A 72089-nucleotide genomic window follows, 5' to 3' on the forward strand; every position below is an offset into this window, starting at 1 on the left:
TAATCAGTTAATGTATCTACATCTAGAAGCTAGAAAAGGGTCACAGCAATATTAAAAATAATTCAGAAATGGTAAAGGGATGTACGAGAGTCACAAAAATCACTGGGCAACATGGTGTATGCCTGGAATCCCGACACTCACAAGGCTGAGGTAGGTGGATTGTCTAGAGTTCAATGCTAGACTAAAGTGTGAGACCTTGTATTAGAAAACAAAACAATTGGGGAGGGGATGGAGAGAGAGACAGAGAGACAGAGAGACAGAGAGACAGAGAAAGACGGAGAGGGAGACAGAGACAGACAGCGCCAGAGAGAGAGAGAGAGAGAGAGAGAGAGAGAGAGAGAGAGAGAGAGAGAGAGATACCTCGAGGTCATTTCTTGCACTGATGACAAGCTACTGAAGAATGTGAATGTCTCCTACCAAACACTGAGATAATGCGAATGACAGAATGGGTTTCTTATTAAGATATAATAAAATGTAGATGGAAAAGTAAAGGGATATACATTTATAATAAATAAAAGAGAAATCCTAAATTTGTAAAGCCTAAATTTAGAAGACTGTATAAGTTTAAGTCATAGGGGAGGGGATGAGACAATGTGGGGGAGAGAATAATCAGAATAAATTATATATGTGTATGAAAATGTTAACTAAGAGCAACCAATGAAAAGAGAAAAGCAGGTTTATTTTATGATGAAATTGATTTCCCATATGACACTATATAACGTTTTGTAAATGGATTATATGAATTATCTGCAATAAAAAATCAATTGTTATTAAAGATGTGATTATGTTCATATTAATTTCAAGTGTTTTAAATTCTTTTTATTTATTTGCTTATTTATTTATTGATTGTTTTTTTTGGTTCTTTTTTTCGGAGCTGGGGACCGAACCCAGGGCCTTGTGCTTTCTAGGCAAGCGCTCTACCACTGAGCTAAATCCCCAACTCCCTATTGATTGATTTTTTAAGATAGGGTTTTCCTATGTAGACCAGGTTGACCTCAAAAGGAGATCCACCTGCCTATGCCTCAAAGAGTTAGGATCAAAAGTGTATACACACACATGAAATTTACATTCTTAAAATGATAAAAAAATTACAGCTATCAATTTGGTACAATTATTGAACAGTGATCAAGTGAACAGAAATATCAGAAACACATTTAAGGCATTAGGTTACTGTTGTTAAAAGGATCTTGAGCAGCATATATAATTATAATTCAAATCATCCAGGAGACACATTGTGAAAAAAAACATGAAATTGGTTAAAGATGATTTACATTTTTTAATCTATTAAAATTTTAAAGTACATTTGGTATGAAAACTGTAAGTGATATACTTCACATTTTTGCTCATATACCATCTTCAATTTTATGTGCATTCTGCAAATATTGTCCATGTTTATTCAGGCTCTTAATATTTCCCCATGACTGATAACATTCACAGAAATCATATTGAGTAAACTGTATATGTTGACATATAATAGAATTTTATTCTACACAGTATAGCATAGAAATATGTATACATAACTTCCCATCTGTGCGCATATACATATATAAATGGCTCAAGAAAATGAATATCACTTTATCATTGTGGTATTATTATCCTCAAAATCCTGAGAACATTGAAATGGCATCAAATACTGACCAGATTGGCAAAAAAAACAAAAAACAAAAAACAACAACAACAACAAATAATGAACTCCACAAAGTAAAACTCTTATAAATAATCTAACGATACTAGCAAAAGAGGCAAAAATTTTAAAGTCTCAATGAAATACAAAGCCCAGATGAAATACTGTGTAATATTTTCTCAACTCTAGGATGATGTATTTTTGTACAACTATCAATAAAAGGCCTGATTTTGAAGAATTCAAAAGTAGTGCAGTATAATTCTGCAGTGATCAATACTATTGCATAACATTTTACTAGCGACGAATTCAGGTAGATTTATGGGGAACCATTACATTGTAGACTTAAACTGGATAATTTGGGGGTGAGTAATTCATATTTTGGTAAAGTTGCTTTAAAAATAAACCGTTGGATATTAGTATGGAAAGTAATTCTCCCTGAAGGAAAAACCAGACACCAAGAACCTAGACCACTGCTGTCCAGGAGAAATTTCTAGATGATAGAAATATTCTATATCTGCTGTGTTTCTGGCTATGGATTCTGACTGGCTGTTTGCCTCCTGGTTTGCCTGCTGTGACTAAAGAGGTAGATTTTAGTTCTAAGTTTAGTTCATCTCAAATAGCCATGTGTGACCAGTGGGTGCCATTTGGACAGTGTAGCCACAGAAAACTGAAGCAGTATAACCAAAGACTCACCTAGGAGTCAGTTGACCGCCTAGACGGTGACTTGGGAAAACGTTGGCAATGAGAGCCTCTTGGGGAGCTCACCTTCACCAAAAGCAAACTGTGAATCCTTTACTCTTCTGCAATAGTCATAATGCAACTGGTCTCACACCCACCCCAACCCTCACCAAAGACACTTGGGAGGGAGCTGAACCCACTGTGTGCTTTAGATTTCAGTTTAGAAAGCACTTCCTTCAAAGTGGAGCAGACTGAGATTGCCAAGTCCTTTGCGTGGCTCCAGGGACTTGGGCCTGACCAGGGGTGAGGTGGAAAAGAAGAATGACATTGGACACACATACATGGGGAAGGCTGGGTCCGTGAGCTGGAGAAAATGCAGCATCCCAGAAGCTCAGCATGTTTATTATATAGAGTTGGCCAGGAAGCAGGGCTGTTGCACAGGGCAGCAAGAAGGTGGGCAGTACATGCAGATAAACAAGGAGGGGAGGACTATGCATATGTAACTGACAAGGGGCAGATTTAGCTAATCTCAGTAGGAGCAGTCTTCAGGCTGTAAATATACAGATGGGGCCAGGGAGAAAGGTAGAGTAGACTTTTTCTGCACACACTATCAATGCCATCCTGAGAAGGCTTTGGCATGTCTCTGAGCCTCAAGGGGCATGGGGGCCTTTGCCTTTTCCCCACTGATAAATGGTTTTGGGTCCATGGCATGGTCATATCAGGTTTACAGCACACATCCACTCAGGGATTCACTTCCTCAGGGCTTCCTCTGCTCCCACAGTGAGATCTCAAAAGAAAAACAGAAACCAAACAAAGAAAAAATGTGCTCAGTGAACTGGTTAATTCCCTAAAGTATACAGATCCAGTGTCCTAACTATGACTTCCTCAAAGGCTACAGAAAATCCTGTGGACCTAAAATAAGCAAGGAAAACAAAACCCCCAAAGACCCTTGTGCCCCCTAAAAATGAATGGGAGAAAAAAATTATTAAAGGTTTTCATAGAAAATTGTTTAAGAAAAACACATGGGAATTGTACTTAATAGAATTAGTGTGCTGAGATGTGAGGCCCACTCATAGCATGCAGCATTTGGGAGTCTCAGACAACTTAACAGAAGAGGACTCCTAATTATTCTTTGTGACCACTCTCTACATACTACTCACAGCTTATTACTAACCTCCATAATTGAGTTGGGGACAGTATTCACCATAGCACATAATTGAAGCATTAGTGCACACAGACACACAGACACACACACACACACACACACAAAACACACACTCACACACACAAAAATCACACACTTACACACACAAAACACACACACTCACACACACTCACACACACACTCACACACATACACACACATACTCACACACATACACACACACTCACACACACAAGCACACACACTCACACACATACACACACTCACACACATACACACACACTCACACATACACACACACACAAAACACACACAAAACACAAACAAAACACACACACTCAGGAGCACACACAAGAGAAATGCATATTCTATGAAGTTTCTTGGCATATTTTTATTTGTAAGCCTCAATGCTGGAGTATTCTTGGTTTTGCATAAAGTGGGGGGAAAAGTCAGGCTTCATTTTCCCCCCTTTGAAATGACAGATATCTGTGTGTTAAACATACTCTGATGGCTGTCCAGGCTGCCTCGGCCTATTTGACAGCATCCAGGTCACCTTGGTCTGGACAGTGGTTGTTCTTCTTATTGGCAACTGGTTTGCATCACAAGAGTTTTCACATCCTTACCAATATTAGAAGTTTGGTGACACAAGCAGCTTTACAAACAGTAAAATTATTGTGGTTTTGCCTTTCTGGAGGACATTAAAATTTACATGGTTTGCATGTGGCTTTTTTTTTCTTAGCATTTAGTCCTGCTTGAGTGCTGTTCAAATGTGGCCATGCAGCCAGCATCCCTTTGCTCCAGGCTCTCAGCACCCCATTCCCGTCACTGATCTGATGCATACTTGGTCCCAGAGATGGACAGCAGAGGGACTTGACACACAGAGTCCACTCTGCTTCACTGCTTTGCTTTTTGTAATTCTTTACAATGGCTATTTCTTTTTTTTTGTTTGTTTGTTTATTAACTTGAGTATTTCTTGTATACATTTTGAGTGTTATTCCCTTTCCCAATTTCCAGGCAAACATCCTTATCCCCCCCTCCCCTTCTTTATGGGTGTTCCCCTCCCCATCCTCCCCCCATGCCGCCCTCCCCCCAACAATCTAATTCACTGGGGGTTCAGTCTTAGCAGGACCCAGGGCTTCCCCTTCCACTGGTGCTCTTACTAGGATATTCATTGCTACCTATGAGGTCAGAGTCCAGGGTCAGTCCATGTATAGTCTTTAGGTAGTGGCTTAGTCCCTGGAAGCTCTGGTTGCTTGGCATAGTTGTTCATAAGGGGTCTCGAGCCCCTACAAGCTCTTCCAGTTCTTTCTCTGATTCCTTCAACGGGGGTCCTATTCTCAGTTCAGTGGTTTTCTGCTGGCATTCGCCTCTGTGTTTGCTGTATTCTGGCTGTGTCTCTCAGGAGCGATCTACATCCGGCTCCTGTCACCCTGCACTTCTTTGCTTCATCCATCTTGTCTAATTGGATGGCTGTCTATGTATGGGCCATATGTGGGGCAGGCTCTGAATGGGTGTTCCTTCTGTGTCTGTTTTAATCTTTGCCTCTCTATTCCCTGCCAAGGGTATTCTTGTTCCCCTCTTAAAGAAGGAGTGAAGCATTCACATTTTGATCATCCGTCTTGAGTTTCATTTGTTCTAGGCTTCTAGGGTAATTCAAGCATTTGGCCTAATAGACACTTATCAATGAGTGCATACCATGTGTGTTTTTCTGTGATTGGGTTAACTCACTCAGGATGATATTTTCCAGTTCCAACCATTTGCCTACGAATTTCATAAAGTCATTGTTTTTGATAGCTGAGTAATATTCCATTGTGTAGATGTACCACTTTTCTGTATCCATTCCTCTGTTGAAGGGCATCTGGGTTCTTTCCAGCGTCTGGCTATTATAAATAAGGCTGCTATGAACATAGTGGGGCATGTGTCTTTTTTATATGTTGGGGCGTCTTTTGGGTATATGCCCAAGAGAGGTATAGCTGGATCCTCAGGCAGTTCAATGTCCAATTTTCTGAGGAACCTCCAGACTGATTTCCAGAATGGTTGTACCAGTCTGCAATCCCACCAACAATGGAGGAGTGTTCCTCTTTTTCCGCATCCTCACCAGGATCTGCTGTCACCTGAGTTTTTGATCTTAGCCATTCTCACTGGTGTGAGGTGATATCTCAGGGTTGTTTTGATTTGGATTTCCCTTATGACTAAAGTTGTTGAACATTTCTTTAGGTGTTTCTCAGCCATTTGGCATTCCTCAGCTGTGAATTATTTGTTAAGCTCTCAACCCCATTTTTTAATAGGGTTTTTTGTCTCCCTGCAGTCTAACTTCTTGTGTTCTTTGTATATTTTGGATATAAGGCCTCTATCTATTGTAGGATTGGTAAAGATCTTTTCACAATCTGTTGGTTGCCGTTTTGTCCTAACCACAGTGTCCTTTGACTTACAGAAGCTTTGCAGTTTTATGAGATCCCATTTGTCGATTCTTGTTCTTAGAGCATAAGCCATTGCTGTTTTGTTCAGGAAATTTTTTCCAGTGCCCATGTGTTCCAGATGCTTCCGTAGTTTTTCTTCTATTAGTTTGAGTGTATCAGGTTTGATGTGGAGGTCCTTGATCCACGTGGACTTAAGCTTTGTACAAGGTGATAAACATGGATCAATCTGCATTCTTCTACATCTTGACCTCCAGTTGAACCAGCACCATTTGCTGAAAATGCTATCTTTTTTCCATTGGATGGTTTTGGCTCCTTTGTCAAAAATCAAGTGACCATAGGTGTGTGGGTTCATTTCTGGGTCTTCAATTCTGTTCCATTGGTCTATCTGTCTGTCTCTGTACCAATACCATGCAGTTGTTATCACTATTGCTCTGTAATACTGCTTAAGTTCAGGGATAGTGATTCCCCCTGAAGTCCTTTTATTGTTGACGATAGTTTTAGCTATCCTGGGTTTTTTGTTATTACAGATGAATTTGCAAATTGTTCCGTCTAACTCTTTGGTGAATTGGATTTGTATTTTGATGGGGATTGCATTGAATCTGTAGATTGCTTTTGGTAAAATGGCCATTTTTACTATATTAATCCTGCCAATCCATGAGGATGGGAGATCTTTCCATCTTCTGAGGTCTTCTTCAATTTCTTTCTTCAGTGTCTTGAAGTTCTTATTGTACAAATCTTTTACTTGCTTGGTTAAAGTCACACCGAGGTACTTTATATTATTTGGGTCTATTATGAAGGGTGTTGTTTCCCTAATTTCTTTCTCGGCTTGTTTCTCTTTTGTGTAGAGGAAGGCTACTGATTTATTTGAGTTAAGTTTATACCTAGCCACTTTGCTGAAGTTGTCTATCAGCTTTAGTAGTTCTCTGGTGGAACTTTTGGGATCACTTAAATATACTATCATATCATCTGCAAATAGTGATATTTTGACTTCTTCTTTTCCGATCTGTATCCCCTTGACCTCCTTTTGTTGTCTGGTTGCTCTGGCTAGGACTTCAAGAACTATATTGAATAAGTAGAGAGAGAGTGGGCAACCTTGTCTAGTCCCTGATTTTAGTGGGATTGCATCAAGTTTCTCTCCATTTAGTTTAATGTTAGCAACTGGTTTGCTGTATATAGCTTTTACTATGTTTAGGTATGGGATTTGAATTCCTATTCTTTCCAGGACTTTTATCATGAAGGGGTGTTGAATTTTGTCAAATGCTTTCTCAGCATCTAATGAAATGATCATGTGGTTTTGATCTTTCAGTTTGTTTATATAATGGATCAAGTTGATGGTTTTCCGTATATTAAACCATCCCTGCATGCCTGGGATGAAGCCTACTTGATCATGGTGGATGATTGTTTTGATGTGCTCTTGGATTCAGTTTGCCAGAATTTTATTGAGTATTTTTGCGTCGATATTCATAAGGGAAATTGGTCTGAAGTTCTCTTTCTTTGTTGGGTCTTTGTGTGGTTTAGGTATAAGAGTAATTGTGGCTTCATAGAAGGAATTCGGTAGTGCTCCATTTGTTTCAATTTTGTGGAATAGTTTGGATAGTATTGGTATGAGGTCTTCTATGAAGGTCTGATAGAATTCTGCACTAAACCCATCTGGACCTGTGCTCTTTTTGGCTGGGAGAACTTTAAGGACTGCTTCTATTTCCTTAGGAGTTATGGGGTTGTTTAACTCGTTTATCTATTCCTGATTTAACTTCAGTACCTGGTATCTCTCTAGGAAATTGTCCATTTCCTGCAGATTTTCAAGTTTGGTGAATATAGGCTTTTATATTAAGATCTGATGATTTTTTGAAATTCCTCTGAATCTGTAGTTATGTCTCCCTGTTCATTTTTGATTTTTTTAATTTGGACACACTCTCTTTGTCCTCTCGTTAGTCTGGCTAAGGGTTCATCTATCTTGTGGACTTTCTCAAACAACCAACTTTTGGTTCTGTTGATTCTTTCTATGGTCCTTTTTGTTTCTACTTGGTTGATTTCAGCTCTGAGTTTGATTATTTCCTGTCTTCTACTCCTCCTGGGTGTATTTGCTTCTTTTTGTTCTAGAGCGTTTAGGTGTGCTGTCAAGCTGCTGACATATGTTCTTTCCTGTTTCTTTCTGCAGGCACTCAGCGCTATGAGTTTTCCTCTTAGCACAACTTTCATTGTGTCCCATAAGTTTGGGTATGTTGTACCTTCATTTTCATTAAATTCTAAAAAGTCTTTAATTTTTTTCTTTATTTCTTCCTTGACCAGGTTATCATTGAGTAGAGCATTGTTCAATTTCCACGTATATGTGGGCATTCTTCCCTTATTGTTATTGAAGACCAGTTTTAGGGCGTGGTGGTTCCATAGCACGCATGGGATTATTTCTATCTTTCTGTACCTGTTGAGGCCTGTTTTTTGACCAATTATACGGTCAATTTTGGAGAAAGTACCATGAGGAGTGAGAAGAAGGTATATCCTTTTGCTTTAGGATAGAATGTTCTATACATATCTGTTAAGTCCATTTGGCTCATGACTTCTCTTAGTCTGTCTACGTCTCTGTTTAATTTCTTTTTCCATGATCTGTCCATTGATGAGAGTGGGGTGTTGAAATCTCCTAGTATTATTGTGTGAGGTGCAATGTGTGTTTTGAGCTTTAGTAAGGTTTCTTTTACGTATGTAGGTGCCGTTGTATTTGGGGCATAAATATTTAGGATTGAGAGTTCATCTTGGTGGATTTTTCCTTTGATGAATATGAAGTGTCCTTCCTTATCTTTTTTGATGAATTTTAGTTGATAATTGATTTTATTTGGTATTAGAATGGCTACTCCAGCTTCCTTCATCCGACCATTTGCTTGGAAAGTTGTTTTCCAGCCTTTCACTCTGAGGAAGTGTCTGTCTTTGTCTCTGAGGTGTGTTTCCTGTAGGCAGCAGAATGTAGGGTCCTCGTTGCGTATCCAGTTTGTGAATCTTTGTCTTTTTCTTGGGGAGTTGAGGCCATTGATGTTGAGAGATATTAAGGAATAGTGATTATTGCTTCCTGTTATATTCATATTTGGATATGAGGTTATGTTTGTGTGCTTTTCTTCTCTTTGTTTTGTTGCCAAGATGATTAGTTTCTTGCTTCTTCTAAGGTATAGCTTGCCTCCTTATGTGGGGCTTTACCATTTATTATCTGTAGAGGGCCGCAATAACATGCGCCACCACTAGATGGCGCTGGCTTCCACTGCGCCCCACGTGGAAGGCCAAGTCAGTCAAGATGGCGCCAGCCTTCGCTGCGCCAGCTGGCCCCCCTCTCAGGAAGTTAACTGTGCACATGTGCAAGAGTGCCTTCCTGCCAGGTCTTTGCCCATTCTGGGGCATGCCTGATGAGATCATGAGTAAGCAACCAATCAGGTGTGGATGCGTGCGCGAGGGTTAAATAGGCGTGCCTAGCCGGCGCGCGGGGCTTCTCCATGAGATAGGAATAAAGTATCACTCATAGCAAGAATTTCTATGTCTCGCGTGCTTCTTGCCGGCGGAAAGTCGCGCGTGGGATATTTGGTGCCGAGAAACCCGGGACAAAAACATCGCCGGCGCTACGAGAGGCCTCCGTTTCACGGAAGAAATTCAGAAGCTATGGAATACAGGTAAAAAACTCTGAGAGACCATGGCTAGCCTTGATCAGCTCCAACTCAGTCCCCTGCCGGACGCGGCAGGTGCCGCTATGGTTGCTCTGGCAACCCTCGAGTTGTTTCTATTGACCTTTGAGTTTCTAGCTACCGCCAAACGGCTTCGGAGGTCGCGTGGGAACTGCTCAGCTATAACAGCAAAGCGGAGAGCATTGGGGGAAGGGCAAGACAGTGCGTCAGAAACAGGGTTAGATAACGAATTAAAGAGTTTAAAGGGGAAAAGTGCACTTAAGAAAAGAGACCCTCCTGAGGACCTTAGATCCGCGGGAGAGAAAAATTGGGGAAAGAATGCCCCGGGTGAGAAGGGAGGAGGTAAAAGGAACACAGTATTTTGGGAGAAAAACTTTGTCTTAGTGCTTATGAAAGGTGTAATTAAGCTCCCGCGCCGGCTCTCGGGACGCCACGGCGTCCGTGCGCTGACGCGACAGCTTTGCAGAGCCATACTGATCAGATCTGATCGAGGCAGACCGCCTGAAAATTTATTCAGGAGAATCAAACAAAAGGACATCTCAGTGCCCGTGCACAGCCTGATAGAGTTAATGTAATTGGGTTGTGAGTAAAAATACTCAGGGCTATGTTTCACATCCATACCATTGGCGAATGTCGATCGTACTGCTCAGATAATATCTCTCAGTGTCTTACAGAATTGGGTTTCAACACGTTGGTGGACTAGTCCAGGAATTGAGACAATCCATCACCCATATCAGCTCCACTCGCCGTGAACACCATCTGGCTTTTTCCCCTCTTTGTCTATTGTTTGTCTCTGGTGCACCAGGATGTCCCCATGTCTGTCAGTGTATGTCTGTGGTTTTTGTTTCTCGTTGTCTAAAAGTTTTATGTTTCATGTTCAAAAGAAAAAATGGTAAAAACTTTATCTGCCGGTCATGCACACCTTGACTTGGTTTTAACTCGCTTCAAGAAGGGAACAATGAATAAAAAACAGTTTTAATCAGGTCTTTGAAGCCCTGTGCCTAGAGCCAGGTGTCTAGATTAGCTGGAGAAGCTGACCAGAAGCTAAGCGTCTGCACGAGCTGATCTTAAAAGTGCCAACAGCTTCTTCATACAAGAGTTGATAGCTGTTTCTCTTAAAAAAATCCCTGACTTATTAATTGACTCAACAGGTGACAAGGTGCTTCTCTTAAAATCATAACAAAAGGGTAAAAATGATGTTTGGTCTAAATATTAAAGATAGGTGTAGCCACTTCAATTTTGTTTCTCATTGGTTTTAAATGTATAAATATGCTCTACTTGCCTTGGTTGTGGACTATTGGCTTTCAAGTTATTGGATATGGTTAAAAAGGTATAATATTGGTAACAGAAAGTTGACATAAAGCTGGTAATCTGGATGGAGTCATTCTAGATAACATGTGACATGAGCCAACCCAGGGAAACAGGTCTAAATTGAGGTAATATTTTTATGGAACTCTTATCCTAAAAACCAGGCTTCTAAAAGAATTTAGGACATTGTCCCTGGTTGAGGTATTGGAGACCACACCATTGTGTGTCCAAATGTAAGAATTGACAGTCAAACTTTGTAACATAATAGATAGACCTGGGGTGCCCTGGAGACTAGATTGTTTGTTGGAGGTTGAGTTTTACTTTCCAAAGTTGTGGTTTGCCCAGAAGTTATCTGTATTTTAATGCTAATTTCCACTGCCCGGAGAACAGCTGCCTAGTCACGTACTCAAAACTCAGGTGACCTTGTGGTGGTGCTCTGGTGTTACAAGGAGAACTTAAAGATTGTAATTAAAGATTGCTAACGTTACACTAACTCAAGCTTATTTATAATTGAGAAAAAATCAAACAGGTAGAGATTGTTATAAGATTTACGAAGGATTGATGAGGTTTTGGAACTTGTGAGAACATTACAGCCAGTTTACTTACTCCAACTGCCATTTCAGGATAGATTTAGAGGATTGCTAACAGCCTTATATTAGGTAATTTTGTTGCTTCTTCAATATAAGAAGTTAGAACCTTAAATCTTTTAGTGTATATGGAAATTTTTACTACATATCTTTGCTCTCAATATGAGCTTTAATATTTGGGGAGTAGCTGTTACACTACTCCAAAAAAGAATATTTAAAACTAATTTTAAGCTACTAAAGATATGTTAATTGGCTAAGTACCTCACCTTACCAGAGGACTTACGTCTTTGTTATGCACATTGGAGATAAAGCTTCAGCTGTGTTAGTACAGAGTTGTGGACTGGAGTCATAGAAGTATTTTGAAAAGAAACCTGGTAAAACATATCTTATTTCCAAACAACAGTTAATTGGTTATTACTAAATACTGATATTTGGCCTATTACATATACAAAATTTTCAGACAAAATTGATAATTTTATTCTTTACATGGTTTTGTACTTCCTACATATTTGTGCGTACTACCCATAGGAAATGCGCTTAGAGTATTTATAGGTGGTTCATCTAATGAAAAGGCTACAGATATGATTGGATCACTTGCTTATTCTCTTGAGTTTCTGCTGCTTCAGCACAGATTATTAAATTCCATGCTTTAGCCGCTGTTTTTAAATGTTAAAAATCAAGCTTTCACTTCATATACTGATAGTCATTGTGTGGTTTGTGGTTTACAATTGATTTAAATTACTTAATGCTTTATTAGAGGCAAGTTTTCTACATGAAATCAGTGAGTGATTTCAGTGTAAATGTCTGACAACTCACTGTCCCTTCAGTGCTCTGGCTCAGACAACTAAACAAAATCATAGACCCAGCTCTTTGAAAATGATATTAGAGTTGATATGAAAAGAGGAAGACTCCATTTTTTTACTTTCAACTCCCAGCCTCACCCTGCCAGCTCAGAGATTTCTAGTAAGACTGAATCTGGACAATATTTACAAGATTTGACATTTCTAATTAATGCTTATGTTTAGGTAAATAAAGTTTGTGAGGTGCTAGAAAAATGGCTTAGTGGTTAAGAGCACTAAATACTGTTCCTTTATAGGACATTTAAGAACTCAAACTGGATTGCCTGGGCTCCTTAACAAGGGAGGACAAGATTCCAGACAGATTATAGGCCTTACATAAGAACAATTAGTCAAAAAATCTTATTCTTTATATATCCAAAACAATAATGCTGGAGACAATAATTTGGTATACAAGTCAATTTATAAATACAAGTGCTCAGTGTCCTCAACTTAATCCTCGAGGACTTACCTTAATAAATAATATCTTTACTATATCTTAATAAATAAAAGGGGAGTTATCCCTGTATGCTAAATAATGCTCCTTTTATTTCAATTTTAAAATATTTCAATTTTAAAAATTTGGATGCCAAAGTTTATGGCACCCTACAACTAGGCATACTTCTACCTAGGTGAAATAGAGAGATCCACTTATTGACATGTTCCTGTCCAGATATTTTATATGGGGAAGAGGGAATGTTTGTGTTTTTTCTACAGGATGCTGCAGGAGTGTGCCAGCTGCCTGGGTGGTTGCTGAGACTTGCTGATCCTGGTTATTCAGCTCTCCTGGTTCGGGTCCCTGGAGTCATTTCTCTGCCCTGAGAGGAAGGTAGAAGATTCCCCTTCATCCTTTGTCATCACAGAGATTTTGCTGTTGCTGCAGTCAATGTTACCGCTGCGTGTGTTCCCGTTCCACTGTGGCCTACGATCAGACTCTGTACACTGCTGCTTCCTGGAGAAGACTGGACTCCAGCTGTTACCCCTGTCCCTTCATTTCCCTGGTGACTCTTGCTGCCTTAACTGGTAACTGGTGTTGTCATTTTATAGACTGTAGCTTCACAGAAAGCCACCTGTGTAAAGCTACAGTGACTGGAGAACTCTGTCCTGGTTATACAGATCTCAGAAATGGTTCCATTGTCTGCTGGTTGTTCCAGAGAAGAATGACTGATCCTGAACTGTCCTGGAAAAGACCTTGACACTTTCGCTGCTATTGTAGCAGCCATTACTTCTGCAGACATTGTGTCTGCAGTGTCTGGAGTTATCCTCCCCCAATCTATTGTTAGACAAGTACAGTGGGTGAACTTTCTGGAGTAGTTACTAACAATTGGAAATTCTAAATTTCATTATAGGAGTAGCTTGACCACGGCCCTTGGTGGCAACAGCTGAGGAGGACCATATGAGGTGCCCACTACTTATCAGGAGTGGCTCTGTCTGATGCAGCCCTATGCTGTGGATCAGTATTCATACCATGGTTGGTTTACAAACTCAGATCTCAACAGTAACGTGACAAGGCCGTTATCACTCAAGCACTTGTGGCCATTGTACAAAGGGCTTCACCTGGAATTTGGTTATCTTGCTCAGGACTTACTCTGTATCTGAGTTCCCTGCTCCTGCACCCCATGGACCTGTGGGTCCATTTGCACTGGGAGGAGAGGGATTCTCTCTGTATTCTGAGTTCTCTGCTCTTGCACCCCATGGACCTGTGGGTCCATTTGCACTGGGATTGAGGGAGACTCAGTGATTTCCTTTGATCAGCCCCTGCACATCGCTGAGGTTTCCTCATTGCACGCGATAGGGTGATCATGACTGCTATAAAATTATAATTATAAGGGTGAGATGTAGAGGGCCGCAATAACATGCGCCACCACTAGATGGCGCTGGCTTCCACTGCGCCCCACGTGGAAGGCCAAGTCAGTCAAGATGGCACCAGCCTTCGCTGTGCCAGCTGGCCCCCCTCTCAGGAAGGTAACTGTGCGCATGTGCAAGAGTGCCTTCCTGCCAGGTCTTTGCCCATTCCGGGGCGTGCCTGATGAGATCATGAGTAAGCAACCAATCAGGTGTGGATGCATGCGCGAGAGTTAAATAGGCGCGCCTGGCCGGCGCGCGGGGCTTCTCCATGAGATAGGAATAAAGTACCACTCATAGCAAGAATTTCTATGTCTCGCGTGCTTCTTGCCAGCAGAAAGTCGCGCGTGGGACAATTATCCTTTGTAGTGCTGGATTTGTAGAAAGATATTGTGTAAATTTGTTTTTGTCATGGAATATCTTGGTTTCTCCATCTATGTTAATTGAGAGTTTTGCAGGATACAGTAACCTGGGCTGGCATTTGTGTTCTCTTAGGGTCTGTATGACATCAGTCCAGGATCTTCTGGCCTTCATAGTTTCTGGCGAAAAGTCTGGTGTGATTCTGATAGATCTGCCTTTATATGTTACTTGACTTTTTTCCCTTAATGCTTTTAATATTCTTTCTTTATTTTGTGCGTTTGGTGTTTTGACTATTATGTGACGGGAGGTGTTTCTTTTCTGGTCCAATCTATTTGGAGTTCTGTAGGCTTCTTGTATGCCTGTGGGTATCTCTTTTTTTAGGTTAGGGAAGTTTTCTTCTATGATTTTGTTGAAGATATTTACTGGTCCTTTGAGCTGGGAGTCTTCACTCTCTTCTATACCTATTATCCTTAGGTTTGATCTTCTCATTGCGTCCTAGATTTCCTGTATGTTTTGGACCAGTAGCTTTTTCTGCTATACATTATCTTTGACAGTTGAGTCAATGATTTCTATGGAATCTTCTGCTCCTGAGATTCTCTCTTCCATCTCTTGTATTCTGTTGTTGAAGCTCATATCTACAGCTCCTTGTCTCTTCTTTTGGTTTTCTATATCCAGGGTCGCTTCCATGTGTTCTTTCTTGATTGCTTCTATTTCCATTTTTAATTCCTTCAACTGTTTGATTGTGTTTTCCTGGAATTCTTTCAGGGATTTTTGTGATTCCTCTCTGTAGGCTTCTACTTGTTCTCTAAGGGAGTTCTTCACGTCTTTCTTGAAGTCCTCCAGCATCATGATCAAATATGGTTTTGAAACTAGATCTTGCTTTTCTGGTGTGTTTGGATATTCCGTGTTTGCTTTGGTGGGAGAATTGGGCTCTGATGATGCCATGTAGTCTTGGTTTCTGTTGCTTGGGTTCCTGTGCTTGCCTCTCGCCATCAGATTATCTCTAGTGTTACTTTGTTCTGCTATTTCTGACAGTGGCAAGATGTCCTATAAGCCTGCGTGTGAGAAGTGCTGTAGACCTGTTTTCCTGTTTTCTTTCAGCCAGTTATGGGGACAGAGTGTTCTGCTTTCGGGCGTGTAGTTTTTCCTAGCTACAGGTCTTCAGCTGTTCCTGTGGGCCTGTGTCCTGAGTTCACTTGGCAGGTCACTTGCAGCAGAAAAGTTGGTCTTACCTGTGGTCCCGAGGCTCAAGTTTGCTCGTGGGGTGTTTTCCTCTGGCGTCAGAGATGTGTGCAGAGTGCAGTCTCTTCTGCTTTCCCAGGCATGTCTGCCTCTCCGAAGGTTTATCTTTCCATTCTAGGGGATTTGGGTGCAGAGAACTGTTTATCCAGTAGGTCCCTACAGGTTATGGCGGTGCCTCAGGTGTGGCGGTCTGCTGTTCCTGGGCCCTCCTCTAAGGGAACCCAGAGGCCGTATACAGTTTTCTCTTGGGCCAGGGATGTGGGCAGGGGTGGGCAGTGTTGGTGGTCTCTTCTGCTCTGCAGCCTCAGGAGTGTCCACGTGACCAGGTGGTGAGGTCTCTCTCCCATGGGGTTTGGGAGCAGAGAGCTGCTGCAGGCCGGGATCCATGGGTTTGGGAATCCCGGTAAACAGCGGAAGTGCCCGGTCCTAGAAGAATTTTGCCTCTGTGTCCTGAGTTCACCAGGCAGGTCTCTTGCAGCAGAAAAGTTGGTCTTACCTGTGGTCCCGAGGCTCAAGTTTGCTTGTGGGGTGCTGCCTACGCTCTCTCCACAGGGGCAGCAACCAGGAAGATCTGCGCCGCCCTTTCTGGGAGCCTGTGTGCACCAGGGTTCCAGATGGCGTTTGGTGTTTTCCTCTGGCATCAGAGATGTGTGGAGAGTGCAGTCTCTTCTGGTTCCCCAGGCGTGTCTGCCTCTCTGAAGGTTTACCTCTCCCTCCCCGAGGATTTGGGTGCAGAGAACTGTTTATCCAGTAGGTGCCTTCAGATTATGGCGGTGTCTCAGGCACAGCGATCCTGATGCTCCTGAGCCGTCCTCTATGGGAACCCAGAGGCCGTATACAGTTTTCCCTTGGGACAGGGATGTGGGCAGGGGTGGGCCGTGTTGGTGGTCTCTTCTGCTCTGCAGCCTCAGGAGTGCCCACCTGACCAGGCGGTGAGGTCCCTCTCCCACGGGGTTTGGGAGCAGAGAGCTGCTGCGGGCCGGGATCCGCCGCAATGACTATTTCTTGATTTATTATTACTACAACCATGACTTGTCTTGATATTTTGAGATATGATCTTCTTACGCAGCTCAGGGTGGCCTTGATTTCCCAATTCTCTGGCCTTAGTCTTCCACCATTCCCTGATTCTCAGTTTGTTATTAGAGGTAGTTGTATGGACCCATTTCCAAATCAAATGTTCTTCTGGCTTTATTACTTTGCCCCTTCCACAGACTTTTATTAATTATGCAAAGTGGATGGTGTTTAATGTTTAACTACTAGATATATTAACTCATCAGTCCCAAAGACAACTCTGTGAATTAAACACTCGTTATCATCCTCACTGTGCAGATAAGGGAATTGAGTCACACAAAGGTAAAATAACTTCTTCACGGTTGAACATCTAACGGGTGTGAGAGCCAAGCTTTGAGTCCAACTACAAAGTAGATTGGCCTATAATGGGTTGGCCTGTGGTGCTGTACATTCAAATGCTAAATTCTGTACCCTAAGGTCTGGTTGCTCCAAGACAAGGAGATCCTCATGTATAACAGATTTTTTTTTTTGCCTCCTAAGTTATCCCTGATTGGTTAATAAAATCCCTACAACATGGGCTGGGCAGAAGAGAGAGGACAGAGGAAAGTTTCCCTGGGCTTGGGGGCTCAGGCAGGGTCCACAAGGAGAGGGAAAGGACATGGAGGAGAAGGAAGGAGACACCACCCCATAGGGTAGGTAGATCGTGAGTGTATTGCCATGAGGGCCAGCCTGTCAGAACAGGAGTGACCCAGGCAGAGCATGGCAAGCAATACCTCAGGGTTATTGACAGGGAAGCAGAAAAAATAGCACAGAGGGTTGATGTCTGCCCAGCTCTAGTACTTTAAGGCTTATTCTAAATCTAAAAGTTTTGTGTCTTTTATTTGGGAACTAAATGATCTACGGTGGGGGAGAAACCCCCTAATAATATTTACTGTAGCAATGGCCACTCAATTGTTGTGGTATTTTAAATATAACACACATTGAATTTCACAATTCAGATGCAAGGCTTTTTATGTTTCCAATGTGACTGTACACCTGAGGTCATGTCTAGGTATAGAGACAGAACATGGCAGAAATACCTAGAACATTTTAAGGTCATCACACTGACCAAATGAAAGCCACAGGCTATACAGACTATGATGGATGAGGAGAAGGCTTAGTGCTCTCTGGAGTCCCCTTCCCTAGTCTTGGGATAAGACTTCCAGTAAGCCAAGACCATATTCCTCTTTCATTCCTCAAGGAGCCAGGGGTAGACCCACATGTATGATTTCTTAGCCTGCAGGGTTTTTTTTCCAAGCGCTGCCCTGTTTGAGGACTTGGCAAAGGTAAGCATCATCAGAGGAAGGCCAGCATATGAATTCTGTGTAACTCTGCTCTGACAGCATGTAGCACAATCCTGTCAAGTACTGGAAGCCTTGCTGGAAAGATTAATCAACCTCTAGGATCAAAGGGAAGCAACTCAAGGGCCACATGGTTGTAAATCAAGTCTGAAACCATAGCCCAGTATGGAAGTTCATCCTTGGATCTTATGTCAAACAGCAGTAGCATCCAAAAGAAACACAAAACTGAAATGGCAAGGTGACGGGTAATGACCTCATGGCAAGCATATCTAAGTCATGTGGAAAGATCCCAGTTCAAAGACATCTAGCAAAGATACATGTCCATGAAGCTTTCACCAAGAATCCCCATTCTGTGTTCTAAAATACTATATATACACGCACACACACGCAGTGAATCCTCATTTATGGTCAGCTATGGGGATTGATTCTCTGGGAACCTGACTTTGAGGTTGAGATACACGTATAAAGGTGTTTGACAATTGCTCTTGGGGACAATGGCTGTGGCAAAGAGGAGAGAAGGGGATTGGGCAGAGAGCATTCTGGCTCTAATGCAGTCACAAGGGTATGCAGGCAGCCCTGTGTGGGGCTCAGGAGCTGGCCTGACCATGAAGTCTTAGCCTGCACTGGAACAAGCAGGAGGCCCGGCCTTAAAGTCCCCATTGGCTAAGGATGAGGTTCCTGGTCAGAACCTAGTTATCACATTGTAACCACAAAGGCTCCAATATCGTTCTTCCTGAATTTCCAAGTCCAATCATGAGGATATTTGGGGCTACACTCTGATCTTTTACTCAGAGCAAACATAAAAATCAGGTGGATGGGCAGGGAGTGGAATGGCCTAAGGTTAGGCTAAACCTCAATTTTAATGGGTCCATAAGTTCAGGAGGGAGTCCATTTGGCATTGTCATCTGTGGCTTCTGTGTCCTTATCCCGGGTGTGCTGACTCTGTGAAACAATGCCACCTCACCTCACATATGTCAGGGTGAAAATCATGTATGACTTTTCTGGGAAGAACTCTGCCTTTTCCTACCATCTGGAGTTGTACAACATCACTATGCAAAGCTCAGAAGAGAGTGGTGGAGATTGTGGAGGCCTTAGAAGTTGAGGATTTTTTCTGATTAAGTCACATATTTTTTCCTATGTAATTTTTCCCTTGCTCTTTCCCTAATGATGGTTGACTTCATTCCTGGCCTGTAGTCAACTGGATTCCAAGGTTTGGATTAGGGAAGCCCCTCTTTTTGAGATGACAGGCCCAGCAAGGGATCCCACTGCATACAGGTTCCTATTCCCAAGGAAGTTGCTGCTGCAGAATCATAGCATGGGGGCAGCAGCACAGGACATCTCCCAGCTTTCTCTCCTGAACCTGCTGCAACTGTAATAAGCTGTTTGTTTGTTTGTTTGTTTTTTATTGGAAATTCCTACAAAGCTGATCAGAATTAATACATGCCTTTAATACCAGCACCCACAAGGTATTTTTGTTTTTGCTTTTGTTTTTGTTTTATTTCATTTCATTATTTCTGTAATTGTTTTTAGGATTCTTATTGTTTTCTTTGGTAATTCCCTCTAGCTCTTCACTCTGTACCTAGAATGTGAAGCCCATATTCTGCATGGTCCTCTTATTCATGTTAAGGATTTTATTCTTTCCACCAACACCACAGATGATCACATTATTTAGTTTCAAATCAGGAAAACAGGCATAAAGAAGAGTGCTATGCTGTTTGGTCTCAGGTAACCAGCCAATCAGGAGTGTAGGATAGCTTCCCAATGTTTTGGATTAGGTAAGTTTCTGTTATTCAGATGAAAGGCCTCTGCTGAAGCCTCCAGTTGAGTCACAGAGAGCCTGGAAAGACTGAACTGCACCTTGAAGAGTGAAGGCTGGCCCTTCAGTGCCTCTGCAGCCTGAGGCAGAGTTCTGTTGGGAACACAAGAGCACTTGGCCAGAGATCATAGGGTACTGCATTTTGGTTGAACCATGAGACCTGGATGAGCAGAGGCCTCCACAGAGTGGAGTGGTTGCACCTTGAAGGTGAAGGCTGGCCCTTCAGTGCCTCTGCAGCCTGAGGCAGAGTTCTGTTGGGAACACAAGAGCACTTGGCCAGAGATCATAGGGGACTGCATTTTGGTTGAACCATGAGACCTGGATGAGCAGAGGCCTCCACAGTCCTGATAAAGGGAAGCAGGGCCACATAGATGTGAGGGAACAATGGATCTTTGAACTGCATGTTCTCCACTTCATTTAGCTTTGCTGTATACATAGTATATGTAAATGATAAGGCCATCCCACTTTATCACATATAGTCTCTAGATTTTCAAATGTGTGCTAGTTTAAACACAGTAGTGTTAGTTCAGCAATACATTGTGTCCCATTTTCTTAAAGACCTTTACTTTATTTCTATTTATATATTTTTTCTTTTTCATTTTACGTTCTGCTCACTGACAACTGATACCTAATTACTCTCTCCCACAATCCTTCCCCAATTCTCCTGGCACAGTCTTCTCTGAGTGTATGAGGGCCAACTGTCTCAGTACCTCCCTTCTTTTAACAAAGCCTTTCCTGGTTGCATTGGTGAGGAAGCTGGTTTTGAATGCCTTGGACTTGGCTTTCTTCATGCTCCGATTTCCTGGCTTTGGGAAGTTTGTGAAGAACTGTCTGTCAACTTTGTACTTCCTCCAGATGGTACACAAGAGACAATGGTTTTGTGAATATTCCTGAGAATATATTTCAATCAAACCTATCCTACTAATATCATAAAAATGACAAAGGTAATGGGAAGCTACACATCTATTCCATTAGTTTTCAGTTCTTCTCAGAGCAGCAGTGTAGAAGCCCACAAAGCTCACAAAGTTAAGTGAGGTCACGCAGGGGTCAGAAGGGATTGCAGACTGGTACAACCATTCTGGATATCAGTCTGGAGGTTCTTCAGAAAATTAGACATTGCACTAGCTGAGGACCCAGCTATACCTCTCTTGCACATATAACCAAAAGATGCTCCAACATACAACAATGCACACCCTCCACTATGTTCATAGCAGCCTTATTAATATAGTCAGAAAATGAAAAGATCCCAGATGCCCTTCAACAGAGGAATGGAAACAGAAAGTGTGGTACATCTACACAATGGAGTAATACAGAGATATCAAAAACAATGACTTCATGAAATTCATAGACAAAGAGAATGAACCAGAAAATATCCTCCTGAGTGAGTTAACACAATCACAGAAACACTCACATGGTATGCACTGACTGACAAGTGGATATTAGCCCAAATGCTCGAATTCCCCAAGATTCACAGACCAAATGAAATTCAGGAAGGATGACCAAAATGCTGGTGCTTCACTCCTTCCTTTAAAGGAGAAGAAGAATCCCTATTGAAGGGATAGGGATGCAAAGTTTAGAACAGAGCCTGGAGGAATGGCCATTCAGAGTCTACCCCACGAGTGGCCTATACATATACAGCCTTCAAACTAGATGAGGTGGATGAAGCTAAGAGGTGCATTGCTGACAGGAACTGGATATAGATGTCTCCTGAGAGGCACAGCCAGATCATGTCAAATACAGTGGAGAATGCTAGCAGCAAACCATTGAACTGAGAACTGGACCTCAGTTGGAGGAATTACAGAAAGATTGAAAGAGTTGAAGGGACTTGCAACCCCATAAGAACAACCATGCCTGCCAAGCAGAGTTCCCAGAGACTAAACCACTACCCAATCACTATACAGGGACGGTGCCATGGCCCCATCTGCATGTGTATCAGACAGAGGATGGTCTTCTTGGGCACAAATGGAATGAGCAGCCCTTGGTCCTGCCTAGGCTGGGAAAGTGGATGTTTGGTGAAGGGAATACATTTATAGAAGAGGGGGAGGCTGATGGTATTCGAACTTATTTCTGGAAAACAAGGAAGGAATAACATTTGAATTCAAAATGAAAAATATTCAATTAAAATTCAACAACAACAAAATGGTGTTTAGAGCTTCAAATAAAAAAAGCCACAATCAGGAAACAGAATTGTATGCCTCTGGTTTTCTTCAAAAATGCTCAGGGTCTGGGTCGGTTCTGGGACCAGGCTGGACCAAGCAGGTTCCTGCCGCTGACTGCTCCTCTATTCCTGTTTCCAGAGGCATCATGCAGATTAATATTGGGCCAGAGATGTGGGAAGAGCTGGGCAGAAGTCGCTTTCTGTCCTGTGGTCTCAGGATTATCTGCATTCCTGGGTGTTCAGCACTCTCCGCCGCAGGATTTGTCCTGGGAGATATTACAGGAAAATTAATGTTTATCCCATTAATTTTTTCAATACTGTCATCCACAGAGTATAATTTAGAGGTAACTATATATTTGACAGCAAGCATACACAGTGGGTAGTGTATGCATGATGAAGTTGAAATTCACAGATTTGGGAACACAGTGAACAGTGACTGCATAATTGCCTTTGAATCTCAGTCTGACTGGGAAGTGATTTGATGCCCAGTCCCCATGAGAATGCAGAGATCCATCCCTCCCTGATAGCTGTGGGACTTCAGATGTTGACACTAATAATCAATAAAGAAGGTTCTTAAGGGTGAAGAGTTTGAGATTACTCTTTTATTCACCAGAATACATCCAATTTACTTGATAGTAACCAGATGCAGGTAGTCAATATATACAGTCTATATCCTTATCAAAATAGAAAAGCAAATGAAGAAAACAACAACACATAAATAACAAAACTTCAAATGAATAGAAGGAAAACCAAATAACCAAAACAATTAAAACTCAACCAAACTTTAAATAGAGGAACTGCGCTAAGCATTCTTTCGCTGCTCCTTTTGCAGAATAGACTTATAGCCTGTGGCTTGCCTGGGAGACATAGTAGACAAGCAGTTACTGATGGTAATAATCTTTTCAAGAGGAGTGGAAGTAGGTCTGTTTTGTTGGAGTGGGGGTATTAAGGAAAAAGCCTACCAATACTGAGTATAAATGGTATTACAGACTTTGTTTCAAAGTCTTTCCAATGTTGTGAACTGATCTCCATGAAACTCTTCTGGATGACCCATCAGGACAAGTACAAATTTACACGTGCACAGTCTTTCTGGATGACCAGCAGCTCTTGATTGATGTGCATCCGCACTTCTCTGGGTCCCTCCAAAAGTGCACACTTGCTGGAGAGAGCTGAGGTGAAAGTAAAGCCTACTCAATCCAAAGAAGATAAAATAAAGGAGGAAAGTGCAGTCCACAATTGCTATGGACATTACAGATGAGATGCAATAGTGGTGCATTTGCTGTGCACACTTAATTCTCCTCTTGTAGCACTTCTCTCCAAGGGAGATCTTGTCCTGGTCTGTGTCATGTTCGAGTTTCTGCTGGAGAACTTCAGACCTAGCAGAGCAAGGGAATAAAGGTTTAGTGAGTGGTTGTCATTCAGCTCTCCCTCTTACATCAGCTCTATTCAGTTGGATAATCCAGCATGACCTGTCAGCTGATGTCAGTCCCTGCATCCCAAAGTGTCATAGAGTACCTGCGCTTGGATTTATATCTCAGCTTTTCAAACTGCTAGAATTTGAACTGTGGACTATGCACTGTACCGGAATTAAGAGAAAAATGAGCATATTACAGGTCCAGGTTTATTATGAATAATAACATTGTAGCTGGGTCCGAATCTGAGTTCAAGAATGGTATGAGCAACCTAGAATACCATGTGGATTCCTTCTGGAGAACATGCCCAGAATTGTGGTGAAAGTTCTGATTATGTTAGCACTGAAGGAACCTGCCTAGGTTCAATTTGTAACCACTGAATCTGCAAATACACAGAGAAGCCATCTCACTTCAAATCCATGCTCACCGCACAGATCCTGTAATCACTGGGAATGTGCTCACAGCATACACAAGGAACATTAAAGTTTATTGTGATGGACATACATAACAGCACCCTTGTAAGACTATGGTTATTGTAATGCAATTTGTGAGATGACAGAAGAGAAAATGTCCTCAGATCTTATCAGAGAGTTAACAGGAAGAAAGGATTACAAAATACAAAGAAATCCTGAGGATTATACATATTGTGTCATGGACAAAATTCCCATAAACTGTACCAGAACAATACTCTGGGTAGTTCTTTAGGTGACTGATGGTGAAAACCTTGTCAGTGGTCAGCCATCCAAAAAGGATAGTTATATAGGGACAGGAAATCCAATTGGCTTCTGCCAGTCTGTGTTCCTACCTGATCTCAAAAATATCAGAATGCTTCTACAATGTTCCTCCCCAGCTACTTCCCTGGGTGATTGGTTCTCTGCTTCAGAATGTCGTGCATTCTTTCCTCTAATCCTTCATTATTCTGATCATCAGATGAGTGTACTGTCAATGGAAGCATGCATGCCTGTGTGCACACACAAACACACACACAGACACACAGACACACTAATACAAACTCGCAAACACACAAGCCATTTGTGCTTACACAATATAAACATAGTACATTGCAGTGTTTACTTTCCCTTTTAATGCTTAATATAATGATTCCCCAGGATACTCTGGAGGCATAAAAACAAATGTTGAGTGGGACATGTACATAGTGGTCATAGCCTATAGACAGCTCAGTCAGTGTGCTGCCCTCCAATAAGCCGACATAGAATCAGGGTTCTTTCCCTATTACCTATCTGGCTTAGCAAGTTCCCAAGGCTTTGTAGAGCAGTCTTGTTTCCCAGCAAAGGATCATATGTTAGTGGTGGACTAGACTCCTGTTCTTGTTCACTGTTTCAGGCTTTCCCCATAGAGTGCAGCTTCTTCTAATAGGAGCTCTCTTTACCATAGCCTGAGTGACTTCATGCCCAAAGCTATGCCCCCAGAATCATAGGAAATCTCCATAACCAGGATCCATATGAACAATGTTTCTACCTATAATGTGATTGTGTCACAGATATTTGGAGTAAATAAATAAATGCTTACATGGATGATCTCACACTGAGTCATAATCCATTGAAGGGCTCCAACCTCTCCTACAGTTTCCCTCCTTGGACCACTACAACCCAGATGTGCTCTAGTTGCTCTAGTTGGACACCTATTCTTTTCTCTGAGATCTCTGGGTCAACTAACACTTCTGTTCCACTTAAAGAACATGGCTTCTCACAGGCCTTTCTGATCGTCCACTAACAGACCCGTCTGAATTTCATCATTTCTCCTAACTCCATTGAGGCTGAAATTAACTGAGAGACAATGATGTTGATTGACAGCACTTGCAGAATGCTACACAGATAACATGGGGGAGCGCTTTAGATTATCTGTGCACCTAAAGGGGCTCCTGAAACTGCCCTGTTCTTGCACCACAGCATAGCTATGGGGCTTTTGCTGGATGACGATACAACTCCAAGCAACTCAAATTCTCAATGAATAAAATCCAAGCCAAACTCCCAGGGGAAGCTGTAGTGTGCCAAGGTAGCTGGAAAGAAATGGTAGCAGGCAATGTGGAAAGCAACCTTGGAGAAGACACAGTGAGTGACACAACCTTCCAGTGGGCTTTCACAATTCACAAAGAACAGAGAAGGATCATAAATCAGTGGATTTTATAAAGCAGCCCCCCTTACCTTCATGTACTCCATTCCTTTGACGTGCTCCAAAGGATTTCGATGCAGACCAGTCATTTTTCCCTAATCACTTGAAAATCTAACTTTACAAGTGTTTTGGGTTCTTTTGCTGTACAGATCTAGGTGGTGATTCCAAGTGATTGGGGTGCTATATTTGATATTCATGGATGCAAAGTGAACTCTTAGATTCTTTTTTCTCATGAAACATGGCAATAGAGACTCACCTGTGCAATTATGCACAGGGAAACACACACACACACACACACACACACACACACACACACAAAAGAACCCATACTAGAAACACTTGAAAAATCATTCAGAATTAAATCCACAACATGTGCATAAACATGCTGAGCCACAGCTGGTACACACACACACACACACACTCACACACACAGAGTCACAGATATACACACTCACTAACACACACTGACACACACACTGACACACACATACACCCACTCACACACACATACTCTATCACACACACATACAGACACACACACAAACAAGCACAAACAGACACACACAATCACTAACACACACTCACACACACACACTCATACACACTCACACACACATACACCCACTCACACACACACACAAACACAAACATACTCTATCACACACACATACAGACACACACACAAACAAGCACAAACAGACACACACACACACACACACACACACACACACACACACACACACACACACCAAAATCGCAATTCGGCAGAAAACAATGAAGATCCCATCCTACTGGAGGAACAACATAATATAGACTATTCAAAGCAGGTATTTTAAGAGAGAATCACTACTCAGCCATTTTTCCTGAGAGGAACAAAAAGGCCTAGATAGCACTCTTATTGATGAGAATGGGGGTAGATAACTCTGTTCTTGAAGTCTCAAATCTCTCATGCCAATTGTCAGGTTTTGAGAACACCTTTCCACATTCCTGCTTTTCCAAGCATCTACAGAGTATAAGGTCAAGATATGAACTCTCCAGCAACACTCGAACAAAACAGGACTGACATGCTGCTCCTCAGGCTCTGTCAGGTACCCATGATTTAGGAAGCATGAAGAGAGGGTCTTGATATACAGGGAAAATGGTGGAGAAAGAACAAATCCACCAAAAGATGACAATGAGAACCATTACTTTGGCATTTCCACCAGGCTCTCCTCCTTCTAAACTACTTAGTTCCTGGAATCTCACATGACCCTGTAAAGAAAATGGGCTCTGGGCTTTTGCTTCATCTCTCAAAGCCCTGCTCTAGTCTAAAGAGGGGCTCCCACATAGCACCCTCCACACATAATGGCATGTAGTGCTGTGCTGTGTGATCAACCTATCTCCCTTAATGAAGTGCAGATTCTCGAAGAGCAGGAGCATTTGCTTTCCAAACATGCAGTTTCCTGAAAAGGGGCTATCTCCACAGAATGCCTTGTAAACCATCACATAAATGAACACTTGGATGAGACCTAGGTCAGGACATGGATCAGTCAATAGACAGTTACACTGGTGTGTCTATGTTTATGGTAAGACATGAGGACACCCTGACCCTGAGTCCTAACCCTACCTGCTGTTGCTTGGCTCTGGGGACACAGATGTTCATTCCGGCTTCTTCACAGAGCCTCTTTGTCTCCACAGAGGATGCTGGCAGTTCAGTCTGCTCCACCAGCAGTTTTCTCTTCTCATTCAGCAAAATCTGTATATTGTTCTTCAATTGAGTTTGTTCACGCAGGAGCTGGGAGTGCCTGATGCTGAACCACAAACATAAATGGTAAATCCCAGCCAGCTTCTATTTGCCTGTCACTCCTGCAAGTCCAATCATCCCTTCAAGGGCCCTCATCCCCAGAAATCCTCAGAATAGAGCCACACTATACAAGTTAGCACCAATTAGAGGACACATTCCCTGTGAATCAAAGTACTTCTGAAAATCCTGACACTAAGACGGTTCATATAAATCAAGGTAGAAGAAATGGTCCATAAGGGAGCTCATATGTCCATAGTATGCTGAAATCATCTGCAAGGAGAGGTCAAATGCCCTCTGAGGGAGGATAGAAGACCCAATAGCTGTACAATCTTTCCATGAGTTTCTCATGGATCATAGACATCCTGTCAGAGTCCTAGAGATTCAGAGTTGATTGATATTCCCATCATGGTGCCAACCTTTTCTATCTAGAGGATCCTTAATGGGGAAAATAAGAATTGGAGGGTCTTCTACACCCTTCACATGTAGGACAACTGAGTCCAAGAGCTACAAATCTAAGACCCTTGCCACAAGGCAGGCTTCTTGTTAAGAGTCAGACACTACAGAACCAGAGCCCTGACTTTTGTTCAAAGTCATACAGGATAGAAGCATTCCCTGCCTAGTGCTTGGTTCTCATCTCTCTCAGTGACTCACCGGTAGGAACTGTTCACTTGTATGAGCTCCTTGTACCTCTCCATGGCATCAGTAATTGAGTTGGTCATCATTTGCATAGCCATCATTCTCATCTCATGTTCGGATTGAAGGACTGGCAATTCGACATCCAGCCTGGGTTAGGTCATGGCCAAAGTAACAAATAATATTTTGAACTCACGATTTCAGAATTAGGTGAAATGTAAATAAAAAATATATAATAAAAAATTTCAAATTCAAGGAATGGTGGAAGGGAAGAAAGTGGCAAAGTCAAATACCAGACCAAAACCCAACAGTGAGACTCAATCCACAGAAAATATTTCTATGTAAATAAGCAAACATTTGTTTTGAAATAAGGACTCCTTGGAATCCTGAGAGATATGGTTCTTGCAAAGACTCACTATATAGGAGGGGGCAGAGCCTGAGAGCTGCCTGTTTGGGAATAACAACAGTCAAGACCACAGTGACCATTTCTAGGTCACAATAAACAATCCCTGGATAGTTAAAAAAAATAAAAAACTAAAGATCAAAGCAGGTGAAACAGATTAGGTGACATCAGACTGTTCTCTCTATTAAGTAAACTCAGTATGTACCACATACTTGCTCCTTCAAAGTATTTGTACTGGTTAAGTTTATTATCCTGGGCACAGGACAACAGAGCCACGGTACCAATTGGAGGGACCTGACCTTCAAGAGCTGGCCAGGTGAGCATTATAGAATTGACTAGTTCAGGAAGAAGATTCCTCCAGTCTGTGCCACAGCTTTGGGCCCAAGAGAAAGCTGTGATGACATTTCTCTTGTTTTGAAAGCAGGTATACTCAATCCTTTGTTTCTATCGTTACATAAATTCTCAGATGGCATAACTAAGTTTGACAGGAAAGAGGATTTACAGCACCTCCTCCCCTCAGGAGAGTCCTGAAGGTATACAGAAGGAGCAAAGTGCTCTGATGATCAGTGTGGGTCTCCACGTACTCATCACTATCATGACCTGCAAAGTGGTGATCAAACAAATCCTCAGACCCCATCAAAGGTCCCAGACCTCCTGATCCTGAGTAAAACACCAACAAATACATCCACATATATACATACCAACCCATATCCAAACACATTTAGAATGCCAACTACATCCATGGAGGTGCCATAGAATCAGTGTATAATGAACAAAATCAGAGTAAAAGAGTGATGATGTGCAGGCATTTCATTCACTCCCACAGTTGCAGCAAGTGTGACCAGGTCCTTCCAGCTGCTGACAGAACCAATGCCTCTCCAACTACCTCAGGCCCAACTACAAAACAGGTTGAGCCTAAACACACAGCACCTAGCTTATCTCACAAGCCAATGCATGCCAAATATCCTTAAAATCCAGGATGAGAGGTGAAACTCTCTCGATCTATGAGGAAATCTCGGGTTAGCAGAGAGAGAGCACAAGACAGTGAACAGGTTACTGGGCATAATGACTACCTGTGGTCCCAATCATCATAGATATAAAGGTCCAGGATTTGGTAAAGTTCATCCCTCTCGAATTGACACTTCTGGATTTCAAATTTGAGTTCCTCCAGTTCCTTTAGACACTCCTCTTGCTTACTGATGACACTTTGGGATGATGCCTTCCTACCAAAACCTGTAGATAGATAAACCCAAGTGAATTTGCATATTTGATGGCCCATGGGAGTAAAAGACAATTCTGAATACCAAAAGGCAGTTGAGGAAGATGAAATGGTAGACTGGGTGAATCCCTGAAAGAGCAGAAAAGCTATTTTGAAGCTGGACTTCAAGCTATGACCCTCTTTCCAACCTCTAATGCCATACAAGTGCTACACTCACTATTACAGGACCCCTGGCACTGACAGTTATAACCTGACTGAGACATAAACATCTCGGATAATGTTATCTCATATTAGATGTGGTGCAGTTAATCCTGGAGTTCATAATGCTTAGCACCATCAAGCTCTAATCATCTGTGTTTCAGCCCAAAGTGTCTGAGAACTCAATTCATGACTAGGGGTGCATCCTTCCTTGTTCTCGCCATCAGAGACTTATGTAACATACAGTAATCTAGAGGATGAAGTGCTTCAACTCCCAACCATGGATGGTCACATTGTTAATCTCATAGTGCCTCCTCCTGCCATTCATTGACACTCACAGTTAAAAAGCTTCAGGAAAAGACACTGAAGGCTTACCACTTTATGGCTTTCTCGCAAATTTAAGATTAGGAACTCCTGACTCTTGGTTTGCCTTTGAGAAATCCCAAGGCTCCTGCTTGTAAGGCCTAGTCTTAGAAGGCACATCTCAAACCTACCTCCTTGAGGATGTTCCCCAACTCTGCCCAGGACTCACCAAGCCTTCCCCAGAATGATTTCCTTCTTTCTGTTTCACTAGAGAGGGGGTCAGCTTCCCTCTGACCTGGTGTGGTCTCTCCTTGGTCTTCCCTTTCCTTCTGAAATAGCCTGAGCAGCTGGCGAAACATGCCTGCTTGTGAAACCAAAGGGAACTGAAGAAATATCCCAAAGGCAGTTGGTGTCACCACAACACTGGTGACATCACAGAAGATTCTAGGGATCTCTTAGATACAATAGATTGCCCAGTGAAGTGCTTACTGGTGATGTCACTGGAAAGTTCTATGGCCTACCTACTAACCAGCTTTCCCCAAACTAATGATTTTCTGTGGGGACCCTTTCCTCCAGTCTCTCATGTGTCGCTGGGAATACCATTTGGCAACCTCTATTTCAAAGCTAGATGTTTCTCTCTGCTTCATTAGAAGTCAACAATGCTTTTGCTGGGGAGGGTTGCTTACAACCCTGAATTGGAGAACAGATTTTTCTTAGCACCCAAATCTCTAGGGACCAAGGAGGAGGGAGACTTTTCTTAAAAGTAAATCTACTACTTGAGACAATGCATGTGACACACATTTCCTTTCCTAAGCTTTTCCCTTTTTCTGGAGGCCAATATATTTCTTCTATACCTCTGAGTGTATAAAACCTGGAAATATTTGCTTACTGTGCAGTCCTTGACAGCTGACATTGTTTCCATTTACATATCCATGTATTTCTCAAAATCAATGGTCTATAATCCCATTTTTTTTTTGCAATAAAAACTCCTTTTCCATGGGAACATAGGGATCAACTACAGGGCATATATAAAAGAATAAGTTTCTGTCCCTTTTATATATTATGTAGGACATCTTCCCTTTCTCAAATATAACAAGACATAAATTGGACATCAGTGAGCAAATGTCAACCTGGACCTTATGTTACTACATTGTAACTACATAGCCGTCACTTCTCGAATATCATTCTTCCCGAATAGCCAAGTCCAGGCATGAGAATATTGGGGGCTGCACCATGATCGTTTACTTCTAGCAAACATAAGAATCAGGACAGGATGGGAGTGGAATGGCCTGAGGTCAGGTTGAACCTCAATTTTAATGGGTCCATAAGTTCAGAAGAGTGTTCATTTGGCACTGTGATATGTGGATTCTGTCTTATTATGCTAGGTTTTATAATTCCACCTGAATGTGTGCTATAATGCCACCCAACCTCACAGATGTAAGAGTGAAAATCATGTATGACGTTTCTGGGAAGATCTCTGCCTTTTCCTACCGTCTGGAGTTATACAACATCACTATGCAAAGCTCAGAAGAGAGGGGTGCAGATGTGCGTGCCTTAGAAGTTGAGGATCTTTTCTTCTGATTAAGCCACTTGTTTTTCCTATGTAATTTTTCCCTTGCTCTCTTACTAATGGTGGTTGACTTCTTTCCTGACCTGAGGTAAACTGGAGTCCAATCTTTTGGATTATCGAAGCTTCTATTTTTGAGTTGACAGGCCCACCAAGGGTCCTAGTGCATACAGAAGGTATGAGTAAGTCTCATGGGCTGGAGTAAGTTAAAAACGTCTGTGACAACAAAGAGCTGATTAAGAAAACAAGAGACCAGCTGCTCATCAAGATCACAGTTGTATGATAGTAAGAAAATGTGAATAGGGCATCGGGTGAAAGATAAATTAATTAGGAGGTCATAGGCCTAGAAGGGGTAGCCTTTGCTCTCAGTGGAGCTGCCATTCTTTCTGCCATTCCTCGCCCTCTGCCACAGGACCAGAGACTTCCCCATACAAATGGCTGGCCTATCCAAAGACCTGGCAGGGCTTCTCCCTGTAGAATAGGACATGTAGAGTCCTTGAGGACTCACCAAGAGGTCTCCTCCACACAGGTTCCTTGTTGTCAAAGGGAAATGTTCCTGCAGAATCCTGCCATGGCAGGAGGAATTTCAACCTGGCTGCTCTTGGTCCAGCTCACTGGGTACAGGCCTGAGGCCCAGGGGTATCTGGGGAAAGAAGCAGCACGCACTACCTCACAGCTCTCTCTTTGTTGGATGCAACTGCTAGGACTGTGATGGGATTTTTGTTTCTTTGTGTGTTTATTAGAAATACCTACAAAGCTGATTAAAGTTGTAACATGCCTTCATACCCAGAGTCCAGAATGTTTTTACATCGTTGTTGTTGCTGTTTTATGTTTGGATTTTGTTCTTTAATCCCCTCAGGAAATTTCCCTGTGCTTAGAATGTTAAGCACATGCTCAGGAGGGATCGATTATTCAAGTTAGGCAAAGCTTTTGTTCTCACCATCCACTCCACAGATGATGCCATTACGTACTTTCAAATAAGAAAACAGTCATAGAGAAGTAAATTAACCTGTAAGCTATCACAGAAGAAACACATCATGATTGTGGAGTGGCACCCCAGTATTTTGTATTTCCTAAGTTATTTTTATTTTAAACTTTTTATTGGACTTTTTGGGTACATTTCATTTCTTTTAAATCCTTAAAGGTATATTTTATTCCTCTCCTCCCATTTACAAGGTGGAATTTCACCTGTAAATGTTAGTCCAGATAGTTTGGTCAATGGCTTAGACATCACCTTGGCCTAGTTTCCTTGGCATAAGCTGAGTTAGAAGCAGACTCAAAAATTCAGGACTCAACAAATAATGAATTCCACTACATCTGGATCCCTAGCCTCATACCCAGGAAGGGACTGTATTTCCATTCACTATTTAAAAAAAAAGGATGCAGTTCATTAACATGTAAAAAATTTCTCAAGTATATTAAAGTGTTTACCATGGTCACACAGTTTTTCAAATATCTGGCATTCATCTGTTTCCAAGTCTTAAATTTCTTTCGTATTCACATTTTCTTTTTTTGATTATTTCTTAGAATTATTATCATTTTTTAAAATTTTAGTTTTTTTAATAGATATATATTTTTTTATTCAAACGTTATTCCGTTTCCCAGCTTTTGGTCCATAACCCCCCTGCCTTGCCCTCTCCCATAGGTATGGTCCCCCAATCCACGCCACTTAGAAACCCTTTCCCGGACATTCCCCTGCACTGAGGGTCCAACCTTTTTAAGAACAAGGGCTTCCCCTTCCACAGGTGCCCCAACAAGGCTATTCTCTCCCACATATGCAGTTGGACCCCTGGGTCAGTCCATGTATAGTCTTTTGCTAGTGGTTTATTTGGTTGGCATTGCTGTTCTTATGGGGTTGCAAGCCCTTCAGCTCTTTGAATCCTTCCACTAATTCCCATAAACGGCGTCCGGTTCTCAGTTCAGTAGTTTACTACTAGCAATGACCTCTTTATTTGACATGCTCTGGATGTTTCTCTCAGGGGAGATGTATATCTGGTCCCTTTCAGTAAGCACGTTTTAGCTTCATCAATCTTACCTAGTTTTGGTGGATGTATATATATGGGCCACATGTGGGGCAGGCTCTGAATGTCTGTTCCTTCAGTCTCTGCCTTAGATTTGGCCTCCATATCCCCTCCTATGGATATTTTTGTACCCCATTTTAAGAAGGAGTTGGAGCATCTGCACTTTGGTCATCCTTCTTCTTGAGTTTCCTGAGATCTGTAGATTGCATCTTGGGTAATTCGAGGTTTTGGTCAATATCCACATATCAATGAGTGCATACTGTCAATGAGGGGTGCTGAGAATCTGGAAGAGAATGAGGGACAAGAGATGTGAAGAAGGACTCCAAGACAAGTGTCTGATCAAGGTGACAATTTTATTTTTCCCCAAGGCTAAATTTGTACCATAAAATGGATAACAGAGAGAGGAGAGAAGTAAGAAACATTTACCCACGCCAAGGACACAATATTCATGTGGTCAGGGAATCGGCTGGTGTGGACAGAATGTCAGAAAGGTCACAGGTTTGTCATATCTATTAGTCAGCAGGATGTTGGTTTTTCAGAAAGGTTACAGGTCATGACATTGGGTATCTTAACGTCACACGTTATCATATGATTATTCATCTTGACCACCACATTTGTATTAGTCTTCTGCAGCTGGCTGGGGATTTTCCATGAAACCCGTCAAACTTAATGCTCACCATAATAATAACATCAATAATGGAGGGCTTCAAGGCCATCGCTCACAACAGCATACCAAGTGTGTTTTTCTGTGATTGGATTACCTCACTGTGGATGATATTTTCTAGTTCTTTCCATTTGCCTATGAATTGAACGTTGTCATTGTTTTTGATAGCTGAGTGGTACTCCATTGTGTAGATATACCACATTTTTCGAATCATTTCCTCTGTTGAAGGGGATCTGGGTTCATTCCAGCTTCTGGCTATTATGAATAAGGCTGCTATGAACATAGTGGAGCATGTGTGTTGTTGTATGTTGGAGAATCTTTTGGGCATATGCCCAGGACAGGTATAGCTGTCTGCTCAGGTAGTGCAATGTCCAATTTTCTGAGGAACCTTCAGACTGATTTCCAGAGTGCTTGTACCAGTTTGCAATCCCAGCAACAATGGACAAGTGTTTCTCTTTCTCCACGTCCTCCCCAGCCTCTGTTGTCACCTGAGTTTTTAATCTTAGCCATCCTGACTGGTGTGAGGTGGATCCTTAGGGTTGTTTTGATTTGCATTTCCCTGATGACTAAGGATGTTGAGCATTTCTTTAGGTGCTTTTCAGCTATTCGATATTCCTCAGCTGAGAATGTTTTCTTTAGCTCCGTACCCCATTTATTAACAGGGGTGTTTGGCTCTCTGTACTCTAACTTCTTGTGTTTTGTGTATACTTTGGATATTAGCCGTCCATCAGATGCAGGATTGGCAAAGATTTTGTCACAATCTGTGGGTTGCGTTTTTGTCCTACTGACACTCTCCTTTGCCTTACAGAAGCTTTTCAGTTTTATGAGGTCCCATTTGTCGATTCTTGATCTTAAAGCATAAGCCATTGGTATTTTGTTTAGGAAATTTTCCTTAGTGCTCATGTCTTCGAGACTCTTCCCTACTTTTTTTCTATTAATTTTAGTGTATCTGGTTTGATGTGGAGGCCCTTGATCCACTTGGACTTAAGCTTTGTACAGGGTAATAAGAATGGGTCAACTTGCATGCTTCTACCTGTTGACCTCCAGTTGAATCAGCACCATTTGTTAAAAATTCTATCTTTTACCATTGGATGTTTTACCGCCTTTGTCAAAGATCAAATGATCATAGGTGTGTGGGTTCATTTCTGTGTCTTCAATTATGTTCCACTGATCTGCCTGTCTGTATGCAAATACCATACAAACTATTGCTCTGTAATACTGCTTGAGGTCAGAGATGGTGATTCCCCCAGAAGGTCTTTTATTGTTGAGTATAGTTTTGCTATCCTGGGTTTTATGTTATACCAAATGACAGCAAATTGCACTTTCTACCTTTATATAGAATTGAGTAGGAATATTGTTGGTGATGGCATTGAATCTGTAGATTGCCTTTGGCAAAATGGTCATTTTTTACCATATTCATCCTGCCAATCTATGAGCATGGGAGATCTTTCAATCTTCTGAGACCTTCTTCAGTTTCTTCAGAGATTTGAAGTTCTTGTCATACAGATTTTTTACTTGCTTGGTTCAAGTAACAGCAAGTTATTTTATATTATTTGGGACTATTGTGGAGGGTATCATTTCCCTAATTTCTTTCTCAGCCTGTTTACCCTTTGAGTAGAGGAAGACTACTGAATTGTTTGGGTTAATTTTATACTCGGACAGTCTGCTGAAGTTGTTGATCAGGTTAAGTAGTTCTCTGGTAGAATTTTGGTGTTGCTTAAGTAGACTATCATATCATCTTCAAATATTAGTGTTTTGACTTCTTCCCTTCTAGTTTTTTCCCTTTGACCTACTTTCATTGTTTGATTGCTATGGCTAGGACGTTAAGTACCATATTGAAAAAGTAAGGAAAGAGTGGGCAGCCTTGTCTAGTCCCTGATTTTAGTGGGATTCCTTCAATTTTCTCAGTTTAGTTTGATATTAGCTACTGGTTGGATGTATTTTGCCTTTTCCTATATTTAGATATGGGCCTTGAATTCCTGATCTTTCCAGGACTTTAAAATGAAAGGGTAATGAATTTTGTCAAATGATTTCTCAGCATCTAATGAAATGATCATGTGGTTTTGACTTTGTTTATATGATGAATTTCGTTGATGGACTTCCGTATATTAAACCATCCCTGCATCCTTGCCATGAGGCCTACTTGACCATGATGGATGATTGTTTGGATGCGTTCTTGGATTCAGTTTGCAAGAATTTTATTGAGCGTTTTTGATCAATATTCATAAATCAAATAGGTCTGAATTTCTCTATCTTTGTTGTATCTTTGTGTGGTTTAGGTATAAGAGTAATTGTGGCTTCATAGAAGGAGTTTGGTAGTGCTCTGTCTGTTTCTATTTTGCGGAATAGTTTGGACAGTATTGGTATGAAGTCTTCTATGAAGGTCTGATAGAATTCTGCACTAAATCCATCTGGTCCTTGGCTCTTTTTGGATGGGAGACGTTTAATAGCAGTTTCTATGACTTTATGAGTTATGTGGTTGTTTCGATGGTTTATTTGTTCCTGATTTAACTGTGGTACCTGGTATCTGTATAGAAAATTGTCCATTTCCTCCACATTTTCCAGTTTTGTTGAATATATGTTTTTGTAGTAGGATCTGATGATCTTTTTAATTTCTTCAGATTTTGTTGTTATGTCTCCCTTTTATTTCTGATTTTATTAATTTGGATACACTCTCTGTGACCTCTGGTTAATATGGCTAAGCGTTTATGTATCTTGTTGATTTTCTCAAAGAACCAGCTCCTGGGTTTGTTGATTCTTTTGATACTCGGTTTTGTTTCTTCTTGTTTGATTTCAGCCCTGAGTTTGATTATTTCCTGCCTTCTACTCCTCTACGGTTTATTTAATTTTTTCTAGAGCTTTGAGGTGTGCTGTCAAGCTGCTGACATATGCTCTCTCTTGTTTCTTTTTGCAGGCATACAGAGCTATGAGTTTTCCTCTTAGCGCTGCTTTTATTGTGTCCCATAAGTATGGGTATGTTTTATCTTCATTTTCATTAAATTCTAAGAAGTCTTTAATTTCTTTCTTATGTCTCCAATGACCAAATTGTCATTTACTTCAACTTCCATGTATATGTGGGCTTTCTGTCCTATTTGTTGTTATTGATCAGCAGCCTTAGTCCGTGGTTTTTTGATACGAGACATGGGATTATTTCTATCTTCCTGTATCTGTTGAGGCCTGTTTTGTGACCGATTATATGTTCAATTTTGGAGAAGGTACAATGGGATGCTGAGAAGAAGGTATATCCTTTGGTTTAAGGGTGGAGTGTTCTATAAATATATGTTAAATCCATTTGTTTCATAACTTGTTAGTCTCTCTATGTCTCTGTTTAATTTGTTTCCCTGATCTGTCCATTGATGAAAGTGTTGTGTTTAAATCTCCTACTATTATTGTTTGTGGTGCAATGTATGATTTTTTTGAGCATTAGAAAGGTTTCTTATTGTTTAGGGACACAACTGCTATATACTTGACAAATATAGCAATCACCCAGAATATCCGTAGAAAGCATGTGACTGTTGGCCATATGAGGATGAGTTTCTTTCAAAGATCATCATGATTTTTGGTAAGATCTTCCCTGTAATTGGTGGCATGGCTTCCCACAAACATGGTCCAGTAGTCTAAAATCTACACCTTGGTAAGCATCTTGTTTTATCTGACTCATACACCAAATGTGGGGCCTCAGCCTGTGCATGGTCATAGTCCTGAGGGAGGATCCAGTGGCGAATCTCATCCTAGTCCAGCTTCCCATCCTTGTTCAGATCTGGGAAATCATTGAACTGCTCCCCAGACAAAACCCAGTCTGTCTCAGGGCAACTGTCCTCGGGAGAAAAAGATGTCCACAATGTACTCATCCTGGTCCACAAAACCATCCCCGTTCTTGTCGATATCCTCCAGGGTTTCCAGAACTACAATCTCCTTCATATGTTCTAAATCCTCTTAGTGTAGAAAAGCAATGAACCTGTCCTGAGTAGCTGTCAGGTCACCGTCAAGGCCTTAAACCTCCTCTCATCTCGTGGAGGCAACTTTTTAAAGTTGTGATGATCAGAGCTATCTTGGAATTCAGCAAGGTTTCCCAGGTAGTAGCCATAGGTAGCCTGCTTGTATTCTTCCCAGGAGATTTTTTCCTCTATGTCCCTATCATAATCCTTCCAGAGTTTAGCCACATTTTGGTTGATGTATCTTTTCTGTACCTGTTTGATCCAAACTTTCAGGTTCTCAGTAGTAACAAGGCCGCCTTCATCACTGTCAATTGGATCAACAATTTTCCCCAGCCTCTCCTGCTCTCGTACAGGCTTAGCTATCAAAGGTCTTGGAGTCCTCCTTGCCCAGGAAGACCTCATCATCGTACAGGAAGCTGTGCTTATTCTCTGGTGGCCACTCGCCCTGCTCTGAATCAGGACAAACCATGTGCTCCTTGCTCATCATGCTCTTGGCTAGGAACGCCAGGACCAGTGCCAGCAGGAGCCCATGGAGAGTCCCAGGCTGACACCATGCACCACAGTCATGATCAAAGGGAGGCAGCAGGGAAGTAGGGGCTCAGAGCACCTTATCTGCTGTCCCTTCCCCAGAGAGGGCTTTTGTTACATTTCAAACGTTATCCGTTTTCCTGTTTTCCACAAAACCCCTTATAAAACCCCCTCCTCCTTCTACTGTGAGGGGGTTACCACATCCACCCAAACACCCAGGCCTACCTGTCTCCCTGTTCTGGTTTCCCCTACACTGGGGCATCAAGCCTTGACAAGACCAAGGGCTTCTCCTCCCATTTGTGCCCAAGAAGGCCATCCTCTTCTACATATGCAGTTGTAGCCATGGGTCTGTCCATGTGTAGTCTTTGGATGGTGGTATCGGTCCTGGGAGCTCTGGGTGTTTCTCAGTGTTGTTCTTATGGGGCTGTAAACCCCTTCAGCTCCCTCAATCCTTTCTCTTACTCCTCCATTGGGGACCCTGCTCTCAGCTGATGGTTGGCTGCAAGTATCTGCCTCTGTATTTGTCATGCTCTTTACCCCACTCTTTTGAGCAGATCACCACAGAGCAACGAAGATGTATTGTCTTGGCGTGATGATGTACAGACAAATAGATGATTTCTTAATTCTTATGATGGTTCTATAAGAATTCCTAAAATTAGATTAGTAATTTTAAGCTTCTTTATAATGGGACTGCTATTATGTTTTCTCTGGTAATCAAAATTGCATTGAGAACTCTTCCTTCTTAAAGTGTCATGAGTGAATTGCTTCTGCAATACCAAGCAGGCATCTACAAATTAGAGCCCATCCTAAGAGGGTATAAACCAATTAACCAAAGTTCATAAAAAGAGAACTAATGATTTACTATAGATGCAAGGACTGAACATAAATAATTGATTGGATTTGCCTATAGGTAATTTCACTTATTCTTTTCTCATAAAAATTACAGCTTTTAACTCACCATGAATGTGGAGAGCTAGTGACAGATGGTGACGGTTTATCCTGATGATTACTCTTCATGGATATGCATGTAAACATTCTCTGTCGTAAACTGATTATCCAACTTATGATTTGAATTCCTGTGCAAACTTGTGGTGAACTTTTCACCATGTGATGCTGTGTTCAGAAAGATATACAAATGCTGAGGACAAAGAGAGAGAAAGCTTTTTAGACAGAACTCAACAGAACAGAACAGAACTGAAGAAGAACTTAGAAGTAAAGGCATAGCGTTGAGAGTAAGGCATTGAGAGAAAGGAAATTATTGTGTCATAAGAGCAAGAGGAAAGGAGATAAGAAGAAGAGAGCAAGAAGAACCTTCTCAGTCAAACTTTATGGAGGCAAACTTTTGTCTTTTAGGAAAACTGAAGAACTTAGAAATAAATGTTAAAATCACTGCTCTTCAGCCTTCAACCTGGCTCACTGGCTAGCCTCTGCTCTTCAGCCTGGTTCACTGGCTAGCCTCTGCTCTTCAGTCAGGCTCACTGGCTAGCCTCTGCTCTTCATTCAGGCTCACTGGCTAGCCTCTGCTCTTCAGTCAGGCTCACTGGCTAGCCTCTCCTCTTCAGCTGGGCTCACTGGCCTATGGGGCCCTAGCACATCGCTTAACCATCTGCTCATGTCTGCCTGACCACACTGACCACCTGACCGCCCTGACTTCTTAAAGTCATTCTCTAGAAAGAGCACAAGAAACCAAAGAGAAACACCACAGCAAACTTTTCCCATGGGCTTTGCTTTAACCTTAAGTGCTTTCATTATTTCTTTAAAAGAGTGAAATATAATTTCGGCTATTCATATGGCCAAGAGAGCTGTGCAGTATTCATTGCTTTATGGAATTTGGTGCTAAATCAAAAGATTCCTTTATTCTATCACGATGTTATCTGTATGCTGTAAGATGTATGTTTAGAAAACACAACACTAAATTCCTAAAATCTAGATGTTTTAAGACATCAGCTCATGGAGAAACATAACTGCTTACCTATCTAGACTGGGCTTTTTTGCTATACTGCAGATACAATCAATTTTCCACACTACTTCCATGATTTTCAACAATGATTAAGAGAAAAATAAGTTGAACATAATGGCCAGAAAGGAGGTTCTGTCAAGTTGTCTTATGTGGGACAAGATACCAAGGTATGACTGGTAAACCGAAAACCCCTGTTCCCGAAACTAACAGAACTTACAGAAAATACATATTTTCTTATCATTCCTCCTCCCCGATGGTCAATGATTTAATGAGCACCTACTATGATCCTAGCACTGTGCATCTAAGTGTGTAATGGTGAATAAAAAACTTAATAAAAAGCCTCATTAAGGAATAAAGAAAAATGAAACATAACTTTGAAACTCAGAATTCAATATAAGCAAAACCACCATTTCTTCAGCTGGTGATTTCTGAAAACTTCATTATTTTTCCATGGGCTTCTATAGTAATGATACTGAGTCTTGATTTTGTAAATCACAAAAAGCAAGTCACACTTCTTTCTTGGCTCCCACAACTGTCAAAGGGAACAACACTGTTGCTGTCCATTGTGCTTCCCTATCAATCCTGCTATGGATGGTAATGAATTCCAGTCTTTTCAATGTGAAAACAGGCCACCACTTGAGGGCAAAGGTTATTAAAATTACCCAAACCGGTATATTCTCTAAAATTTACACATAGCATTTTACTGATATCACAATGTAAATTCACCACAAATATTTAACCAATGAAAATATTGAATAGCTATGCAAATAGGAGCGCTAATCATATATACTTGAAAACAACTATTATGGAAACAAAGGACGTACTAGGAGAAAAGATACATCACTAAAAGCTACACAAGCAGCAAAAAAGACACTACATTTCTTGGTTTGAAAGTTAGGAGATACACTTGATCTTTAAAGACGGACAATGTACTTGATCTTTAAGCCCTTTAACTGTGCCCTGTCCACATAGAAACTGCAGTAGATGACAATCTTTTGTAAGATTTATTTATATGTGAGACAATGCATCTGTCTTCAAACACACCAGAAGAGGGCATCAGTACTCATTACAGATGGTTGTGAGCCACCATGTGGTTGCTGGCATTTGAACTCAGGACCTCTGGAAGAACACTTGGTGCTCTTACCCACTGAGCCATCTCTCCAGCCCTCACAATGGCCTCTTACACAGCATCACAGTGGTCTATTTCACTAGATGGCTCCAGGGTGATAACAGAGAAACTTTCACAGTTCCTGAGCACTTCTGAGTTCAAACACCACCAGTGCCAACTCTGTGCTGTTGGCACATTCTGACCTTCTCCTAAGGGTTGTCAGCCACAAAAGGGACGGGTTAGCACCAGACAGCATTCACTGCCCTTCCTAAAAACCCTCTCGATTCTGAAAAAGCCACATTCCATGCTTGCTCCATATTTGAGGAAGCCAAATAGTTGGTCTGGCTCAAGGCTCTACTTTTCTTAGCTCATCAACTTTCTTTTTCCACTTCTTGTCACAAGAAGTATTTTTTTTATGCTGCAACTACACTGCAATGTTTGAAGGAAACCACCATAAACTGTGGGTGTCACCTCTTGAAATTTAAAAATCACAAAACAATTCGTGGCTTTCTAATCAGCACCATGGAAAATAAACAAAAACAAGCAAAACCATTCCAAAGGAACTTGCTGATCTGGAGGCCTGCTCATGGCAGGTAGGAAAGAATTAAATTATGCAGAACTGTAATCTCTCAGAGCTTTGGAGGCTAAAAAAGAGGAAATCTCTGTTTATGTTCCCTTTTTCCGAGGAATTGAAGGAGGGTATTTTACATCCTCCAAATACAATCTCTTGTAAGGGGCAGCCAATTACAAAGTAGATCAGAAGAAATCTATTAAATAATACATTCATTGCCTGAGGTTTTAAGAAAATATTTTCCCATGATCCCCGTCCTTTAACATACAATGGAAACATTACAGGGAGTGTGCCACCAGGCTAAGCTGCCTCTGAAAAGCCTGTCCTGCCCTGGCAGGTACAGGCCATTTAATTCCAAGTCATCTGGAGAGAGGTGACAGCCCCAAGTTGCTCTGGGGATGTCAGAGCACAGCTCTCATGCACACTCCAAAGCACCTCTCCACTCTTTCCCAATGCCATAGGCTTTCCAATCCAGGCTTCAGCTCTGCATACATTCCTGAACCCTCCCTTCCCCTACCCAATGGGCTCACTTTGCATTGCCTCCTTCTGCCACTGCTTTCCCGTGGCGGGGGAGGGGGGCCAGAAGGAGCCTTAGGAGGGACGCGGGTCTCCTACCTACCTTGATAATGCTGCTCTTAAGGTGCAGCCCGCCCTGCTTGCTGCTTGCTGTCCCTGGGGATCAGACCGGAGATCGGGCTAGGGGTCCGCTCGGGCGCCAGGCCTCCAGGTCCCCTGGCAGGACTAGCCTGAGCTTCTTCCCTGGAAACTGCAGGGTGGAGTCTCCGTTGGAAACCCCGCCACTGTCTTAGCGCGCCCTCCGGTGGCCGAGGTGACCCCCAACGCCTTTACCGCCCCCTTCTCTGTTGGCTTCTTCTGATTTTTCTTTTCTTTTTTTTTTCTTTTCTCCTTTTGTTCGCGACGTGGCGCCTGCGAAAAGCTCGTCTCCAGGAAGGAGGACATCATGCAGGCAGAATCACCTCTGGGCCCTGCCGGGGTCGGAGAGAGAGGAGTCAGCTTGGGCGGCGGCGCCCAGGCTGCCGGCACCCGCAGAAGGAAAACTCGCCCAGGCACATGCGCTGCTGCGGGCGCGAAATATAACGCGCGCTCCCCGTCCCCTCAGGCCCCGCGCTCACCCACGAGCTCCGCCTGCCCTGAGGCCGGGCTCGGGCCCGGTCGAGCGGCGGGGTGGGAAGGACACGTGTGCCCACTCCGCGGTGCAGGCAACACGGGGAGGCGCGACACGCGGAGGCGCGTGGTGTGGACCTCCAGCCTCCGCTCAGGCCCGTCAGTCCCCTCTCAGGGCTTGGCGGAGGCCGGGGCGGCTTCTTCGGGCCTCCAGGTCCACCGTGACCAACCCGCGGCCATCACCTCTGGAGCTTCCAGGTGCCCCAGGCTGGAGGCTTGGGCATGGCGATTGTGGTTGCCACTCTCCTAGGCCGGCTCAGCAGGGCACAAGCCACCACCTGCTGTCCTCACCTGAAGGCATCCTGATGGGGCTGAGAGCCCACATCCAGCAGGTGAGCCTCAGGGCACAGGGCCATGGTCTTGGCTCTGCCCCCTGTTGCCAGCCCCTCACACATATGGCAGCATCACACATATGGCTCCTTCTACCAACCGCCACTAATTACCATTTGGACATTCCATTACAGTGTTCTCAAGAAGAAAGATGCAAACAAACACGAAAAGAATGAAATTTAAAATCTTTTTTATCAGAATGGAGAGATGGCTTGGTGGTTAAGAGCACTGCTTCTCCATTGCTCCCAAGTTCAATTCCCAGCAACCACATGGTGACCCACAACTATCTGTAGTGGGATCCAATGCCCTCTTCTGTCTGAAGCTCTCTTCTGACATGGCAGGCACACTCGCAGACAGAGTGCTCATGTACATAAATAAATAAATTTTTAAAAATAAAACCTTCTAATCAGTTAATGTATCTACATCTAGAAGCTAGAAAAGGGTCACAGCAATATTAAAAATAATTCAGAAATGGTAAAGGGATGTACGAGAGTCACAAAATTCACTGGGCAAGATGGTGTATGCCTGGAATCCCGACACTCACAAGGCTGAGGTAGGTGGATTGCCTTGATTTCAAGACTAAAGTGTGAGACCTTATATTAGAAAACAAAACAGTTGTGGAGGGGATGGAGAGAGAGAGACAGAGAGACAGAGAGACAGAAGAGACAGAGAGGAAGACAGAGACAGAGAGACAGAGATAGAGAGAGACAGAAACAGAGAGAGAGAGAGACCTCGATGTCATTTCCTGCACTGATGACAAGCAACTGAAGAATGTGAATGTCTCCTTCCAAGCACAGAGAGTGCTAATGACAGAATGGGTTTCTTATTAAGATATCATAAACTATAGATGGAAAAGTAAAGGAATGTATAATAATTAAAAGAGAAATCAGATATTGGAAATCCTAAATTTAGAAGACTGTATATGTTGAAGTCATAGGGGAGGTGATGAGACGATATGGGGGAGAAAATAATCAGAATAAATTATATATGCGTATAAAAATGTTAACTAAGAGCAACCAATTAAAAGAGAAAAGCAGGTTTATTTTACAATGAAATTGAGTTCCCATATGACACTAGGTAACATTTTGTAAATTGATTATATGAATTATCTGCAAAAAAATCAATTGTTATTAAAGATGTGGTTGTGTTCATATTAATTAGAAATGTTTTAAATTCTTTTTATTTCTTTGCTTATTTATTGATTGATTTTTTTTAAGATAGGGTTTTCCTATATAGACCAGGTTGACCTCAAAAAACAGATCCACCTGCTTATGCCTTCAAAGTGTTAGGATCAAAAGTGTATACTCACACATGAAAGTTACATTCTTAAAGTGATAAAAAAGAAAGTACAGTTATCAACTTGGTACAATTATTGAACAGTGATCAAGTGAATGGAAATATCAGAAACACATTTAAGGCATTAGGTCACTGTTGTTAAAAGGATCTTGAGCAGCATATATAACACATTTCGAAAAAAAACAAGAAACTGGGTAAAGATGATTTAAATTTTTTAATCTATTAAAAATTTTAAAGTGCATTCGATATGAAAGTGTAAGTGATATACTTCACATTTTTGCTTGTATACCATCTTCAATTTTATGTGCATTCTGCAAATATTGTCCATGTTTATTCAGGCTCTTAATATTTCCCCATGACTGATAACATTCACAGAAATCATATTGAGCAAAATGTATATGTTGACATATAATAGAATTGTATTCTACACAGTATAGCATAGAAATATGTATACATAACTTCCCATATATGTGTGTATATACATATGTAAATGGCTCAAGAAAATGAGTATCACTTTATCATTGTAGTATTATTTTCATCAAAATCCTGAGAACATTGAAATGGCATCAAATACTGACCAGATTGGCAAAAAAGAAAAAAACCAAAAAACAAAAAGAAAAAAAAAACTCCAAAAAATAAAACTCTTATAAAGAATCTAACGATACTAGCAAAAGATGCAAAAATATTAAAGTCTCAATGAAAAAAAAAAAGCCCAGATGAAATACTGTATATTTTCTCAACTCTAGGATAATGTATTTTTGTACAACTATCAATAAAAGGCCTGAATTTTGAAGAATTCAAAAGTAGTGCAGTATAATTATGCAGTGGTCAATACTGTTGCATACCATTTTACATAACTGCATACACACTCGTACTTTTGTTCCATGGTCTAGCGACGAACTCAGGTAGATTTATGGGGAACTGGGGTAGATTTATGGGGAACCATTGCACTGTAGACTTAAACTGGATTAATTTGGGGATGAGTAAGTCGTATTTTGTTAAAATCACTTTAAAAATAAACCTTTGGATATTAGTACAGCAAGTAATTCTCCCTGAAGGAAAAACCAGACACCAAGAACCTAGACCACTGCTATCCAGGAGAAATTTCTAGATGATAGAAATATTCTATATCTGCTGTGTTTCTGGCTATGGATTCTGGCTGGCTGTTTGCCTCCTGGTTTGCCTGCTGTGACTAAAGAGGCAGATTTTAGTTCTAAGTTTATTTCATCTCAAATAGCCACGTGTGACCAGTGGGTGCCATTTGGACAGTGTAGCCACAGAAAACTGAAGCAGTGTAACCAAAGACTCACCTAGGAGTCAGTTGACCTCCTAGAAGGTGACTTGGGAAAACGTTGGCAATGATAGCCTCTTGGGGAGCTCACCTTCACCAAAAGCAAACTGTGAATCCTTTACTCTTCTGCAATAGTCAGAATGTAACTGGACTCACACCCATCCCAACCCTCACCAAAGACACTTGAGAGGGAGCTGAACCCACTGTGTGCTTTAGATTTCAGTTTAGAAAGCACTTCCTTCAAAGTGGAGCAGACTGAGATTGCCAAGTCCTTTGTGTGGCTCCAGGGACTTGGGCCTGACCAGGGGTGAGGAGGAAATGAAGAATGACATTGGACACACATTCATGGAGAAGGCTGGGTCCGTGAGCTGGAGAAAATGCAGCATCCCAGAAGCTCAGCATGCTTATTATATAGAGTTGGCCAGGAAGCAGGGCTGTTGCACAGGGCAGCAAGGAGGTGGGCATTACATGCAGATAAACAAGGAGGGGAGGACTATGCATATGTAACTGACAAGGGGCAGATTTAGCTAATCTCAGTAGGAGCAGTCTCTGCAGGGAGCAGTCTTCAGGCTGTAAATATCCAGATGGGGCCAGGGAGAAAGGTAGAGTAGACTTTTTCTGCACACACTATCAATGCCATCCTGAGAAGTCTTTGTCATGTCTCTGAGCCTCAAGGGGCATGGGGGCCTTTGCCTTTCCCCATGGATAAATGGCTTTGGGTCCATGGCATGGTCATATCAGGTTTATAGTACAAATCCACTTACGGCTGCACTTCCTCAGGGCTCCCTCTGCTCCCACAGTGAGATCTCAAAAGAAAAACAGAAACCAAACAAACAAAAAATGTGCTCAGTGAACTGGTTAATTCCCTAAAGTATACAGATCCAGTGTCCTAACTAGGACTTCCTTAAAGGCTACAGAAAATCCTTTGGACCTAAAATAAGCAAGGAAAAAAAAAAACCCCAAAGACACTTGGCCCCCCTAAAAATGAATGGGAGAAAAAATTATTAAAGGTTTTCATAGAAAATTGTTTAAGAAAAACACACGGGAATTGTACTTAATAGAATTAGTGTGCTGAGATGTGAGGCCCACTCACAGCATGCAGCATTTGGAAGTCTCAGACAACTTAACAGAAGAGGACTCCTAATTATTCTTTGTGACCACTCTCCACATACTACTCACAGCTTAATACTAACCTTCATAATTGAGTTGGGTATACTATTCACCATAGCAGATAATTGAAGCATTTGTGCACACAGACACACACACACACACACACACATGCACACAAAACACACACTCACACAAACACTCACACACATACACACAGACACACACACATGCACACAAAACACACACACTCTCACACACATTCACACACATACACACAGACATACACACATGCACACAAAACATACACTCGCACACACACACTCACACATACACACACTCACACATACACACACACACAAAACACACACAAAACACAAACAAAACACACACACTCAGGAGCACACACAAGAGAAATGCACATTCTATGAAGTTTCTTGGCATATTTTTATTTGTAAGCCTCAATGCTGGAGTATTCTTGGTTTTGCATAAAGTGGGGGGAAAAGTGTGGCTTCATTTTCCCCCTTTTGAAATGACAGATATCTGTGTGTTAAACACACTCTGATGGCTGTCCAGGCTGCCTCAGCCTATTTGACAGCATCCAGGTCACCTTGGTCAGGACACTGGTTGCTCTTCTTATTGGCAACTGGTTTGCATCACAAGAGTTTTTCACATCCTTACCAATATTAGAAATTTGGTGACACAAGCAGCTTGAGAAACAGTAAAATTATTGTGGTTTTGCCTTTCTGGAGGACATTAAAATTTACATGTTTTGCAGATGGCTTTTTTTCTTAGCATTTAGTCCTGCTTTAGTGCTGTTCAAATGTGGCCATGCAGCCAGCATCCCTTTGCTCCAGGCTCTCAGCACCCCATTCTTGTCACTGATCTGATGCATACTTGGTCCCAGAGATGGACAGCAGAGGGATTTGACACACAGCGTCCACTCTGCTCCACTGTTTTGCTTTTTGTAAATTCTTTACAATGGCTATTTCTTGATTTAGTATTCCTATGACCATGACTTGTCTTGATATTTTGAGATACGATCTTATTATGCAGCCCAGGCTGGCCTTGATTTCCCAATTCTCTGGCCTTAGTCTTCCACCATTCCCTGATTCTCAATTTGTTATTAGATGTAGTTGTATGGCCCCGTTTCCAAATCAAATGTTCTTCTGGGTTTATGACTTTGCCCTTTCCACAGACTTTTATTAATTATGCAAAGTAGATGATGTTTAATGTTTAAATACTAGATATGTTAACTCGTCAGTCCCCAAGACAACTCTGTGAGTTAACACTCGTTATCATCCTCACTGTGCAGATAAGGGAATTGAGTCACACAAGGTAAAATAATTTCTCCAGGGTTGAACATCCAATGGGTGTGAGAGCCAAGCTTTGAGTCCAACTACAAAGTAGATCAGACTATAAGGTGTCTGGTCTGTGCTGCTGTATATTCAAATGTTAAATTCTGTACCCTAAGGTCTGGTTGCTCCAAGACAAGGAGATCCTCATGTATACCAGATTTTCTTTCTTTCTTTCTTTCTTTCTTTTTTTTTTTTTTTTGCCTCCTAAGTTATCCCTGATTGGTTAATAAAATCCCTACAACATGGGCTTAGAAGAAGAGAGGGGACAGAGCAAAGTTTCCCTGTGCCTGGGGGCTCAGGCAGGGTCCACGAGGAGAGGGAAAGGACATGGAGGAGAAGGAAGGAGACACCACCCCATAGGGTAGGTGGATCGTGAGTGTATTACCATGAGGGGCAGCCTGTCAGAACAGGAGTGGCCCAGGCAGAGCATGGCAAGCAATACCTCGGGGTTATGGATAGGGAAGCAGAAAAAATAGCACAGAGGGTTGATGTCTGCCCAGCTCTAGTACTTTAAGGCTTATTCTAAATCTAAAAGTTTTGTGTCTTTTATTTGGGAACTAAATGATCTACGGTGGGGGAGAAACCCCCTAATAATATTTACTGTAGCAATGGCCACTCAATTATTGTGGTATTTCAGATATAAAACACATTGATATTCACAATTCAGATACAAGGCTTTTTATGTTTCCAATGTGACTGTACACCTGAGGTCATGTCTAGGTATAGAGACAGAACATGGCAGAAATGCCTAGAACATTTTCAGGTCATCACACTGACCACATGAAAGCCACAGGCTATACAGACTATGATGGATGAGGAGAAGGCTTAGTGCTCTCTGGAGTCCCCTTCCCTAGTCTTGAGATAAGACTACCAGTAAGCCAAGACCATAATCCTCTGTCATTTCTCAAGGAGCCAGGGGTAGACCCACATATATGATTTCTTTGCCTGCAGGGTTTTTTTTTCCAAGCGCTGCCCTGTTTGAGGACTTGGCAAAGGTAAGCACCATCAGAGGAAGGCCAGCATATGAATTCTGTATAACTCTGCTCTGACAGCATGGACCTATCAAGTACTGGAAGCCTTGCTGGAAATATTAATCAACCTCTAGGATCAAAAGGAAACAACCCGAGGGCCATATGGCTGTAAAGGAAGTCTGGAACCATAGCCCAGTATGGAAGTTCAGCCTTGGATCTTACATCAAACAGCGATAGCATCCAAAAGAAAAACGAAACTGAAATGGCAAGGTGACTGGTAATGACCTCATGGCAAGGATATCTAAGTCATGTGGAAAGATCCCAGTGCAAAGACACATGTCCACGAAGCTTTCACCAAGAATCCCTATTCTGTGTTCTACAACATTATATATACACACCCACAAAGAATACTCATTTATGGTCAGCTATGGGGATTGATTCTCTGAGAACCTGACCTTGAGATAGAGATAGATGTATAAAGGTGTTTGACAAGTGCTCTTGGGGACCATGGCTGTGACAAAAAGGAGAGAAGAGGATGGGGCAGAGAGCACTCTGGCTCTAATGCAGTCACAAGGGTATGCAGGCAGCCCTGTGTGGGGCTCAGGAGCTGGCCTGACCCTGAAGTCTTAGCCTGCACTGGAACAAGCAGGAGGCCTGGCCTTAAAGTCTCCATTGGCTAAGGACGAGGTTCCTGGTCAGAACCCAGTTACCACATTGTAACCACATAGCCATCCCTTCTCCAATATCATTCTTCCTGAATTTCCAAGTCCTATCATGAGGATATTTGGGGCTCCACTCTGATCTTTTGCTCATAGCAAACATAAAAATCAGGTGGATGGGCAGGGAGTGGAATGGCCTAAGGTTAGGCTAAACCTCAATTTTAATGGGTCCCTAAGTTCAGGAGGGAGTCCATTGGCATTGTCATCTGTGGCTTCTGTGTCCTTATCCCGGGTGAGCTGACTCTGTGATACGATGCCACCTCACCTCACAGATGTCAGGGTGAAAATCATATATGACTTTTCTGGGAAGAACTCTGCCTTTTCCTACCATCTGGAGTTATACAACATCTCTATGCACAGCTCAGAAGAGAGGGGTGGAGATTGTGAAGGCCTTAGAAGTTGAGGATCTTCTATGATTAAGGCACATATTTTTTCCTATGTAATTTTCCCCTTGCTCTTTCCCTAATGATGGTTGACTTCATTCCTGGCCTGAAGTAAACTGGATTCCAAGGTTTTGGATTAGGGAAGTCCCTATTTTTGAGATGACAGGCCCAGCAAGGGATCCCACTGCATACAGGTTCCTATTCCCAAGGAAGTTGTTGCTGCAGAATCACAGCATGGGGGCAGCAGCACAGGATATCTCCCAGCTTTCTCTCCTGCACCTGCTGCAACTGTAATAAGGCTGTTTGTTTGTTTGTTTGTTTGCTTTTTATTGGAAATACCTAAAAGCTGGTCAGAGTTAATACATGCCTTTAATACCAGCACCCACAAGGTATTTTTGTTTTTGCTTTTGTTTTTGTTTTATTTCATTTCATAATTTCTGTAATTGTTGTTAGGATTCTTATTGTTTTCTTTGGTAATTCCCTCTAGCTATTCAATTTGTATATAGAATGTAAAGCCATGCTCTGCATGGTCCTCTTATTAATGTTAAGGATTTTATTCTTACAACCGATGCCACAGATGAACACAATATTTACTTTCAAATCAGGGAAACAGGCATAAAGAGGAGAGCTATGTAATTTGGTCTCAGGTAAGCAGGCAATCAGGAGTGTAGGATGGCTTCCTAATGTTTTGGATTAGGTAAGCTTCTGTTATTGAGATGAAAGGCCTCTGCTGAAACCTTCAGTTGAGTAACAGAGAGCCTGGAAAGACTGAAAGAGTGGTTGCACCTTGAAGGTGAAGGCTGGCCCTTCAGTGCCTCTGCAGCCTGAGGCAGAGTAATTTTGGGAACACAAGAGCACTTGGCCAGAGATCATAGGGGACTGCATTTTGCTTGAGCCCTGAGACCTGGATGAGAGGAGGCCTCCACAGTCCTGATAAAGGGAAGCAGAGTCACATAGATGGGAGGGAACAATGGATCTGTGATCTGCATGTTATCCACTTCATTTATCTTTGTTGTGTACATAGTATATGTAAACGACAAGGGCATCCTACTTTATCACATCTAGTCTCTCTAGATGTTAAAGCATGTGCAAGTGTACACACAGTAGAGTTAGTTCAGCAACACATTGTGTCCCATTTTGTTAAAGACCTTTATTTTATTTCTATTTATATATTTTTTCTTTTTCACTTTACGTTCTGCTCACTGACTACTGATACTTAATTACTCTCTCCCACAATCGTTCCCCAATTCTCCTGGCACAGTCTTCTCTGAGTGTATGAGGGCCAACTGTCTCAGTACCTCCCGTCTTTTACCAAAGCCTTTCCTGGGGGCATTGGTGAGGATGCTGGTTTTGAATGCCTTGGACTTGGCTTTCTTCATGCTCCAGTTTTCTGGCTTTGAGAAGTTTGTGAAGAACTGTCTGTGAACTTGGTTCTTCATCCAGATGGTACACAAGAGGCAGTGGTTTTGTTAATATTTTTGAGAGTATATTTCAATCAAACCTCTCCTACTAATATCCTAACAATGACAAAGGTAATGGGAAGCTACACATCTATTTCATTAGTTTTCAGTTCTTCTGAGACCAGCAGTGTAGAAGCCCACAAAGCTGGCAAAGTGAAGTGAGGTCACGCAGGGGTCCTAAGAGCACAGTCCTACTTTCTTAGAGTAACTCCTAGGGACTTACCATATCCATACACCCGTAGCTCCATATGCACTGGACCCCAGTGAAGTGCTCAACATTCATTGCTTTTTTACTCAGTTTGCCACAAATGTTAGAAATCTGAAAAGTTCAGCAAATTTGAAGGTGTGAATAACTCCCAGTGACTGGAGTAAGCTCAAACAGTCTGTGACAACGAAGAAATGATTAAATATCCAAGAGAGAAGACCCTCACCAGGATCGTAGTCCTATTCCAGTAAGAAAATTTAATAATAAGGCTTCAGGTGAAAAGATAAATTAGGAGGTCTAGGCCAAATATTTTATCCTCTGCCCTCAGGGTTGCAGCCATTCTTTCAGACTTTCCTGGCCTCTCACAGGATCAGAGTTCTCACCTGGAAGCAGGAATATCTGGAAGGCACATAATACATATCCACAGACGACTCTTTGGGTATAAACTGACAGTGAAAGACCCCCAGAGAGGACCTTTCCCTCAGGAGGAGTGCCAAGCACCCAATGACCGAGCCGAGTCCACTCGGATGCAATCAGCAAGAGGGTTTATTGGAAAACACAGGTACCTGCGGGCACACAGTCTCTTCGGAGGACTTGTGCGCCCAGCAGCTCCAGCATGGGGCTTTTATAGGGATTGGGGAAGCAGAAGCGGGCGTACAGAAGCAGATGCATAGTTACGGGGATTGGTGGATTCAAACGAGGCACATAGACATGTTCACATATGATTGGCTATTTCACATGATGAGGTAATAAGGTATAGCTACACACATTGGCAGGTTTGGGGCGTCCTGGATGTCGGGGGCTGGGGGCTTATCTCTTCCTGCCAGGTGGCCTGTGAGTCAGATCCGGTACTCCTGGTCTGTTCTGCATTCCTTTCCTTATCTTTATGGCTTGCCAGTCCTGCCTAGACAGTGTTTCCTGTGCTCCTTTATCTTTATGGCCTGCTAGTCCTGGCTGTAGGGCTTAGCCCTCAGTCTGTGGCCTTTTGGGGTTTATTCTTTTAATTTTGTATCTGTGGCCTTTTGGGGTTTATTCTTTTAATTTTGTATCTCCAAACCTAGAATTCATATAATTCTCCTTTCATTCCCTTCTCCTTCTACTAAATAATTCTAATCTTAGAATTTTGATATCAAGTCTTGTATTTGGCCTCCCCAGTTGTCCTAACTGACTGGTACTGTTGTCTCAGTCACACAGGGTCCAAAAACTAAAACCAAGAAAATTATTAATAATGGCCCAGCTGTAGCAGAGAGTAGGGTAGTCATCCAGGGAGACCGAGTGAACCAAGACTCAAACCAACCTTGTCAAGCGTCTCTATCTTTTTGTAGGAGTCAAGCCTATTAACTAGTTTCTTTAACATACATGGACCTATAATCAGAAGAAGAAGCAAAACTAAGAAGGGTCCCATAAGGGAAGATATCAGAGTAGTTGTCCAAGGAGATCTACTAACCCAGCTCTCGAACCATTCCTGATGTGCTTCTCTGTCTCTCTGTCTTTTATCTAACCTTTCTCTAAATTTATTCATGGAGTCTTTAATTACTCCTGAAATGGTCTACATAGAAGCAACATTCTTCTTTCAGTGTAGCACACAGACTCCTTTAAGGAATATCAGGTCTAATCTTCTCCTATTCTGAAGGACTACCTCTGAGAGGGAGGTTAGGTATTCTTGGAGGTCAGCTAAAAAGTCCTTCCCTCTTTTTATATCTGAGTCAATGGTAGTTTTTAATTCTCTATAAGCCTTGTATTGCAACAGCAGATGTCCTTGTGCTGCCCTTGCAGCACCTAGATAGCCTTAGCCCTAAGTAATTCTCAACTCCTCTTTTTTGTGTCTTACTAAGTCTTTAGCATCAGGATTCCAATCTGGACACTATCTGAACCTATACACCAAGGTCATGACTGTCTTTCAGAACTTCTAAACTCATACAGGTTGTGATCCCTGAGGCACAGTCCCAAGAAGTGTTAGGAGTACTAACATATGCAATGTTACATCATTTGCAATAGAAATCAAGCCTATTTCCACACCTATCCCGATGGAACGAGGGAAAACATGAAATTCTTGTTTCTAAAGCACACTCCTCAAGTGAGCATTATAGCAACTTCCCAGTCAGTTTCTGATGTATCCACTTATCTGATGTGTAAGTCTAGGGAGCTTTTTGAAGATCTGAGTGTCCCTCTAGGTCTCAGCTCTCAGCCCCAACAGATAGTATGTGGCTGGTGAGGGCTGAGAATTGACGGCTGTCAGGGTGGTCAGCAGCACCAGGTACAGTCCTTTCCAGCGAGGCTCGAGTGTCTGGGCTCAGTGTAGCTGCTTCCGACCTGGAACTGATGAGATGTCTCAGGGGGCTCCAGGGCATAGACTGCTGTCAGCTGTGAGCAGATTTCTTTCTGTATCACCTGTAGGTCTTTTAGCCTGGCACACAAATCATTATTACTATGGCACTATGACATGTTGGTTCAGTAACATCATCTAATAGAGTCAGGGGAACTGAGGCCCCATAAAAGATCTCAAAGGGGGTAAGGCTGAATCTGGAAGGGGTATTTCTTGCTCCGAAGAGAGCAAGAAGGAAGGAGTGCCACCCAGTCTGTGCCAGTCTCCATGGTCAATTTGGTCAGGGTCTCTTTTAGAGTTCTATTTATTTACTCTACCTGTCCTGAACTTTGAGGTCTGTAAATACAATGTAATTTCCAATCGACCTCTAAATACTTGGCCACACCCTGGCTTACCTTGGCAACGAAAGTAGGGCCGTTGTCTGACCAGATTACCTTGGGCATTCCAGACCTGGGGAAGATTTCTTCCAGTATCTTCTTGATGATTGCAGAGGCCGTCTCTCGTTTGGTGAGGAAAGCTTCTATCTATTCCTGAAAAAGTATCTACAAGCACTAGGAGATACTTGTGATTGTATTTTTCTGGTTTTATCTCAGTGAAGTTCACTTCGACTTTTCACTAAACTCTCTAGGTCTCTTTGCCCTGTTTGCTTGCTAAGCATTCACTTATTGACATACCTTATACTTTCTACTGTCTCTCTGGCTAAAATCTTAAAGTCTGTTACATACACTTACCTACTTGGACAAATTTTTTTTATCTCCTAAATGAGTCCATTTCTGTATTTGGGAAAGTGAATCTTTTCTTTGTTCTCTGGGGAGTATAGCTTTCCCCTCAAGTGCGTCACTGTCTTTTTTTTTTTTTCCGTTTAAGCAATTTGGGCCTTTTCTTCTGTTTTACATTCTAAGTGAGGCCATCCCTTAGTCCGATCCTAGTTCTCAGTGGCTGTCTCTTGCAGGCCTGCAACCAGGATAGGCTCCTGCATAGCCATTTCCCGAGCCACTTTATCTGCTTTGTTACTGCCCAATGCCACTGAATCTTCTTCCCTCCTGATATCCTGAGCAATGACTAGTACTCACAGTTGTTGGCTTCACCAGGGCATCCAAGAGATGGCAAAGGCATCTGCGGCACTGATGTACTGGGGGGTTGAGGTTCAGCCATCCTAGATGACATTGTGTTGTCCACCATGGCAGCACCCACTTATCTCTGACCTTCATGAAGAGAACTGTTCTCGTCTGTGGACAAGGTAGCCTCGGCTTTCAGCAGGGGTCAGTCAGCCAGTCGCAGAGGTCTTTCCTTCACCCATGGGCTTCTGCCAGTGCTTGACACTCGTGCTGTGGTGGCTCCAGGTCAGGATTGGGCAGCAAGGTGACCAGATTGCCCCCAACAGGTGGAGAATCTAGTCCATGGCAGCTGACCAGTGGTCCCATCTTTTGGGACACTCTATTCAAAGGCAAAACATCAGCCACTCTATCACAGTTTAAGTCCTGGATTGGGTGATAATTGTTAGTGCCCGGCTGGCAGTAGCGATGTGTTCCAAGCAGAACAGCACTAAGCCATTCATCTCCCAGCATCAGGTACTGGTGCACTGAGACAGATCTTAAGCTCCACATACACAGTCTGCAGATATGCATACACATGGCCTCACCCAGCCATTTTAGCCCACGCAAGCCAATTTGGAGAGCAATTTTCTCATGAGCAAGGGATAGGGGCAGTCAGGGATGACTATGAACTAGTGGGTTACCCGGCCCACGCCAAGGTCCACTGTTCTTCGGGCAGTCCATAAGTATTGTTTGTTGCCAGTAGGCCCCTGTACCCAAGGTCTTTGGATACTGGCCCACTGGAGCATAGGAGCACAGAGCATTGGGTCCCTGAATCCATAAAACAACTGGGCAGGCTTCCCTCCTATCTCTGCACATAGCCAGCACTCCAGGACCGAGAGGCTCTCCAGTGTCCCCTCTTGTTCTTTCTGGGGCAGTCCCTGACCCAGTGTCTTTTTTTTCTTTGCATTAGGCACACTGATCTTTAGCCAGGAACTCTCTTCTGTTGCCAGGTACTGTCTTCCTAGGTTCCCTAACTACTGTGGCCAGTATATGTTCCTCTCTTGTCTTTTATCTCTCTTTAGCTCTCTAGCTTCCTCTTCTTTTTGTCTCTTTTCTTCCCTAGCTTTCTGCTCTTTTTACCTTCTTTTTCTCTTTCTCTTTGTTTAACCTTACTTTCTCTGTAACTTATACTAACTCTCAGCAACTTAGCTTAACCCTTCAAATTTCTGTAACTTTCTCTTCATACCCTTTCCTTATCTTAGCCAGATTGGTGGGGCATTTTCCAGCCCCTAGGAGACCCACCCTTGGAGCCTGGGGGCAGACCTGGAGCACTCCCTACCTTCAGGCGTCTGAAGAGAGCAGGCAGAAGCAAGGGCTTTCTATCCCTGTCTGGAACATTCTTTCTGGCCTCTAGCAGGATTCTGTCTTTCCTCGGTGGTAAAGAAGATCTGTAACAGTTACTAACAAGCATCTCACGTGGGATGGTGAGAAAACAAGAAGGGAATCTAGAGGAGAGAGGTCTACTGAAGAGGACAAATAGCATTTAGTCACACAGCTAAACCAGGAGGCCTTTTTTTGGACAAAAAGGCCACTGTAAATATAAGCACAAGCTTTGTCTATGAAACAGAAAGGCGAGCAGAGAGGCAGCCTAGCTGTTACCAGCTGTCTCTCTGGGCTTAGATTTTCCCTTAAGGAGTACCTACCTCCCTTCAGTGTCAGCTTGGTGGCTTTGCCTCTCAAGGGAACCAGCCTCCAAATGACACTAGGCTTCTAGTAACAACTAATAACAAAAGGATGGAGAGATGGTTAGAACCTGGTTGCTAGATGCCAGGTGGCTGAAAAAAAGAATCGTAACCAGTTCACCTGGGGCTATCAGGACCTCAGTAGCAGCCCTTTACCAAACCGTCTCACTGGGTTAAAGGCCCATGGAAAAGAAAACATTAATTCTGACCTTGGCCACCACCAAGTAATTTAGTGCTGGAGACTGACTCCTCCCTTGGAATAAAGACAGCAGATAAGGCAGGCTTCCTTAAAGAACTTCTCTAAATGAGCGCTCTCCTACTGTTTTTTCCTTATAGCCCCACCTAGCTCTCAGCCTTTTTAGATCATTCTTCCTGTAGCATTTCTAACACAGCCTGTCCCTTTTTTTTTTTTTTTTTATAGCCTGTTGACAGCATTTCTGATCTTTTAGGCAGCTACGCACTAAGTGTCATACCGGCTGAAACTCCGCCTTTAAGATTCTTTGCTCCCAAGCAAAATTTAAATCTTTCTCTAGCTTATCTCAGCTGTCCACCATGAGATTCCCAGAGATCGCAAACCAAGGTGTAGCAATTCACTAAGAAATCTCTCTGTAGTGTTTCTTTTTATCTTAAGCCTTTTCCTTTTAAACAGCTCCTGAAGAGCCAGAAAAATTGGGTGAGACTTGAGAAGTCCCCATCCTCGCTGCAGCAGCTCCGCAGCTAGTTTCGCTCCCCCCTACTGTGTGTTGGGAGCACAAGCACAGATAAAACACTATGTTTTAAAAAATTAACGTTGGCTATCAACCAACACACCGCCACTAGAGCGGGGTCTATAAAATTAAGTTTCTTACTCACCAAGCATTAAGGGGACCAAGTAAAACTCTTTGACGAACAAAGCAAACCGTTTCATGATTTCAAACACAGTCATCAGTCCAAGATTTTAAACACAGTCGTCAGTCCAAATTCAAACACGAAACAAAAGTCAAAAAGACACTAACAGACACCAACACGTCCAGAAAACCACAGTCAGGTCACAAAGAAGACAAACAATTCCAACAGTCAAACAAGTAACAAACAGACGCGCTGAGTGGCTTCGGTACCAAACTGAAACCAAGAATTCAGACGGAGTCAGCGAGGGTCTTGGATCCTCTACTCCAATAAAATTCAGACGGAGTCATCAAGGGTGCGGATCCCTCCGAAAACGGACAGAGGTGCCACGGATCCGGATCTCCCTCTCCACCAACCACCCTTGGAACGTCTTCCAGGGCTGCGGGGGAGAAGTCCAGTTCGTCAGCTCCTTCTCTGGCCCGCCCAGATAGTCCCCAGATCTGAGCCTATTGATCGATCATTCACAGGACAAGACACAACAGACAAGACAAACGCCAGCCGGCTTACCTCCCGGTGGGTGGTCGGTGATCTCGGGGCAGAGGGTCTCCAAACCCCGGGCGAGCCCCCATAATGAAAGACCCCCAGAGAGGACCTTTCCCGCAGGAGGAGTCCCAAGCGCCCAATGACCGAGCCGAGTCCACTCGGATGCACTCAGCAAGAGGGTTTATTGGAAAACACAGGTACCTGCGGGCACACAGTCTCTTTGGAGGACTTGCGCGCCCAGCAGCTCCAGCATGGGGCTTTTATAGGGATTGGGGAAGCTGAAGTGGGCGTACAGAAGCAGATGCATAGTTACGGGGATTGGTGGATTCAAACAAGGCACATAGACATGTTCACATATGATTGGCTATTTCACATGATGAGGTAATAAGGTATAGCTACACACATTGGCAGGTTTGGGGCGTCCTGGATGTCGGGGGCTGGGGGCTTATCTCTTCCTGCCAGGTGGCCTGTGAGTCAGATCCGGTACTCCTGGTCTGTTCTGCATTCCTTTCCTTATCTTTATGGCTTGCCAGTCCTGCCAAGACAGTGTTTCCTGTGCTCCTTTATCTTTATGGCCTGCTAGTCCTGGCTGTAGGGCTTAGCCCTCGGTCTGTGGCCTTTTGGGGTTTATTCTTTTAATTTTGTATCTGTGGCCTTTTGGGGTTTATTCTTTTAATTTTGTATCTCCAAACCTAGAATTCATATAATTCTCCTTTCAACAGGCAACTTCAAGGCTTAAAGTTATTCTCTCTCTCTCTCTCTCTCTCTCTCTCTCTCTCTCTCACTCTCTCTCTCTCTCTTTCTCTCTCTCTCAGCTTGAGGCTGCACACACTCTGCATTCTTTTGTGCACTCTGCCTTTTTTATTGCAGTTTTCTTTTCTCAAACTCCCACAATCATGCACACGTCTGTTCATTACCCTTTCATTCTCACACGCACTCTTCATACACACCTCATACATATCTCACACACACGACATGCACTCTCCTTTCACGCACACACACAATCTTCATACACACCTCATACATATCTCACACACAGCACATGCACTCTCCTGTCACGCACACACACAATCTTCATACACACCTCACATTCTCTCCTCACTCATTTTCACATTCTCCTCTTATGCTCTCTCCCTGGCTCTCATATTTGTTCTTACATTTGCTCTGTGATTTACTCTCTCACTCACTCCCTCATGCACTCTCTCATTTACTCTTCACATGTTCTGTAGTTATTAATAATCCAAAAGCGGGTAGAAAAAAGAGCTTTTATAATCATTGCCAAATCAAATGCAAAGAATGACTACATCTCACCAAGAACTAAGAATTACAACTGTTCTCCAAAGTTTCAGGCTTCCCCTATACCCAGGCCTGTGGCCAATATAATAATAACTGTAAACTTATCATTATTTAAACTTTAATTCTTTACTTTTATACTTCAGAGTCCAAAGCTCTGAGGTCAGCTAATTGCATTTTCCTGTGACACTCTAATGATAAATGACATAGGCAAAACTGCCAGGCAGTGGCCAGAAAGAATCAAGGTAACCCTTAGCACACTAATTCCACTAGCGTTCTGTTCCTTGCACACAATGACTCTCATAAGGGTTCCAGTAGTTAGACTTAGTTTACTAGTATATTATTTTATATATTCTATACTTCCTTAACCAGTCTATAATATTATGTAAAACTTACTTCCTAACTTCAATAACTTTTTCGTATCTTAGGGTCCCAATGTTGGCTCTAATTCATTTTCTCTTATTTTCTTCAAGCTGTCTTTGCAAGTAAAACCCTAATCTAGAACTACAATTCTGCAGTTATTACATTTTTTCCAAGATGAGAATACACAGTATCCACCTGGGCCACTAGGGCTGTGCTGTGCTGTGCCCCTATGCATCAATTTCCAATTGTCTAAGAATCAAAACATCAAGGAACATATAGTTTCACAGAATTCACCAGAGCAGAAGGAGAAAGAAGTAGGAAAGTCAGATATAATACTATAATTGTGCACACCAAGGCCAACTGATAGGCAGTCACACACAAATGAAATCTATACAGCCGTTGTCCAGGGCTAAGGTTTGGAGAAATGGAAACAACCAGTTTTTACAAAAAGCTACTGCGGGCTACTGAGATGTCTCCATTGTATGTTGTCCCCAGCATTAGCCAGAACTCAGACAACAAAGGGAGGTCAAAAGGATTCAGATTGGAAAGGAAGAAGTCAAAATATCACTGTTGCAGAGGATAGGGTAGTATACATGGGACACCCCAAAAGTTACAACAGAGAACTCCTAAGCCTGATAAACAACTTCAGCAAAGTGGCTGGGTATAAAATTAACTCAAACAAATCAGTAGCCTTCCTCTACACAAAAGATAAACAAGCTGAGAAAGAAATTAGGGAAATGACACCTTTCATAATAGTCCCAAATCATATAAAAATACCTCAGTGTGACTTTTATCAAACAAGTGAAAGATCTGTGTGACAAGAACTTCATGATATGTAGAAAGAAATTGAAGAAGGTCTCAGAAAATGGAAAGATCTCCCATATTCATGGCTTGGCAGTATGAAGATAGTAAAAATGGCCAATTTCCCAAAGTGACCTACAGTTGCAATGCAATCTCCATCAAAATTCTATTCCAATTTTTCATAGGGTTAGACAGAACAATTTGCAAATTCATTTGGAATAACAAGTAATGCAGGATAGCTAAAACTATCCTCAACAATAAAAGGACTTCCCTGGGAATCACCATCCCTGAACTCAAGCAGTTTACAGAGCATTAGTGATAAAACTGTATGGTATTGGTACAGAGACAGGAAGATAGACAAGTGGAATAGAACTGCAGACCCAGAAATGAACCAGCACACCTATGGTCCCTTGGTTTTTGACAAAGGAGACAAAAGCATCCAGTGGAAAAAGGATAGCATTTTTAGCAAAGGGTGCTGGTTCAAATGGAGGTCAGCATATGGAGGAGTACAAATCATCCTCTTCTTATTGCCCTGTGTAAAGCTTAAGTCCAGGTTGATCAAGGACCTCTACATCAAACCAGATCACTCAAACTAATAGAAGCAAAAGCGGGGAAGAATCTTGAACACATGGACACTGGAAAAAATGTCCTGAACAAAACACGAATGGCTTATGCTCTAAGATCAAGAGTAGACAAATGGGACCTCATAAATCTACAAAGCTTCTGTAAGACAAAGGACGCTGTGGTTAGGACAAAACAGCAACCAACAGATTGGGAAAAGACCTTTACTAATCCTACAACTGATAGAGGGCTAATATCCAAAATATACATGAACTCATGAAGTTGGACTGCAGGGAGACTAATAATCCTATTAAAAATTGCAGTTCAGAGCTAAACAAAGAATTCATAGCTGAGGAATATGGAGTGGCTGAGAAGCACCAAAAGAAATGTTCAACATCTTTAGTTATGTGGGAAATGCAAATCAAAACAACCCTGAGATTCCACCTCACACCAGTCTGAATGGCTAAGATCAAACACTCAGGCTATAGAAGATGCTTGCACGGATGTGAGAAAGAGGAACACTCCTCCATTGTTGGTGAGATTGCAGACTGGTACAACCATTCTGGATATCAGTCTGGAGGTTCCTCAGAAAATTAGACATTGCACTAGCTGAGGACCCAGCTATACCTCTCTTTCTCATATACCCAAAAGATACTCCAACATACAACAAGGCACATGCTCCACTATGCTCATAGCAGCCTTCTTTATAATCGTCAGAAAAGGAAAAGATCCCAGATGCCCTTCAACAGAGGAATGGAAACAGAAAGTGTGGTACATCTACACAATGGAGTACTACAGAGATATCAAAAACAATGACTTCATGAAATTCATAGGCAAAGAGAACGAACTAAAACATATCATCCTGAGTGAGTTAACTCAATGACAGAAACACACACATGGTATGCACTCATTGATAAGTGGATATTAGCCCAAATGCTCGAATTCTCCAAGATTCACAGACCAAATGAAATTCAGGAAGGATGACCAAAATGCTGATTCTTCACTCCTTCCTTTAAAGGAGAAGAAGAATCTCTATTGAAGGGATAGGGATGCAAAGTTTAAAACAGAGCCTAGAGGAATGGCCATTCAGAGTCTACCCCACATGTGGCCTATACATATACAGCCTTCAAACTAGATAAGGTGGATGAAGCTTAAAGAAGTGCAGGCTGATAGGAAGTGGATATAGATGTCTCCTGAGAGGCACAGCCAGATCATGTCAAATACAGTGGCAAATGCTAGCAGCAAACCATTGAACTGAGAACTGGACCTCAGTTGGAGGAATTACAGAAAGATTGAAAGAGCTGAAGGGACTTGCAACCCCATAAGAACAACCATGCCTGCCAAGCAGAGTTCCCAGAGACTAAACCAGTACCAATCACTATACAGGGACTGTGCCATGGCCTCATCTGCATGTGTATCAGAGGATGGTCTTCTTGGGCACAAATGGAATGAACAGCCCTTGGTCCCGCCTAGGCTGGGAAAGTGGATGGATGGTGAAGGGAATACCTTTATAGCAGAGGGGGAGGGCTATGGTATTCAGACTTATTTCTGGAAAACAAGGAAGGAATAACATTTGAATTCGAAATGAATAATATCCAACTAAAAATCAACAACAACAAAACGGTATTTTGAGCTTCGAATCAAAAAAAGCCACAGTCAGGAAACAGAGAATTGTATGCCTATGGTTTTCTTCAAATATGCTCAGGGGCCAGGTAGGTTCTGGGCCCAGGCTGAACCAAGCAGGTTCCTGCCGCTGACTGCTCCTCTATTCCTGTTTCCAGAGGCATCATGCAGATTAATATTGGGCCAGAGATGTGGGCAGAGCTGGTCAGAAGTGGCTTTCTGTCCTGTGGTCTCAGGATTATCTGCATTCCTGGTTGTTCAGCATTTTCTGCCCTGGGATTTGGGTGCAGGTTTCCCAATGGCTTTAAACTCCCTTATACCATGTTTATATGTCCTGGGAGGTATTACAGAAAAATTAATGTTTATCCTATTAATTTGGTCAAAACTCTCAGCGACAGAGAATAATTTAGAGGTAACTCTATATTTGACAGCAAGCATACACAGTGGGAAATGTATGCATGATGAAGTTGAAATTCAGAGTTGGAAACACAGTGCACAGTGACTGTATAAATGCCTGTGAATCTCAGTCTGACTGGGAAGTGATTTGATGCCCAGTCCCCATGAGAATGCAGAGATCCATCCCTCCCTGATAGCTGTGGGACTTCAGATGTTGACACTAATGATCAATAAAGAAGTTTCTTAAGAGTGAAGAGTTTGAGATTACTCCTTTATTGACCAGAATACATCCAATTTACTTGATAGTAACCAGATGCAGGTAGTCAATATATACAGTCTATATCCTTATCAAAATAGAAAAGCAAATGAACAAAACAACAACAACAGATAAATAACAAATCTTCAAATGAATAGAAGGAAAACCAAATAACCAAAACAATTAAAAATTAACCAAAATTTAAATAGAGGAATTGCACTAAGCATTTTTTGCTGCTCCTTTTGCAGAATAGACTTATAGCCTGTAGCTTGCCTTGGAGACATAGTAGACAAGCAGTTAGTGATGGTAATAATCTTTTCAAGAGGAGTGGAAGTAGGTCTGTTTTGTTGGAGTGGGGGGATTAAGGAAAAAGCCTACCAATACTGAGTAGAAATGATATTACAGACTTTGTCACAAAGTCTTTCCAATATTGGGAACTGATCTCCATGAAACTCTTCTGGATGACCCATCAGGACAAGTACAAATTTACACGTGCACAGTCTTTCTGGATGACCAGCAACTCTTGACTGATGTGCATCAGCACTTCTCTGGGTCCCTCCAAAAGTGCACACTTGCTGGAGAGAGGCAAGGTGAAAATACAGCATATTCAATCCAAAATCAAACTAAAGGAGGAAAATGCAGTCCACAATTGCTATGGACACTACAGATGAGATGCAATAGTGGTGCATTTGCTGTGCACACTTAGTTCTCCTCCTGTAGCACTTCTCTCCAAGGGAGATCTTGTCCTGGACTGTGTCATGTTCGAGTTTCTGCTGGAGAATTTCAGACCTAGCAGAGCAAGGGAAAAAAGATTTAGTGAGTGGTTGTCAATTCAGCTCTCCCCCTTACATCAGCTCTATTCAGCTGGATAATCCAGCATGACCTCTCAGCTGAGGACAGTCCCTGCATCCCAAAGTGTCCTAGAGTACCTGCGCTTGGATTTATATCTCACATTTCAAACTGCTAGAATTTGAACTGTGGACTATACACTGTACTGGGATTAAGAAAAAAATGAGCATTTTTTTCCCACTGGTCCAAGTATATGACATTGAATAATAATATTGTAGCTATGTCTGAATCTGAGTTCAAGAGAGGTATGAGCAACCTAGAATACCATGTGGATTCCTTCTGGAGAACATGCCCAGAATTTTGGTGAAATTTCTGATTATGTTAGCACTGAAGGAACCCGTCTAGTTTCCATTTGTAACCACTTTATCTGCAAATACACAGAGAAGCCATCTCACTTCAAATCCATGCTCACCGCACAGATCCTGTAATCACTGAGAATGTGCTCCCTGCAAATCTTCCCAGCGTACACACGGACATTAAAGGTGACTGTGATGTAGAAACAGAACAGCACCCTGTAAGTCTATGGCTAGTGTAAGGCAATTTGTGAGAGGACAGAAGAGAAAATGTCCTCAGATCTTTCCAGAGAGATCACAGGAAGAAAGGAGTAGAACATAGCAAGAAATCCAGAGGATCATATATATAGTTTCATGGGCAAAATTCACATGAACTGTACCAGAACAATACTCTGAGTAGCTCTTTAACTGCCTGAGGCTGAAATCCAGGTGGGGTGGTCATCCACCCAAAAAGGGTATTTATATAGGGAAGGATATTCAAATGGCTTCTTACAGCCTGTGTTCCTACCTGAACATTAATGCTTAATGTAAAGATTCCCCAGGATCGGCTGGAGGCATAAAAACAAATGTTGAGTGGGATATGTACATAGTGGCCAGAGCCTATAGACAGCTCAGTCAGTGATGTGCTGTCCTCCCATAAACCGTCATAGACTCAGGGTTCTTTCCCCATTAACAATCTGGCTTAGCAAGTCCCAAAGGCTGTGTAGAGCTGTCTTGTTGCTCAGCAAAGGATCATATATTGGTGGTGGACTAGACTCTTGTTCTTGTTCACTCTTTCAGACTTTCCCCAAAGTGTGCAACTTCTTCTAATCGGAGCTGTCTTTACCATAGCCTGAGTGACTTCATGCCCAAAGCTAGAATCACAGGAAATCTCCATAACCAGGATCCAAATCAACAAATTTTCTCCCCGTAATGTGATTGTTCCACAGATAATTTGAATAAGTAAGTAAAAGCTTGCATGGATTATCTCACACTGAATCAGAATCTATGGAAGGGCTCCATCGTATGGTACACTTTTACTCCTTGGCTGATGGACGTCTGGAAAGATTCTCCTTCAAGGTTACTCTGGGACCACTACAACATTGATGCTCCCTAGTTGCAATGGCAATACCTACTCCTTGTTGTGGAATCACTGGGTTAACTAAAACTTCTGTTCCACTTTCTGAACATGGCTTCTCATAGGGCTACCTGTTCTTACACTGTCAGACCCATTTGAAGCTCATCATTTCTCCTAACCCATTGAGGCTGAAATTAACTGAGAGAAAATGATGTTGATTGACAGCACTTGCAGAATGCTACACAGATAACATAGGGGAGCGCTTTGGATTATCTGTGCATCTAAAGGGGTTCCTGAAACTGCCCTGTTCTTGCACCACAGCATAGCTATGGGACTTTTTCTGGATAACGATACAATTCCAAGCAACTCAAATTCTCAATGAATAAAATCCAAGCCAAACTCCCAGGGGAAGTTGTAGTGTGCCAAGGTAGCTGGAAAGAAATGGTAGCAGGCAATGTGGAAAGCAACCTTGGAGAAGACACAGTGAGTGACATAACCTTCCAGTGGGCTTTCACAATTCACAAAGAACAGAGAAGCAGAATAAACTCATGAATTTTTCTAGGGAAGCCTTGCCCTTACATCCCAGTACTCCATTCCTTTGATGTGCTCCAAAGGATTTCAATGCAGATCAGTAGTTTTGCCCCTAATCACTTGAAAATCTAACTTTACAGGTGTTTTTGTGTCCTCGTTTTGGGGGTTGCATTTCTAAAGGATTTTATTGTCCTGCTTCTACACCATAACAAAAAGGGACCTGCAAGCTCTAGGCCTGTACCACTTTTTACCCCTGTGAAACACGACTCAGTTGAACATATTTCCACTCCTCCCCCAGACTTCACAAGATAATTCTGTTCTGAAATTTTTGGAAACAGAATAAATTAGTAATTTAAGTGTCCTTTTGCTGTACAGAGCTAGATGGAGATGCCAAATGACTGGGCAGCTCTATTTCATGTTTCATGGATGTAAAGTGAACGCTTAGAGTACTTTTCTCATGAAACTTGGAAATAGAGGAAAACACACGTTCACTGCTGCAAACACACACACACATATACCCACACACACCACACACACACACACACACACACACACACACACAAACACAGAGACACAGATACACACTCGCATGCACAAATGAAAACTTTGCTCTTATGCAGCACATTTCCTGTTGAGTGAGGAATTAGTGGGAACAATGCTGTGTACAAGTCTCTTAGACTCAAGCAATATGTGCTGCCCTGGCCTGTACTTATTTCCACTTCAGGAAACCTTTCTATGCAAATACTTGCTGATCCGACAAGTAAGTTACATGTTCTGCACAGATAGCCTAAACAACACAACATCAAATCCCCAAGAGAGAGATTTCTAGGAAAAGACTCCATCAAGCTCTATGCTGACTCATCATAGGCCCCTCACTAAAACTACCCTGTTTCCTTCATAGAAGACTTTGGAAGCATCAGAGAAGACAGTAACTCATGGTCAGTTCCCAGGAACATTTGATCACATTAGAGTTCCTGTGATATTAAAACAACCTCAATGTCAGTCAGAAAAAAGGCTAAATAAATAACATACAGTGAATTTTCTGAAATGCAGTACTGTGTACAATATTGAGAGGGAATCTATCCTGAAAGGATGCAGTGCCCATGATATAGTCAGCAAAGCAATGTCAGCAGAGGGTTGCACTCTAGGATTCCATGCAAGATCATGGTGAAGCCAATAAGACAATCGAGAATCTTCCTGGGGGATACCTCTGTTCAGGTAAAGTGAAGAAATCTAATCCTTATTTTTAAAATAGTTGAGTGGTTTAAGAATATGTTGAGACAAATAAAAGAGGGGGCTCCACTTGGAACTGGACGAATGATGCAAAGACTGCTGGCCAGCACAAAACAGGAAGCTTCATGTTTGTTGAGAGACCTAGGCTTAATGGACTAAGTTAGATAATGACTGGACAAAACTGCATGTCATGAACTGGCCTCCCCGCATGCTCCCAAAGATGCAGGTCAGCACAGCAATGCACCTTTCTTGGTGAGAATTGTGGGTACATATGGATAACATTGTTCTTGAAGCCTCAAGTCTCTCATGCCAACCCTCAGCCTTTGAGAAACCTTTTCCACATCTTTGCTCTTCTAACCAGCTTCAGGTTGTAAGGCCCAGTTATGAACTCTCCAGGAGCACTCAAATAAGACAGGACTGACATGCTGATATACAGGCTCTGTAGTTACCCAAGATCTATGAAGCATGAAGTCACCATCTTCATATACAGGGACATGAGGGGAGGAAGAACAAAAGCCACCACAAATGAAAATGAGAACCATTTCTTTGGCATTTCCACCAGGCTCTCCTCCTTGAAAACTACTTACTTCCTGAGTCTCACACGATCCCTGAAAAGAAAATGAGCCCCAGGCTTTTGCTTCATCCCTCAAAGCCCTGTTCTAGTCTAAAGAAGGGCTCCCACATAGCACCCTCCATACATAATAGCATGTAGTGCTGTGCTGTGTGATCAACCTATCTCCCTTAATGAAGTGCAGATTCTCGAAGAGCAGGAGCATTTGCTTTCCATACATGCAGTTTCTTGAAAAGGGGCTATCTCCACAGAAAGCCTTGTAAACCATCACATGAATGAACACTTGGATGAGACCTAGGTCAGGACATGGATCAGTCAATAGACAGTTACATTGGTTTGTCTATGGTTATGGTAAGACCTGAGGACACCCTGACGCTGAGCCCTAACCCTACCTGCTGTGGCTTGGCTCTGGGGTCACAGATGTTCATACCGGCCTCTTCACAGAGCCTCTTTGCCTCCACAGAGGATGCTGGCAGTTCAGTCTTCTCCACCAGCAGTTCTCTCTTCTCATTCAGCAAAATCTGTATATTGTTCTCCAATTGAGCTTGTTCACGCAGGAACCGGGAGTGCCTGATGCTGAACCACAAACAAAATTGGTAAATCCCAGGCAGCTTCTATTTGCCTGTCACTCCTGCAAGTACAATCATCCCTTCAAGGAATCCCTCATCCCCAGACCTCCCCAGAATACAGCCACACTATACAAGTTAGCACCAATTAGACGAGGTCAAATCCAGAATCCACATTCCACATGAATCAAAGTACTTCTGAAAATCCTGACACTAAGACGGTTTATATAAATCAAGGAAGAAGAGATGGTCCACAAGGGAGCTCGTATGTCCATGGTATGGTGAAACCATCTTCACGTTGTGGGGAAAGCCCCTCTGAGGGGTAGTTGAAGACCCAATAGCTATAGAATTTTTCCATGTGTTTCTCATGGATCACAGATCTTTAAATCTTCTGTCAGAGTCCTAGAGATTCAGAGATGATTGATATTCCCATCATGGTGCAAACCTTTTCTATCTAGAGGAACTTTAAGTGGAAAATAACAATTGGAGGGTCTTCTACACCCCTCACATGTACGACAACTGAGTCCAAGAGCTACAAATCTAAGACCCTTGCCAGGAGGCAGCCTTCTTGTTAAGAGTCAGACACTACAGGACCAGAGACCTGACTTTTGTTCAAAGTCATACAGGACAGAAGCATTCCCTGCCTAGTGCTGGGTTCTCATCTCTAACAGCGACTCACCGGTAGGAACTGTTCACTTGTATGAGCTCCTTGTACCTCTCCATGGTATCACTTATTGAGTTGGTCATCATATGCATAGCCATCATTCTCATCTCATGTTCAGATTGAAGGACTGGCAATTCGACATGCAGCCTGGGTTAGGTCATGGCCAAAGGAACAAATAATGTTTTGAACTCATGATTTCAGAATTAGGTGAAATGTAAATAAAAATATATAATAAAAAATTTCAAATTCAAGGAATGGTGGAAGGGAAGAAAATGGCAAAGTCAAAAACCAGACCAAAACCCAACAGTGAGACTCAATCCACAGAAAATATTTCTATGTAAATAAGCAAACATTTGTTTTGAAATAAGGACTCCTTGGAATCCTGAGAGATCTGGTTCTGCAAAGACTCACTATATAGGAGGGGGCAGAGCCTGAGAGCTGCCTGTTTGGGAATAACATCTGTCAAGACCACAGTGACCATTTCTAGGTCACAATAAACAATCCCTGGGTAGTTAAAAAAATAAAAAACTAAAGATCAAAGCAGGTGAAACAAATTAGGTAAAATCAGACTGTTCTCTCTATTACTTAAACTCAGTATGTACCACATACTTTCTCCTTCAAAGTATTTGTACTGGTTAAGTTTATTATCCTGGGCACAGGAGAACAGAGCCACGGTACCAGTTGGAGGGACCTGACCTTCAAGAGCTGGCCAGGTGAGCATGATGGAATTGACTAGTTCAGGAAGAAGATTCCTCCAGTCTGTGCCACAGCTTTGGGCCCAAGAGAAAGCTGTGATGACATTTCTCTTGTTTTGAAAGCAGGTATACTCAATCCTTGGTTTCTATCGTTACGTGAATTCCCAGAGGGCATAACTAAGTTTGACAGGGAAGAGGATTTATAGCACCTCCTCCCCTCGGGAGGGTCCTGGGTGCCACCAAGGTATACAGAAGGAGTAAAGTGCTCTGTTGATCAGTGTGGGCCTCCACGTACTCATCACCATCATGACCTGCAAAGTGTTGATCAAACAAATCCTCAGACCCCATCAAAGGTCCCAGACGTCCTGATCCAGAGTAAAACACCACATATACTTCCACATACACACATAGCAACCCATATCCAAACACATTTAGAATGCCAACTACATCCATGGAGGTGCCATAGAATCAGTGTATAATGAACAAATTCAGAGGAAAGAGTGATGACGTGCAGGCATTTCATTCACACACACAGTTGCAGCAAGTGTGACAAGGTCCTTCTAGCTGTTGACAGAACCAACGCTAATCCAAGAGGCTCAGGGTCAAGTACAAAAGAGGTTGACCCTAAACACACAGCACCTAGCTTATCTCACAAGCAAATGCCTGCCAAATCTCCTTAAAATCCAGGATGAGAGGTGAAACTCTCTCGTGCTATGAGGAAATCTTGAGGTAGCAGAGAGAGAGCGCAAGACAGTTAACAGGTTACTGGGCATAATGACTACCTGTGGTCCCACTCATCATAGATATAAAGATCCAGGATTTGATAAAGTTCATCCCTCTCGAATTGACACTTCTGGATTTCAAATTTGAGTTCCTCCAGTTCCTTTAGACACTCCTCTTGCTTACTGATGACATTTTGGGATGATGCCTTCCTACCAAAACCTGTAGACAGATAAACCCAAGTGAATTTGCATATTTGAACCAATGGGAAGAATAGATCATTCTGAATCCGAAAAGGAGGTTGAGGAATGGGAAATGGTAGAGACTGGGTGAATCCCTGAAAGAGCAG

At 42.3% G+C, this 72089-nt stretch overlaps 1 protein-coding gene and 1 long non-coding RNA gene across 5 annotated transcripts in view; both read right to left on the bottom strand.

The window, feature by feature from the left end:
- Positions 1 to 22078: 22078 nt before the first annotated feature.
- LOC134480475 (uncharacterized) lies at positions 22079 to 43551 on the bottom strand. Of its 4 annotated transcripts, XM_063267964.1 has the most exons (7): positions 43110 to 43551; positions 39810 to 39989; positions 33736 to 34004; positions 29487 to 29646; positions 28029 to 28160; positions 27201 to 27384; positions 22623 to 23425 (listed from the first exon to the last, which is right to left on the bottom strand). In XM_063267964.1, the coding sequence occupies exons 3-7, from the start codon at positions 33824 to 33826 to the stop codon at positions 23420 to 23422; spliced, it is 573 nt and encodes a 190-aa protein (XP_063124034.1). In that variant the 5' UTR covers positions 33827 to 34004; positions 39810 to 39989; positions 43110 to 43551; the 3' UTR covers positions 22623 to 23419. The 4 variants fall into 4 exon arrangements, 3 of the variants coding, with proteins under 3 accessions (XP_063124034.1, XP_063124035.1, XP_063124033.1); XR_010054916.1 differs by lacking the exons at positions 33736 to 34004; positions 39810 to 39989; positions 43110 to 43551 and adding exons at positions 22079 to 22315; positions 30363 to 33721 and having other exon boundaries at positions 23041 to 23425; XM_063267965.1 differs by lacking the exon at positions 39810 to 39989.
- A 24750-nt stretch (positions 43552 to 68301) lies between these two features.
- Positions 68302 to 72089, bottom strand: part of LOC134480479 (uncharacterized) — an 8397-nt gene continuing 4609 nt past the window's right edge. Inside the window, exons 2-3 of the long non-coding RNA XR_010054917.1 lie at positions 70341 to 71962; positions 68302 to 69671 (exon numbers count right to left, since the gene is read on the bottom strand). This is a non-coding gene — a long non-coding RNA (uncharacterized LOC134480479). The remainder of the gene's footprint in view (positions 69672 to 70340; positions 71963 to 72089) is intronic.

This window comes from Rattus norvegicus, chromosome 9 (genome assembly GCF_036323735.1).
Source record: "Rattus norvegicus strain BN/NHsdMcwi chromosome 9, GRCr8, whole genome shotgun sequence".
Lineage (NCBI taxonomy): Eukaryota > Metazoa > Chordata > Mammalia > Rodentia > Muridae > Rattus > Rattus norvegicus.

Excerpts from the sequence above, each read along its gene's own strand:
- LOC134480475 (XM_063267963.1), bottom strand. The coding sequence starts at position 30,492 with ATGTTTCGCCAGCTGCTCAGGCTATTTCAGAAGGAAAGGGAAGACCAA. Across the intron at positions 29,647-30,362 it reads ATCATTCTGGGGAAGGCTTG|GTTTTGGTAGGAAGGCATCA; the intron begins GTGAGTCCTGGG and ends ATCTATCTACAG. Across the intron at positions 27,385-28,028 it reads CAAGTGAACAGTTCCTACCG|CATCAGGCACTCCCAGCTCC; the intron begins GTGAGTCACTGA and ends TTTGTGGTTCAG.